This window comes from Anomaloglossus baeobatrachus, unplaced genomic scaffold (assembly GCF_048569485.1).
Source record: "Anomaloglossus baeobatrachus isolate aAnoBae1 unplaced genomic scaffold, aAnoBae1.hap1 Scaffold_111, whole genome shotgun sequence".
In the NCBI taxonomy this organism is placed as follows: domain Eukaryota; kingdom Metazoa; phylum Chordata; class Amphibia; order Anura; family Aromobatidae; genus Anomaloglossus; species Anomaloglossus baeobatrachus.
The window spans coordinates 583,445-655,533 of NW_027441881.1; the positions used below are offsets into that span (position 1 = coordinate 583,445).

General features: G+C 46.5%; 2 protein-coding genes across 3 annotated transcripts; one reads left to right on the forward strand and one right to left on the reverse strand.

Annotated features, from left to right (window-relative positions):
- Nucleotides 1-4,112: 4,112 nt before the first annotated feature.
- Nucleotides 4,113-26,920, reverse strand: LOC142260476 (E3 ubiquitin/ISG15 ligase TRIM25-like). The gene is made up of 2 exons (XM_075331950.1): nt 26,211-26,920; nt 4,113-7,912 (listed from the first exon to the last, which is right to left on the reverse strand). The coding sequence occupies exons 1-2, from the start codon at nt 26,906-26,908 to the stop codon at nt 7,003-7,005; spliced, it is 1,608 nt and encodes a 535-aa protein (XP_075188065.1). The 5' UTR covers nt 26,909-26,920; the 3' UTR covers nt 4,113-7,002.
- Nucleotides 26,921-44,436: 17,516 nt separating this feature from the next.
- Nucleotides 44,437-53,397, forward strand: LOC142260470 (uncharacterized). 2 transcript variants are annotated; one of them, XM_075331942.1, is made up of 2 exons: nt 44,437-44,635; nt 49,872-53,397. In XM_075331942.1, exon 2 carries the CDS (start codon nt 49,878-49,880, stop codon nt 52,521-52,523), a length of 2,646 nt encoding a protein of 881 aa, XP_075188057.1. In that variant the 5' UTR covers nt 44,437-44,635; nt 49,872-49,877; the 3' UTR covers nt 52,524-53,397. The 2 variants fall into 2 exon arrangements, with proteins under 2 accessions (XP_075188057.1, XP_075188058.1); XM_075331943.1 differs by having other exon boundaries at nt 49,876-53,397.
- The last annotated feature ends 18,692 nt before the right edge of the window (nt 53,398-72,089 follow it).

Sequence of the window (72,089 nt, forward strand, 5' to 3'; positions counted from 1 at the left end):
CGTACCACACGGATGTAGTGTGGATACGGGCCCATGTGACACGTGCCGGAGAAACACACGTGTCATTTTAAAAATAAAACAGCACATACTCACCTCCACCAGCCCTGCAGTCTCTGCCACGGCTGTCACCTCCATCCAATCCCCAGTGAATTTGAACAACACATCTTCTTCACTGGGGGCCGGAAGCAGCGTCAGCAGGGCGTGGCCTGTGCCGGACACTGTCATTCAGCACCACAGACCGCTCCGGAAGACACAGGTAAGGCGGGGCTTTCCACTCTCCGTGTGTTATTACGTATAACACACGGAGAACACGCATGTGCCACAAACACGGCACACTGGGAGCAAACCACCCCTTTAATACGTACGTGAAAAAACGGTACATTTTTTTCATGTGCGTGTGAAGGGGGCCATAGGGAAAGATAGACACACCAGTGGGCGTGACCAGGCCGTTGGACACGCCCTACAGGGGTCTAAACAGTTCGAGGCGGGAAAACAGTAGTTAGTGTAGTTTTGGAGTTCAAGGAGAGAGGAGTGTGGGCTGGAGCTAAGTGTAGCTCCAGCAGAGAAAGTTCAAGTTGAACGGTGCCAGGGTAGGAGCCCTGGTGCCTCTGGCTAGGTGGCAGACGGTGGTCTCCGTCAGCAGCAGACGGGAAGACGGCTCGGCAGAACCGAGGTGGACCAGGACAGGGTGGTGGCCCACCAGTACCGACACGGGGAACGGACCCGGAAACCGGAGCACAAAGGGGGGTACTCGGACCCTGAAGCCAGGACCGGAAACAAGTGGCCTGGTTAATTAATTGATTGAGGCCAGGATTATAGGTCCTGTCCCACCCAAAGTCCCTCATAGAAGACAACAGCCCACCGAAAGGAATAAGAGGTCATCGCCAGGGCCCATAAATCCCACGGGCCAGCGTCTGCGGGCTCGGCTCCTTAGGTCACATCCAGTCGGGAGCGGACTCTTGAGTTCCAGACTAGGAAGTCCATCTTATGCAAAGTCAGTGCAGAGGAAAAGGATAGAGACCACCAGCCTGGGTGGGGGACCCGAATGCAACCGGCCGCGGCGCCGGCCACCAGCACCTTAGTTTACCATAGACTAGTGTGATTTCTTGACTGTGATTAATCAAGTACTCCCCCTGGCGTCGCTATACCCTGCACCAGACACTGGGCCCCGGGCAACCATCCCTACCCATGGAGGGGTTAACATCTACCTGCCACTACATCTCCCCCGGGTGCCCCATAACAGCAGCAGTGGTGTCCCAACTCACCACACACCGTGGGTGGCGTCACGAATTAATACGGCCTAGCCCGTACATCTACATCCCCCCATTTATTCGGCGTGTCCGCAAGACCCCCGGGTCCGGAGACCCTCGAGTCACCCCCCTTAGGAGGTCCGGATCCGAGCAGCGCCGGCTGCTGGCATGGGGGCGGCACATAGGGAGCATAGATTTCCCATTTTCTGGCAATAGACACATGGAGACAGGCAGAGGAGGAAAAAGCTGTGGAGCCTAGGAGAAAGGCTTGGGACTTAGCTAGCTAGCAAGTGAGGGTGAGCAACACTCATTATGAGAGTAAGATTCCACTTGTGAGAGACTCACGCGTATCTCGCATCGCATCACCCGGCACGGCCTGCCTCTTTCCTGACAGGAGCGGGTCAGCTGCATAGAAATACAGAAGCCGACCCGCTCCTGTCGAGAGAGAGGTAGGCCGTGCCAGGTGATGCAATGCAAGATATGCGTGAGTTTCTCGCAAGTGGAATCCTACCCTAAAGGTTACTAAAGAGGGATACAGAGGCCCATGAAAAGAGCTCCAGCCGGATGTTGCTTTTTTATGGTACATATCACATTATTCCGGGGTCACACGGGACGATAAATCATGCAATTGCATAAGCGATCGCACCCGCCCCGTCGTTTGTGCGGCACGGGCAGTTAGTTGCCCATGGCTCACAAAGTCGTTAACCCCCTGTCACACGCACTTAACTCCCGGGCGACGTCGCTGTGGGCGGCGAACGCCCTCTTCCTGAAGACGTTCGGCTTCACAGCGACGTCACACGGAAGCCGACCAATAGAAGCGGAGGGGCGAAGATGAGCGGGACGTAACATCCCACCCACCTCCTTCCTTCCGCATTGCCGGCGGGACGCAGGTAAGCTGTGTTCGTCATTCCCGAGCTGTTACACGGAGCGACGTGTGCTGCCACGGGAACGATGAACAACCGGAGCACAGAAGGAGGACCGACATTTTGAAAATGAACGACGTGTCAACGAGCAACGATAAGGTATTTTTACTTGTTCACAGTCGTTCGGCGTCACACGGTACGATATCTCTGACGATGCCGGATGTGCATCACTAACGACGTGACCCCGACGACATATCGCCCGTTATATCGTACCGTGTGACGCCGGCATTAGTCCCTGGTTCCTAGACAAGATTTCCCCTTGACACATTTTCGTGACTTTTTTTTTAGTCACAAATACTAGTTAAAGCAATAAATGGAGCATTTTTATTTTCTGCTAAATTCATGAATTGTGTGCAAAATTTTGAAAACTTTGGGGCAAAATAAATTGGTAAAAAAAAAGATAAAATAAGAAAATTGGCTTCATTAAATCACAAATGATGAATCCGGCCCATAGTTTTCTTAGATGTTTGTTTGCATATTGTACCGTACTTTCCGAATTATAAGACGCACTTTTTTCCCCCCAAAACCGGGGGAAGAATGGAGGTGTGTCTTATAATCCGGGTATGGTATAGGCGAAGTTCACACTTCTGTTGCTTTGCATCAGTCACAATCCGTCGCCTTGAGCAATTACGGTATCCTGCAAAATATTTTGCAGGAATCCTTTTTTTTCCCCATAGAAGTCTATTAGCGACGGATTGTGACTGATGGCACTGTGTTGCATCCACCGCGTGACGGATCAGTCGTTTACTGACTGACCATCCGGCGAGAGCAACGTTTTTTGTCTGCGGCTGAATGGTTTTTTTTACTGTGAGCATGCGCACAGTAAAAAACCATGATGACTGTAAATTCAGTTCCAGCGGCCGAAACGATCAGCTGATCGCCCGGTTGGTCAGCTATTGTGAGCGATCAGCTGATCGGCTGGCTATTGTGAGCAATGAGCTGATCGCCCGGCTATTGTGAGCAATGAGCTGATCGCCCGGTGGCTGGCTATTGTCAACGATCAGCTGATCGCCCGGCGGCCGTAAAAAAAAACCCAGTAAAAAAGAAAAACACAAAGGATCTTTTTTTGCAGCATCAGTTGTGCCACTATCTGCAACGCAACGCATCCGTTGCATCAGTTACACTACTGATTGTGACTGATGCAAAACAACGGAAGTGTGAACTTAGCCTTACCGGCACTGGTGTCACAGGGTTGGAGATACAGAGAGATCGGAGAGGGGGGTGTCACTGCAGCGGAGCAGCTCAGGAGGGTCAGTGGACAGTCAGCGAAACTGCGGACTCGTGGGGTGTTGCTGCTGCGGGCACCATTAATCTGCCAGCGGGCTGCTGGCTGTTTTGAGTTGTGAGTTGACACGATGGAGTTCAAGAAAATGGAAGTAGAGGCCAATCTGTGCAAGCGCTCGCTCTGCAGCCATTTTCTTGAATTCCATTGTGTGAACAGTCCAAGATTCCACGGAGCCTGCAGCCCACCAGCAGATCAATGGCGCCAGCTGCCGTCACACCCCACGAGCCCGCTGTATTGCCGACCCTCGTGCCACTGACCCTCCTGAGCCGGGACACCCCTTCCTCTGAGCCCACAGCATCAGCGACCCTGCCTCCTGTGACCTCTCTGAGCTGCGACACCACTGCCGCTCTCCCCTGGATAGCTAAAATAAGACACACTACAATTATAAGGCGGACCCTAATTTTAACAGTAAAAATGTTTTTTTCCTATATTCCTCCTTCAAATTTGGGGTACGTCTTATAATCCGGAGAGTCTTATAAAACGAAAAATACGGTACTTAGAGAAATCATATCCCACTGCAGTTACATTAGGTGAATATATTTCTTCCCTGAAGCCGCCCCTCCCAGATGACTACTGCAGCATTTAGTAATGAGAAATTTTTATAAAATTGCCCCCAGTTCACCGAGCCGCACACACAATAAAAAACACCAGCAGTAATGTGAAATAATATACCATTTATTATCAGCAGTTTTATCTGTAGTTATACAATCATTTGTCTTATAATTAGTCATTTATTTTATTTATTACAGTAAAAATATTTTAATTTTTTCCATCTGGAAACCATTAACAAGAAGCTGTTGTCAGATCCTCATATTTTTATGAGAATTCTTATAACTGTATGATGGTGTACGGTAATTCTGGCCACCACTAGGGGGAGCTAAATGTTTAAAGATTTTTGCAGCATTTTTTGGACTTAAAGGGGTTTTCCAATTATAGAAAAATGGTTCCCAATCGTTTCCCAACCTGTAACATACAGTTAGACAGTACTCGCCCTCCCGCTGTTCGCACCAGTTCTCCACCGCAGCTTTGGTTTCTGTGTTTCGGCTGCAGCGGTGACACCATGACTGCAACGCACATCGCTGCAACTTGACGCTGGACCGGGGGAGGGGGAGTACTGTCTATGTTTGTGATTTTACATGCTGGGAAAGGATTAGGGATCACTTTTCTAGAAGTGGAAATCTCCTTTAATGACAGCTGTATAAAACTTTACGTCGTGATCTCCCCTTCGTAATGGCTGAAAGTAGCGGCTGTTACAGTCATATAGCTATCAGGGTACAGGCAGGAGCCGGCGGCGGTGGCTCCGGCCTCATAGTACTCTGCTATGCTACTAGTGATATCAATATTCAGAAAACGCCACCTTCATGTGCTCAATGTGCTGCCTACACAGGATGAAAATAACAGGATCTGTCACCAGCAACTCATGTCATCATAACAGCAAATGGATCCAATTGTCAGAGTCAAGACAACAAACATTTACTAAATCGAAGCAGAAGCAGTGATCGGCTGATCATCAGGAGATCTCGCCTAAGGGGAATATATCATCTATATCTTCTAATAATTAACACCGGAGCTGAGCCTGTTGTATACAGGGGAAATGTTAGCTCTTTTCCACAGTATCTGTCTTTAAAGGGAATCTGTCAGCAGGTTTTCGTTATGTAATCTGACAGTAGCATGATGTAAGGGCAGAAAGTCTAATTCCAGGGACGTGTCACTTGCTCAGTAGCTTGCTGTAATTTCAATCAGTGTTTTATCAGCAGGAGATTATCACTAGAGGACTAGGTCCCATGTGGCAGCTAGTCCAGCTAGTCTGTGTAACCCCACCCCAGCACTGATTGGCAGATTGCCGACAATATACAGTGTACACAGGAAGCTGCCAATCAGTGGTGTGGGCGGGGTTATACACAGCTCAGCATTCCTAGTTCTGCTACCTCTACAGGAACAAAAACAGGGATTCTATCATAACTACACAAAGCAGTCAAGTAAGTGACATCCCTGGAATCAGGCTTTCTGCCCCTACATCAGGCTGCTCCCAGATTACATAACAAAAACCTGCTGACAGATTACATTTAGCAAACAATCAAACTGTGAACTTAATAAATGTTGCTGTCAGTCACTAAAAGTGGTATTTAAGAGCCCAGAGATCCGGCTCAGGCGTTAGTTCTGGGGCCCATTAGCCTCCCTGCAGTATGACCATGAGGTGTCGATGGGCTGCCATGACAGCCGGGGATTTCCTGTGATGTTCAGCCATAATTTTTACTTTACTCAACATTAATGGAGCATTGCTGTATATAGAACAAGCGATCGCAGGGTCAAGCACATTATAAAAGCAACTTACCATGTTAGAAAAAGAAAAAAAACACAAACATTCAAATCCCCCTCCTTTTCCTAAGTTAAAAATAAAGAAATGTAAAAAATTCAAAAATAGAAAAAAAAAAATTATATATAAATCTGAAATTAATCAGCACAATCTGCATTTGGATTTTTTTGATGACCTACCATGACGGCCGAGGACCTACGTAAAGTCCACATACCGGTCAAGCTGATTTTCCTGTGATGTTCAGCCATAAACTGTGATTTTTATTCTACACAACAGTAATGGAGCATTGCTGTACATAGAACAAGCGATCGCAGGGTCAAGGCCGTTAAAAAAAAGTAACTTAAGATATTAAAGAAGAAAAAAAAACATTCTAATCCCCCTCCTTTTCCTAAGTTAAAAATAAAGAAATGTAAAAAATTAAAAAATAGAAAATAAAAATGCATATATATTGAAATTAATCAGAACAATCTGCATTTGGATTTTTTTTCCCATTTTCCTAACTTTATATGGTAAAATGAATGGTGTCAACAAAATCTGCAGCTAGTCTCACAACACACAAGCTCTTATACGTCTATGGTGACGGAAAGATAAGTAAGATATGAGAATTAGAAAATTGGGAGGAAAAAGTTATAATGCAAAAATCTAAATTGTAGGTTTAAAGGATTAAATCTGAATAATCCTAAATTTGCATTACCTAAGGATTAGACGCTATTATTACATATGATCTGTTTTCTCTTTTTCTTATTGATTTTCACATTTGATTGTAATTTTTATATTTTATCTTCTGAACATGATGATGGGGGCGGCCATATTGTCTGAGCTGCTGCTATTTTCTGTTAATGTCACTCAAAGATTTGCTCCAGAGCAGACACATGGATGGAGGAGACCATCGTCAGGAGAGGACTTGTGGGCATGCTCTGTGTCCTGTGCAGAGATCCCTGTGCGGGGAGGGGGGAGCTGTGTCCATCAGTTATTGTCAATGGTGGATTTATACCAGCTTTATACCAGAGGTGTTACCTTACACTTCATTTCCTTTCTGTGTTGATAATGAGACTGCTGAGAAGTGATCTCTGTGGAAAATCTATTGTTAAGGTCAGTGGTGTCAGGAAACACAGGAAGATTTCAGGAGGCTCCGGAGGGAAATGTATTTTATGTCATAAAATTCAGAAAAATGTTTAGAAAGAAAGTTAGTTTAAAAATTGGGATTTTTCTGATGTTTCTTTCCAGTTATGTTCTAATCTTCACCCAGCTATATACATAGTGACCATCAATATATACCCTAACTACACGTAACGCAGCATGAAGGGGCTCGGAGAAGGCGGCAGTGAAGGTGTGTAAGTGTCTGATGGGGTCACACAGCTCATAAAAGGACAACTGCCCGACCTCATAATCCAGACAGATCCTGAATCTATCACTGGAGATCTTGTCAGTTAACTGGATCACGTTCCAGTCATGTATCACTGAAAACTGATTCTTATATCTCCTCAAACACCAGGACTTGTTATTATAGCCAATCAGTGACTGATCTCCCCTCCTGTCTATACTGGGATAACACATCCCCACCATCCACTCCCCTGATCTACTGCTCTCCACATCCCAGTAATGTCGTCCTGAGGTAAATCCCCTCCTGCTCATCACCTGATGATATTTCTGGAATCTCTCTGCTGTTTCTGGACGTTTCTGCTTCTCTTCTGTGCAGGTCGCAGTTTTCAGGCCGTCTGATATGAGGAGATAATTAGCAGCGGTGTTTACATCCAGTAATATGTCTGCAGGACCCTCCACATAGATCCCCCTCCTTATACCTGATATTACCTCACATAATGTGTGCAATGTGTGTGAGATCACAGCCACATCCAGGTCATCTCCATCATGGAGCTGTTTATCATGTCCCCCTGTGTCCTCATCACCTCCCTCCTCCTCAGGATCACACAAGTCCCCGGTGTCTGGTTCCTGTAAGACGGTCAGTGGATCAGTCATGTTACACAGCTCCTCAATGTGCCTCATCTTCCTGGACAGCTCGTCCTTCTTTATCTCCAGCTGATGGATCAGAGCAGACAGTGACCGTGACTCTTCCTTTTCCTGCCTGGAGATCTCACTCAGGACCTTCTTCTCCAGGTCGTCCACCCGTCTCCTGATGACCAACCCCGAGTTAGCCCCCCCTTATTAAGAATTTGGGTAAAAAATGATTCTATTCGTTAGATCTTTGTTAGATCCGGTTTGATCAACCAAAACTAACGTTAGATCTCCTCTACAAAATTAGATATTTACGATCTTTTTCAGGGGGGGCTAACCCGTAGCTAGCCCCCCCTCTTTTGAAATTGGCCGTTTTTTGGATGGATTCTGATAGATATTCGTTAGATCCGGTTTGATCAGCAAAAATTAACGTTAGATCTCCTTTCGTTCCCGAGATATTGGGGGTGTCAGGTGGGGGGTTAGCTACGGGTTAGCCCCCCCTCTTTTGAAATTGGCCGTTTTTTGGATGGATTCTGATAGATATTCGTTAGATCCGGTTTGATCAGCAAAAATTAACGTTAGATCTCCTTTCGTTCCCGAGATATTGGGGGTGTCAGGTGGGGGGTTAGCTACGGGTTAGCCCCCCCTCTTTTGAAATTGGCCGTTTTTTGGATGGATTCTGATAGATATTCGTTAGATCCGGTTTGATCAGCAAAAATTAACGTTAGATCTCCTTTCGTTCCCGAGATATTGGGGGTGTCAGGTGGGGGGTTAGCTACGGGTTAGCCCCCCCTCTTTTGAAATTGGCCGTTTTTTGGATGGATTCTGATAGATATCCGTTAGATCCGGTTTGATCAGCAAAAATTAACGTTAGATCTCCTTTTGTTCCCGAGATATTGGGGGTGTCAGGTGGGGGGTTAGCTACGGGTTAGCCCCCCCTCTTTTGAAATTGGCCGTTTTTTGGATGGATTCTGATAGATATTCGTTAGATCCGGTTTGATCAGCAAAAATTAACGTTAGATCTCCTTTCGTTCCCGAGATATTGGGGGTGTCAGGTGGGGGGTTAGCTACGGGTTAGCCCCCCCTCTTTTGAAATTGGCCGTTTTTTGGATGGATTCTGATAGATATTCGTTAGATCCGGTTTGATCAGCAAAAATTAACGTTAGATCTCCTTTCGTTCCCGAGATATTGGGGGTGTCAGGTGGGGGGTTAGCTACGGGTTAGCCCCCCCTCTTTTGAAATTGGCCGTTTTTTGGATGGATTCTGATAGATATTCGTTAGATCCGGTTTGATCAGCAAAAATTAACGTTAGATCTCCTTTCGTTCCCGAGATATTGGGGGTGTCAGGTGGGGGGTTAGCTACGGGTTAGCCCCCCCTCTTTTGAAATTGGCCGTTTTTTGGATGGATTCTGATAGATATTCGTTAGATCCGGTTTGATCAGCAAAAATTAACGTTAGATCTCCTTTCGTTCCCGAGATATTGGGGGTGTCAGGTGGGGGGTTAGCTACGGGTTAGCCCCCCCTCTTTTGAAATTGGCCGTTTTTTGGATGGATTCTGATAGATATTCGTTAGATCCGGTTTGATCAGCAAAAATTAACATTAGATCTCCTTTCGTTCCCGAGATATTGGGGGTGTCAGGTGGGGGGTTAGCTACGGGTTAGCCCCCCCTCTTTTGAAATTGGCCGTTTTTTGGATGGATTCTGATAGATATTCGTTAGATCCGGTTTGATCAGCAAAAATTAACGTTAGATCTCCTTTCGTTCCCGAGATATTGGGGGTGTCAGGTGGGGGGTTAGCTACGGGTTAGCCCCCCCTCTTTTGAAATTGGCCGTTTTTTGGATGGATTCTGATAGATATTCGTTAGATCCGGTTTGATCAGCAAAAATTAACGTTAGATCTCCTTTCGTTCCCGAGATATTGGGGGTGTCAGGTGGGGGGTTAGCTACGGGTTAGCCCCCCCTCTTTTGAAATTGGCCGTTTTTTGGATGGATTCTGATAGATATTCGTTAGATCCGTTTGAGCAACGGTCCTGAGGTGTAGATGGAGAAGAGGAGGGGTCCAAGGACAGAGCATTGGGGGACACCAACAGAGAGAGTGAAGTGAGGAGGTGGCGAGTGAGTGGGACATTCTAAAAGTTCGGTCAGTGAGTCATTCTCGTCCCCCGTGATGCCTACAGGCCCTCCTCTTCACAATCATCGCAGCACACTGCCCCCCTTCCCCCGCCACGACATATCGCCAATGAAGTCCTGATGCTGCCCACAATTCGCCCACGCCGAAGTCGCCGCTGCTCAAACGGATCTAGCGAATATCTGAATCCTTAAAAAAAAAGGCACATTTCAAAGTGGGGGGGCTTGTTTTTTGCATAGCAAGTTGTATTTTTCCTTTGCACCACTTTGGGTGCATATAATGTTTTGTATAACTTTTATCCTGTAGACTGTAAGCCCTCGCGGGCAGGGTCCTCTCTCCTCCTATACCAGTCTGTCTTGTACTGTTAATGATTGTTGTACGTATACCCTCTTTCACTTGTAAAGCGCCATGGAATAAATGGCGCTATAATAATAAATAATAATAATAAATAATATTTATTTTCAGGAGAGGAAAAATTAAAAAAAAATTAATTACGGTAATGTTTTTAAGTTTTATTATTAGTTAATTTCCTGTGCGGTAAAAGTAACAGAATACCTTTATTCTCCGGGTCAGGTCGGACACACCGATACAAAATGTATGACTTTTTTTTACTACTTTTAAAAAGTAAAACTTTTTTTAAATAATGAGAGAGGATTTTGCCTCGCCGCATGTGCAGCCCCGTAGCGCTTTTATTTTTCTGACTACGGAGCAGTGGGATGCCTCATTTTTTGCTGGAAGAGTTGTAGTTTTTATTCGGACCATTTTGGGGCATATTCGATTTTTTTATCGCGTTTTATGACTTCTTTTTGTGACACAAACAGTGAAACAAATAGAAATTCTGGCTTTTTTTATTTTTTTATAACGTTTACCCTGTGGAATAAATACTAAACTATTTAATTTTTGGAGGTTGGGATCCCAGCTGATGGTAGGACAGCTGGGATCTCACGATTGCTGACAGGGCTAGCCGAGGCTGCCATTCCCCCGCCCGACGTGAAAACTATGGCAGAGGAATAAGGCCCGACTAACTCCGTCGTCAAAAGTCAATGATCGGTCGTCAAGGGGTTAAAAATTCCTGTACATAGACTCTCATTTTTAGGTCCCATTTTTAATCAATTTAATTATCAAAACAATAAATCTTACTTATTAGTACAGTGAAAAACACAAGTAACAGTAATACCTTCCAGAAATAGAGATTTAACAATGGAAACCTAGATAGGCATTTCTCATCTGTATTCACCAAGGAACTGACTGTACCAGGGATCATTCAACAAGTGAAAAATCAAAGTTCACCACCCGATATAATTAATTTAACACAAGATGAAGTACGCCTACGTCTGAGTAAATTAAACATTGACAAATCCCCAGGGCCAGATGGCATTCATCCACGAATATTGAGGGAATTGAGCTCCGTAATCGACAGACCGCTGTATCTCATCTTTTTAGACTCACTTGTAACAGGGTTGGTGCCTCAGGATTGGAGGATTGCTGATGTGGTACCGATATTTAAGAAAGGTAAGAGGGTAGATCCAGGCAACTACCGTCCAGTAAGCCTGACATCAGTAGTATGCAAAGTTTTTGAGGGCATTTTAAGGGATGACATGCAAAAATATATTGCAGAAAATAATATGATAACTGACAAACAGCATGGATTCATGAAAGATAAGTCGTGTCTAACCAACCTGTTGGGGTTCTATGAGGGGGTAAGTGCAAACCTGGATATTGGTAATGCAGCTGATGTGATTTATTTGGACTTTGCAAAGGCATTTGATACTGTACCACATAATAGCCTTATACTAAAGCTCCAGAAGCAAGGACTAGGGGACACAATATGCAACTGGGTAAGGAATTGGCTAAAAGATAGGAAACAAAGAGTAGTCATAAATGCTACATTCTCTAAATGGGCTATAGTCAGCAGTGGGGTGCCGCAGGGATCTGTGCTAGGACCAATTCTTTTTACTCTCTATATTAATGACCTTGTGGATGGGATTGATAGTACAGTGTCAGTCTTTGCCGATGACACCGAACTATGTAGGATATTAAAAACTGACCTGGATAGTACAATATTACAAAAAGATCTGGATAAGATGTCAGAATGGGCAGATACTTGGCAAATGAGATTTAATGTTGATAAATGTAAAGTAATGCACCTAGGACGGAGTAATCCTATAGCTGCGTATACATTAAATGGAAGTAAACTCGGGACTACAGAACAGGAGAAGGACTTGGGTATTCTCATTACAAATAAGCTGAGCAGCAGCACTCAATGTCAGGCAGCAGCTGCTAAAGCAAACAAGATTCTAGGGTGTATAAAAAGAGAGATTAGATCCCGTGATCCCAACGTATTGTTACCCATCTATAAATCACTTGTAAGGCCACATCTGGAATACGGGATCCAGTTTTGGGCTCCACATTTTAAAAAGGACATTCAGAAGTTAGAGTCAGTTCAAAGGCGGGCAACTAGACTATTACAAGGAATGGAAGGCCTCCCATATGATGGCAGATTGAAAAAGTTAGATATGTTTAGCTTAGAAAAAAGACGTCTCAGAGGAGATCTCATTTATATGTATAAATACATGTGAGGTCAATATAAAGGACTGGCACATAACTTATTTCTTCCGAAAACAATACTAAGGACCAGGGGGCACTCACTGCGAGTGGAAGAAAAGCGATTCCGACACCTAAATAGGAAAGGGTTCTTTACAGTTAGAGCGGTCAGACTGTGGAATGCCCTACCACAAGAGGTAGTAATGGCAGATACTATAACAGCTTTTAAAAAAGGGCTGGATGATTTCCTCAGTACACAAAACATTGTTGGTTATAAATGACTTAGTGACTAAATGTACAACTGGTGGAGGAAGGTTGAACTAGATGGACCTAGGTCTTTTTTCAACCTAAGTAACTATGTAACTATGTAACTATGTAACCTGAACGTTTAGGACGCAAAATCCCTGGAATAGAAATAGGACACGTACATTGTAACATCTAGACGGAGGTCCTGAGTTATCGGTGTTTGACTTATACAAAAAAGAGAGAAAATTACTAATGTGACTAGATATAAATGTATTCAAATGTTTAATATCATAGAATACCAATAATAATTTACAAAACATATTCACGAAAGATGAAGGCTGTATCTAAAAAATAGGAGGACTGAAAACTCCCATGAGTGCCAAGCAACTCAAACAAAAGAAAGAAGAACAGTAACACCTCAACACCGATCAGTAAGACCCCAACACCGATCAGTAAGACCCCAACACCAATCAGTAACACCCCAACACCGATCAGTAACACCCCAACACCGATCAGTAACACCCCAACACCGGTGTAACACTCAACCATAAAACCCAACACTGGGGTGTTACTGTTCTTCTTTCCTTTGTTTGAGTTACTTTGAGTCACTCATGGGAATTTTCAGTCTTTCTATTCTTTAGATACAGCCTTCATCTTTCGTGAATATTTATTGTAAATTATTATTTGTATTCTATGATATTAAACATATTTGAATAAATTAATCTCCATTTCCCTAGTTTTTCTCCACTCATACAAAACCCTACTTATGAATGGAGGAACTGTCTTTGGATAGAATTGCGTGGCGGTCAGAGCGCTCCGAGGCTGGCTTAGCTGCTAGTAGATGCTGTAGCTGTGCTCAGCCTGTGAGGAGCTTGGCAAGCGCTGCTGTGTGTCACTGCCTCCTAAGCGTCCTGACCCAGACTGCAGATGTGGGATCAGTTCAGACAGCAGCAGCCCTCCTGTAGGTGAGCGGAGTGATGAGGGATCAGTTCAGACAGCAGCAGCCCTCCTGTAGGTGAGCGGAATGATGAGCTCCTGCTGCCATGTGAGTCATATTGCTGTGCAGCAGGTGGTGAGCAGTGGGACTCAAGACACACAGGAGAGCAAAACAAATGCAACATTACTGACTTTGGGGGCATTATTGCTTAAGATGGGGGTATGTGAGGGTTATTATTTGTATTACATCTATTGTCATTTCGAAATCCATGCACATTTAATTTTTTTTGTTTCTTCTTGGTTGGTATAGTGTGGCAGTGAAAGCCACTGAGATTTGCATACTAACCTGTACTGTATTTATATGCAGAGTCTATAGACTATTGTAAGTGCCTTCAAATTGCCCCTTACAATTGCCACAGATGTCCACTAGATTTCCTTTTCTTCCATGATCCGCGTGATATCACGGGCATGGCTAGCGCTGCGGTCAAACTCCTGATAGAGCTAGCAGCCAGCCAAACAGCAGCCAGCCAATTAGGAGCACGGTCACATTGCTCTCCCCTTTTCTCCCTAATGCCAGTGAGCCAGATTAAGCGGAAGAAATAAAAATCCAGTGGATGGTTGTCGGGATAACTTGGGGGCACATACAGAATCTGTAGACCCTGCATCTATATACAAGTAAATATATATGCACCCTCCCTGCCCACTTATGAAATAGAAAAGTTAAGTTACTCTTTGAGAATTAATTGATATTCCTCTTTTTTTTTCCTTATTGCTTTTGACATAGAACTAATTTTGAAATGTAGTTTGGTTTCAGTTACAGTATATGAGAATGGTCTGTAAATGCACTTAGTGTAGGTTGAGTTCACAAGGGCATCGTATAGTTATATTCAGCTTCTCTGTCCAAAGGAGAGGCTGGACAGAACCAAATAGAATAGTTTCCTTCCCTGTTTCCTTGAACGGGGCCAGTAACTTACTGAACTGCTAGTGCTCAAATATTAGCACGTTTTTTCATACCCGCAGGCCTTTTTCCCCCCTGTTTTAAAGCAGCCTTAACATCTATAGTGCGAGCAGTTCAGAAGGCTTGTATCCTTATTCAAGTTATCGGGGAAGCAAAAGTCTTTGTTTTGTTGTATTCAGCCTCTTATTTGTGACAGAGGAGCTGAATGAAACCCCCTGACCCCCAGCCTTAGCTTTATAAGAAGTGCTGTAAAGAATAGCTAAACTTTCAAACCAGTTTAACTCTATTGGCTTCCCCACCCTCATTATAACTTACCTTAGTCCTGCCAGTTGTGTGCTCCTGGACTGTGGTATCACCCATGGTTCTTGCCTTTCACACCCGCTCTGTCTCCCTGACATCCACCCAACATTTTCTCTGGCAAGTGTTTACATGTGTACTTACCCAAGATGGCATCAGCCCCAATCGGAGACTTCCTTTCCTCTGAAATCTGATTAGCAATAAGGAAAGGAAGCCTCTGATCCCTTCTGGTGCAATCTTGGGTGACTACATACAGTATGTAGTCACCAGCAAGAGGAAATATCTGGTGGACATTGGGGAGACAGAGTGCGATGCAGCGGCCAGGAGCACTGTACTGCTGCAGGACTAAGTAAAGTTATAACAACAATAACAACAAGGCCCAAGGAGACAATAGAGGTAAACTTGCTTAAGAGTTTAGCTACTCTTTACAGAGCGATTGTCTTTACTCATTTGTTATACCTGTAAAGAGGAAAAACTACATTTTAACATATATTACAACTTCTGAATTCCCACATAGTTTGTTTGGGTCTACCGTTTTTACAGAGTAGCTCATGTCGTCATAAACTTCCCAACAACTGTCCTTTCTTCTACAATATGAAATGTAATGGTTTCCTTGAACATGCATTATAATGGCTCCTAATGTGTACCGTATATGTGATATGATCACTTGAGTGGGGAATTCAGAGATCCGTCGCTTTATCGGTAAACCAACACGTGGCTCTATTATAAGATGTGGTCCTGGTTTGTAGATAATTGTAGCACGTTCGCTGCAGTTGGGTGTACATGGTTTATTAATGAGCTTAGATGAAATTTGCATAGCACGCTCAAAACCATGTTTTACATCATTAGTGTTGATTGGCCAAAAGATATTGCATCGTTCTTTGTTGTTTTTACATGTCACATTTTGACATGTAGATATTTCTGTTAAACTGGGGATGTCTTTTAAAAACACTTCTACTGTATGGCCAATGTAATCTTCTGCATCCAAACTTGTAATTCCACCTAGAAGTGTGTAGCTTCTGTAATTTTCCAGTATCAACTGAGCTCTCTTTCTGTACATGTTTTGATTTGACCCAAATTCCACAAAATACTTAACAGCACCCAAAAATGGGTATTCTGAGTTAGTTATGAAGTTTCTGTATGAGTCATAATCAACAAACATGGTTGACAAACTATGCAGCAGTGAGTCAAATGGGCAAGTATTATTGACCTTATAAACATTATTATTTATATTAATGGTGTTCAAGAGATTCCCATTGCGCAGGATACCTAAAGGTTTTCGTGTACAAGGATCATCAATTATTTGACATATATTTGGATACAGCGTTAAATATGTTGGTCTCTTCTTGAAAGGTATGTTCAGTGGGGAAAGTAAATCCTTGGACTTCAACGACTTGTTATCACCTTCATTTTGTGCTATGGGAGTATGTACAATTTTCAGTTGAGAGTTGGTTTTACCCCGCCAACATTCTTCTTCCCTAAGCTCTACCACACTCTGTTCTGTGTTCCTACTTTCAAAAACACTCGTGTCTTTCATAGCTTGTTGAAGGGGCAGGAGAGTGTCTGTCAGCTCCTTTATGTGTTCACTAACCACTTCTTTTTCATGACTTTTTTCCTGCTGCCCATGTTTGTCTTTGGCAGATTCATCGATGACCTCTTCCTTTTCCAATGTTACTAAACTGCTACTTTCTGTGACATGTACAGCAGCTGCTATTTTTGAGCGCCCACACAGAGCACTTAAATGCAATGCAACAAATTTGTCAACTCGCATTGGAGTTTGAATATGCTGAAGAATGGAGTTCTTCAAAAGGCCAAAATCTCCCTCAACTGATGCAGAAGAGGCTGTTTTATTTGGTGATTGAAAAACTGGTTGCATCACAGATGTCCAAATAGGAAAATACTTCAGAAGGTGAAGTAGTTTATGAGAAAAATCTGGACAGAAGTAAGGGTTTGGCTGTTCCCCCTGTTCTAGACTTGCAGTTTCTGCTTCTTGCACAATGTCATTTAGCCAACCTGACAGTGGCTCACTATAGCTCTTTTCATTTTCCTCACTCAGCATTTCAGTCTCCTGACAATTCTCCATATACTCATCAATAATTCTCAAATTCCCAGTCTCTATGCAATGGCAAAGGTGTGCCTTTGATGATTTATATTTTGATGTTTCACGATCACTGACGTTACCTGTTGTCTCAGATACACAAAGAATAAAGGTACTGAGAACAAGCTGTTTAAGAATGTCAAATGATTCACACTTCACCAGAAGTCCAACACATCGTATATAGAACTTCCTCACAAGTTTTGCATTTTTTGGAAAGCACTTCCACCGACATACAGTTTTAATCAGGTGGGCAACATCTCCTCGTATATAGCATTTTGGTTTTTCACTTTTATTGCCAAGTAGGAGGAACAAGCAAGTCCTCAAGTATGTGTTAAGGCTACAGTCATTTAGAGCTATGAGCTCGTGACAATGCACCAAGTAGTGCATGAGAAAAGTCGCAGACACATTCTTTAGGCAATGTCTGTACATCCTTTATCCATTTTTCCAGCCAAAATGTTATAGTTGGAGTATCTTGAGTTTCACTCAACATTTGAGATACACTCATTTGTGTATTCTCAAAGTTAATCACAATCTCATATAAAAAAATATGAGCAGACAATTTATTTTCTCGTTTTATTTTGAATACCAAACTCCCTGTGGCATCTACTTGAATGCGAGGGAGGCAATGCTTTGAACAATACTTCTTAAAAATATATATTTGTTCCTTTGACCAATAATGAACAAAAAAACCATCATATGAGATAGTATGGATATCTCCTGCATACTTATGAGTACTCTTCATCTGAGACAGTGATAAAACTGGATCTTTCAACTTTGGTGTACCAAACATCCTATCCATAGCTTCTTGCCTAGCATCTTGACAAATTCTTAGTGATGGTATGGTTGGTGGTTTCTTTTCTCCAAATGCTATTTCGGAATCAATTGTTTCTCGTCTCCAATTGTAGGGTAAAGTTTTTAACATTTCTTCTCCAAGTTTCCTTCTCTTCTCACCTCTCAACTGATTTTTTTTGGAATGTGGTATGGGTCTTGTGTCAGGTGCTCGAACATGAAGAATTAAAGGGTTTCCCAGATCAGGTTCCTCTTCTGCATAAATATGCACTGCTGCTTTGCACTCTGTGCAATGCCCATCTGCAGTTAAGAACTTTCTTGCTTTGTTTTCACCCACACAAACTTTGTTCCTCCTAAAGGAGAAGGCACATGGGAGTCCATGCTGTTTATAAAGAACCTCTGTGATAATAGAAGTCCATGCATGTTTTTTGAGCACCATGCGCCTCTTTTTGCTGTCACCCTCATTATAGAACACAGTTTTGGGCTTGATCTCTAAGTATTGGTTATAAGGGATTAATACATGCCATAGAAGTGTTGGTTCTTGTCCCTGTGTGCGCACAAAGCCACCCTCTGAAGAGTGTTCCTCTGGAGAGTTTTCATCAGATGTGCTTCAGGCCACAACTCATTCATTTCTGTATCTTTTGATTGAGGCAAGATGTTATGTTCCATACGTAAGTACATCTGCAAATCATAACTATTTTGAAATACATAGTCATGTATCTGTTTGGGTTTAAATATAGCCTTGGAAGTTTCTGATTCTTCCATCAAGGAGCTATATTTCTGCAAGGCTGGGTGAGAACATACTTCCCTCCAGATAGGATCAGAGGCTGACTTTAAAGGGAACCTGTCAGCAGAAATGTCCCCTAAAACCTAAAAGATTCCCCCTCTGCAGCTCCTGGGCTGCATTCTAGAAAGGTCCCTGTTATTATTGTGCCCCCTTTCTGACAAAAAAAAAGAGTTTATAAAGTTGTACCTTTTTGGCTTCTGATTCTGTAAATCTGTCACGGGGGCGGGCTGCCTGATGGCCGTTATTCTGCCCCCTGGTCCTGTATGCCGCCCCCATTGCTGATTTCAATACTTCTGGACGCCGCCCACTGCTCCAGCCATCCCCGCGCATGCCCAGTGCCCATCTCTCGTGGATGAGCACTGTGCCCAGCGTCACCGCTGGTGACGTGCACGCAGGGTTAAGATTATGGGCGGTGCTGTGATGTTTATTCCTAAGCAACCGCCCATAATCGCGGGACCGCGCATTCCCCCTCGGCCTGCTTCGTGCTTCCTGCTTCCGCGCTCTTCCCATCTATTTCCTGCCTCGGGGCAAGATGGGAAGGAGGTGATGTGGGGGTCAGCAGCAGCGCGCTTGCGCAGAACGAAGCAGGCCGAGGGGGAAAGCGCGGTCCCGCGATTATGGGCGGTTGCTTAGGAATAAACATCACAGCACCGCCCATAATCTTAACCCTGCGTGCACGTCACCAGCGGTGACGCTGGGCACAGTGCTCATCCACGAGAGATGGGCACTGGGCATGCGCGGGGATGGCTGGAGCAGTGGGCGGCGTCCAGAAGTATTGAAATCAGCGATGGGGGCAGCATACAGGACCAGGGGGCAGAATAACGGCCATCAGGCAGCCCGCCCCCGTGACAGATTTACAGAATCAGAAGCCAAAAAGGTACAACTTTATAAACACTTTTTTTCGGTCAGAAAGTGGGCACAATCATAACAGGGACCTTTATAGAATGCAGCCCAGGAGCTGCAGAGGGGGAATCTGTTAGGTTTTAGGGGACATTTCTGCTGACAGGTTCCCTTTAACTGTCCATTAGCATTGAAAATGCCAGGATAAGATTTTAATGTTTTTTTTAATGTCTGACTATCAATAGAGGGTTTTCGTGGCATCTAAAAACAAAAATAGGTAAACATTAGAATGGATAAGCTACTATGTTTTTTTCTTGTCACTAATCAGATATTACAACCTATATGTCTAGTTTCAAATAAACATTACTGCATGTAACATGGAAAGTGATCCTCGCCAATACACCATGGACATCTCAGTGTTTTGGTTGGCTGGCCACAGCATGACCGTAACGTATGTGTGGCAGTGCGGCGTGACATCTGTTCCCCAACGCCACTTGGCACATTTTCCTATTGTGCACTTATGTGCTTAAGGGCTAGAACACACAAACGAGTTTTGACGGGCGAATTCGTACATCAAAATTTGTTCTAAATTCGCCTGCAATGCTGCCCTATGGGGCAGCACACACAGACGAATTTAAGCGGGTGTCATACACGGCGATATCGTGTTCAATATCGCCGCTATTTGGTCATAGCGGCGATATTGCACAGCAATCGCCGCGTGTGACATCCCGACGCCGACCGTCGCAAGGTTTCTGAAGTTCCCAAACCTTGCGAGTGGGGCAAACCGCCGCATCGCCACGTGTGACGTGGCGATGCGACGGCAGCAGAGACTCCTCTGAGCTATTCCTATGGAGCGGAAGCTCCCAGGAGTCTCCGCCCCCATCACGTGACGTCACACGCGACCGGTCCGCCTCCATCTTCTCACCATCGGCTTGCAAGGTGTCAGTGTGTGACACCTCGCAGCCGTCGGCGGGCCGATGCGCGTGGCCGCGGCATCGCCTGCGATGCTGCGGTCGCGTCGCTATGTGTGACGCCCACTTTAATTCTCGTCGGCGCCCAACTAGGCGCCGACGAGAATTATCAGTTGCATGCAGCTGATTTCTGAGTTCGCCCAGCGCTGTGAATCAAAGTGCCAGGAGGCTCAGAAACGGCGCCAGCAAAACGCCTGGCATGAGCGTCTGTGTTCATCCAGCGTACTCGCCGGGTGAGTACGCTGGAAGAACACATACGCTCGTGTGTTCGAGCCCTTAGGTGGGATTTAATTTCCTAAGGCTCCTTTCAGATTGCGTTTTTCCCTATGTCCACAGGTCCCGTCGGGGCATCCATCTGGACCGCCCCTCCCCCACTTTGCAAAGCGTGCTCCGGACGCATGCGCTCGACATTGCCATTCACTGTTATGGAGCGCACTGCGTTACCGTGTGCTCTGTTTTGTGCCATTTTTTGCACATTTACGTTTCTGCAGACGGACACCCGAACGTAGTGAGCTCTCTACATCCATTCTCCTGCTGCCATCCATATCTGCATACATTGATCAGCAGATCCATACACACACTCATGCACAGATAAAGATAGGACAATTACACACAGTAGATCAGACCTTCCTGCATAGAAATATGCCATACATAGGAAATCAATACCTACCTTCACATTTAGGGTACTTTCACACCTCCGGTTTTTCTTCTGCGGCACAATCCGGCACTTTGCAGGAAAATCGCAACCGTTTTTTTTTGCTGCCGGTTGCGATTTTCCTGCATAGACTTTAATTAGTGCCGCATTGTGCCGCATGGCCTTGCGTTCCATCCGTTTTTTGCCGCATGCGGCAGATTTAGCCGATGCGGCGGCCGGATGGAACGTTGCCTGGCACGTTTTTTCGTGCGGCAAAAAAAACCGCATCGCGCCGCATTCGGCCGATGCGGCGCATCTCTCAATGCATGCCTATGGCGGCCGGATGCGGCGCGATGCGGCAAATACCGCATCCGGCCGCCTCATGCGGTTTTTGCCACTGCGCATGCTCAGTAGCATGCCGCAAGCGGCAAAAACCGGGCGGGCCGCATGGGAAAAACTTATGCAAAGGATGCAGTGTTTTCACCGCATCCGTTGCATAGCTTCCACAGCCGGATTGAGCCGCAGGGCTCAAGCCGGATGTGTGAAAGTAGCCTTAGTGAACACACTTGTACCAGAATGTGTTTCTCTGCCTGCTCTTATGACTGAAGTGAAAATGAACATCCAAAGAAAAGGTCACACACAGGGTCAGACAGAGGGTGGGATCAAAATCACTCAAAAGTTGATACATTGTGTTGATAAAACTACATGCACATGTAAAAGGAGCTAATGCTATGTCCACACTTTGCTTTTTACCTGCTTTTTTGCTGCTTTTTCAACTGCAGCGTTTAATGCCAAAATGGATGTGTTCTGCTTTTCAAGCAAAGTCTATGGGAATTTGGGTTTCTTGTCCGCACTATGCAGTTCAAACTGCAGCCTTTTTGTTGCAGAACTTTGGTCAAAAACTCAGCTTTGCAATTCAAAACCCAAATGGCAAAAACAACTGACATGTGAATTGTTTTTGCCATTTGGGTTTTGCACTGCAAAGCTGAGTTTTTGACCAAAGTTCTGCAACAAAAAGGCTGCAGTTTGAACTGCATAGTGTGCACAAGAAACCAAAATTCCCATAGACTTTGCTGGAAAAGCAGGCAGATCTCACCAGCGACCAGTGACCAGCCCCCAGCCAGCAGCGATGTGCAAGCGACGCTGCGCTTGCACGGAGCCGGCGTCTGGAAGCTGCAGACACTGGTAACTAAGGTAAACATCGGGTATGGTTACCCGATGTTTACCTTAGTTACCAGCGCACACCGCTTAGGCTGCTTTCACACATCCGGATTTTTGCTCTGCGGCACAATACGGCGTTCTGCAGAAAAACCGCAACCGGCTTTTGTAACGCCGGTTGCGTTTTTTTTTTGCATAGACTTACATTAGTGCCGTATTGTGCCGCAGGGGCTTGCGTTCGGTCCGGTTTTGGCCACATGCGGCAGATTTAGCCGATGCCGCGGCCGGATCGAACGTTCCCTGCAACGTTTTTTGCTCCGGCAAAAAACACTGCGTCGCATCCGGCCGCTGCGGCGCATTTTTCAATGCATACCTATGGAGGCCGGATGCAGCACGATGCGGAAAAAAAAACGCATCCGGTCGCCGCATGCGTTTTTTTTCCACTGCGCATGCTCAGTAGCATGCCGCAACCGGAAAAAAACGGACGGGCCGCATGTAAAAACTTATGCAAAGGATGCGGTGTTTTCGCCGCATCCATTGCATAGTTTTCACAGCCGTATTGAGCCGCAGGGCTCAAACCGGATGTGTGAAAGTAGCCTTAGCTTAGTGTGTGCAGGGAGCAGGAGCCGGCACCGGCAGTGTGAGAGCTGCGGAGGCTGGTAACGAAGTTAATATATCGGGTAACCACCTTGGTTACCCGATGTTTACCTTGGTTACAGCTTACCGCAGGCTGTCAGACGCCGGCTCCTGCTCCCTGCACATTCAGGATTGTTGCTCTCTCGCTGTCACACACAGCGATGTGCGCTTATCAGCGGGAGAGCAACAATAAAAAAACGAACCAGCACTGTGTGTAACGAGCCGCGCTCTCACAGCAGGGGCCAGATAGCTGCTCAGTGTCACACACAGCGAGATCGCTAATGAGGTCACAAAAACCGTGACTCAGCAGCGATCTCAGTAGCGATCTCGCTCTGTGTGAAGCACCCCTAAACAACTTACCAGCAATCCCAACAACGATACAACCTGATAGGGATCGCTGGTAAGTTGCTAGGAGGTTGCTGGTGAGATGTCACACAGTCAGACCTAAGCGACGCTTCAGCGATCCCACCAGCAACCTGACCTGGCAGGGATCGCTGGAGCATCGCTACATGGGTTGCTGGTGAGCTGCCATACAGGCAGATCTCACCAGCAAGTGAACAGCCCCCAGCCAGCAGCGACGTGGAAGCGATGCTGCGCTTGGTAACTAAGCCGATATTTACCTTGGTTACCAGCGCACACCGCTTAGCGCTGGCTCCCTGCACACCTAGCCACAGTACACATCGGGTTAATTACTTGATGTGTACTCCAGCTACGTGTGCAGGGAGCAGGAGCCGGCACTGACAGTGTGAGAGCTGCGGATGCTGGTAACGAAGGTAAATATCAGGTAACCAAGGGAAGTGCTTCTTGGTTACCCAATGTTTACCATGGTTACCAGCGTCCGCAGAAGCCGGCTCCTGCTCACTGCACATTCAGTTGTTGCTGTCACACACAGTGATGAGCGCTTCACAGCGGGAGAGCAGCAACTAAAAAATGGTCCAGGACATTCAGCAACAACCAACGACCTCACAGCAGGGGCCAGGTTGTTGTTGGATGTCACACACAGCAACATCGCTAGCAAGTTGTGCCTAAGCAGCGAGGTTGCTAGCGATGTTGCTAGCGATGTTGCTTCGTGTGACGTGGCCTTTAGGCTAAGTTCACACTGCTTAAATATGACACCTGTTTTGTCTGAACCAGAATTAAACTCTGAATGTGGTAGTGCAGGGGTTCCTTGGTGTCTCCTGCTGGCGGGGTCTCCCCTCCAGTGTCCTATGCCGGGGAAATGCCAGGGAACCACAGACAAACCCTGCAGTACAAGACCCACAGGTAGCCGACAGCAAGGGAGGCCATGAGTACCCGTGCTGCTGCAGCGAAGCGGGAGGACGATGTGCAGGGGAGCACTGCTCACCGGCATCCCTCTGTTGTGGTGCTGTAAGGATTCCCTGAGCTTTCCCGCTGGCAGGGTGACATCACCCCACCAGCGTTCTGCAGCCTGGGGAAATCCCAGGGAAACCCCTTCAGCACCATACATCACATGCTCACATTGGATTACAGAACAGGTACTACCAGGGGTCAAGTTCAGGGAAAAAAATGTGGGAAGTCACCGAAGATTTCCTACTTTCCCCCACTCTGATCAGAGTTACACTAACATCGTAATCAAATAATACTGCCATACTGTGACTGAATAAACTGCATGCAAAGACCAATATTACCCCTATACAGTGACCATAGATAAGCAGAAACTAGCTACACGCCGCTCTGCAGACCACAGTAGTGATTATGTTACCTTTAGTCCTCTTTCACATGATCATATGTGTATTGCGCGCATTAAAAATGCAGCGATGTCACTGCGTATTTACCGTCGTATTTCACGCAGCCTAGTGATTTGTATTAATTGGGCTACGAAATATGCTACAAAATAGAACATGCCGTATTTGTTTTTCACGCATTTAACGCATATGAGAATAAACCCATCGGTTTCAATGGGTATATTTCATCGTGAAATACACATGCGTATTACACGACAAAAATAAGATCATGTGAAAGAGGCCTTATATCCATCCAATGGTCACATGCAACGTTTGCTGTTACTGGGGTCATTTGCTCTTCCTATTTCTAGTCCAGACCGCCACAATGATTTTTCCCAGCCTCTACTTGTCTCTGTAGTATTTTGCATTCAGACAGCTACGGGTTAGACCCCCCAGAAAAAGAGCGTAAATATCTCGGGAACGAAAGGAGATCTAACGTTAATTTTTGCTGATCAAACCGGATCTAACGAATATCTATCAGAATCCATCCAAAAAACGGCCAATTTCAAAAGAGGGGGGGCTAACCCGTAGCTAACCCCCCACCTGACACCCCCAATATCTCGGGAACGAAAGGAGATCTAACGTTAATTTTTGCTGATCAAACCGGATCTAACGAATATCTATCAGAATCCATCCAAAAAACGGCCAATTTCAAAAGAGGGGGGCTAACCCGTAGCTAACCCCCCCACCTGACACCCCCAATATCTCGGGAACGAAAGGAGATCTAACGTTAATTTTTGCTGATCAAACCGGATCTAACGAATATCTATCAGAATCCATCCAAAAAACGGCCAATTTCAAAAGAGGGGGGGCTAACCCGTAGCTAACCCCCCACCTGACACCCCCAATATCTCGGGAACGAAAGGAGATCTAACGTTAATTTTTGCTGATCAAACCGGATCTAACGAATATCTATCAGAATCCATCCAAAAAACGGCCAATTTCAAAAGAGGGGGGGCTAACCCGTAGCTAACCCCCCACCTGACACCCCCAATATCTCGGGAACGAAAGGAGATCTAACGTTAATTTTTGCTGATCAAACCGGATCTAACGAATATCTATCAGAATCCATCCAAAAAACGGCCAATTTCAAAAGAGGGGGGGCTAACCCGTAGCTAACCCCCCACCTGACACCCCCAATATCTCGGGAACGAAAGGAGATCTAACGTTAATTTTTGCTGATCAAACCGGATCTAACAAATATCTATCAGAATCCATCCAAAAAACGGCCAATTTCAAAAGAGGGGGGGCTAACCCGTAGCTAACCCCCCACCTGACACCCCCAATATCTCGGGAACGAAAGGAGATCTAACGTTAATTTTTGCTGATCAAACCGGATCTAACGAATATCTATCAGAATCCATCCAAAAAACGGCCAATTTCAAAAGAGGGGGGGCTAACCCGTAGCTAACCCCCCACCTGACACCCCCAATATCTCGGGAACGAAAGGAGATCTAACGTTAATTTTTGCTGATCAAACCGGATCTAACGAATATCTATCAGAATCCATCCAAAAAACGGACAATTTCAAAAGAGGGGGGGCTAGCTACGGGTTAGCCCCCCCTGAAAAAGATCGTAAATATCTAATTTTGTAGAGGAGATCTAACGTTAGTTTTGGTTGATCAAACCGGATCTAACAAAGATCTAACGAATGGAATCATTTTTTACCCAAATTCTTAATAAGGGGGGGCTAACTCGGGGTTGGTCTCCTGATGTCTGTACACAGGGCAGTGACTCTCTCGGCTTCTCCAGCTGCATTTTCTTGAGCTTTGCTCCTCTGCTCCTCCAGACTCCGGACTCTTTCCTCTGTCTCCTCTCTCTTTGTGATCAGTTTCTGGAGAACATTTCTCAGTTTCTTCTTCTTCTTCTCTGAGGCCTCATCCAGAGACTCCATTTTATGTCCATTATGTTTCCCAATCACACTGCAGGACACACAGATACAAGCCGCGTCCTCAGTGCAGTAATATTCCAGGATCTTCTTATGGACAGAACATTTCCTTTTCTCCAGAGAAGTGCTGGGATCAGATAAGACGTGTTCTGGTGATTTGCTGTGAGCCCTCAGGTGTTTCTCACACAGAGAAGCCTCACAGTGTAGACAGGATCTAACAGCAGGTACAGGAGAGTCCACACAGTAAGTGCAGCAGATCCCGGTGATCTCCTCTTGTTCTTGCTGAGTAACCAGGAATCGTTCTGCGACATTATGAAGATTTATGTTCCTCATCAGCGCCGGCCGCTCCTGAAACTCTTCTCTGCATTCAGGACAGGAATAAACTCCAGACCCGTCCTGTGTATCCAGCACACGATCAATACAGACCCGGCAGAAGTTGTGTCCACATCTCAGCATTACAGGATCCTTAAAAATAGATAAACAGATGGAGCAGAGCAGCTCGTCTCTCAGAATAGCAGACGCCATGGCTGACGGAAGAAGGAAGAAATGAAACTGAAAGTGGATGATCCGGAACAAGAAAACTGTAGTTACACCCATTCACTTAACCCCTTAAAGCTGCAGCATTTCTCTCAAAATCTCTGCATTCTAAAAGCCAAAGTTTTCTATTTTTCTATTGATACAGCCGTACTAGGGCTTTTTTTTTTTCAAGGAAGCATTTTAAATTTTGGCGGCTGACAGAAGGAAAAAAATAACCCCTTCCCCCCCCCGGGCCTGAAAACACCTTAATGACCGGGCCATTTTTTACAATTTTGGCCAGTGTCACTTTGACAGGTTCTAACTCTGGAACGGTTCAACGGATCCCGGTGATTCTGACAATGTTTTTTCATGACATATTGTACTTCATGATAGCTGTAAACTTACGCTGGTATTTTTTAGCATTTTTTTGTAAAAATATCAGAAGTTTGCAATTTTCGAACTTTGACATTTTATACCCATAAGGCTATGTGCGCACTTTGCATTTTTTCCTGCGTTTCAGCAGCGTTTTGAGCTGCAGCGTTTTAATGCAAAACTGCTTGCGTTTTGATTTCCAGTGAAAGTCTTTGGAAAATAGAGCTTTTTTGTGTGCACGATGCTTTTACAAACGCAGCGTTTTAGTTGCTTAAAATTTGTCAAAAACTCTGCGTTTGAAGAAGCAACATGTCAATTGTTTTTGCCATTTTGGCAGTGTTTTAATAACATTGAAGTAAATGTGAAATGTCAAAATGCATATTTTTCAAGAAAGAATGCATTTCACTTGCTTTTTACAAGCGATCTGCATGTGTTTTTGACATAATAAGCGCAGGTCTTTAGGTCTCTCTCTGTCGGTCGTTCTGTCGGTCGTCTCTCTCTATGTCTCTATCTGTCTCTCTGTCCATGTCGGTCTCTCCCTCCCACCCCCTCTCTCATACTCACCGATCCACGATCACCGGCGCGGTGCTGCACGGCGTTCACACTGTGGCGGCTTCTCCTCTTTTGAAAATGCCGGCCGCTCATTAATCTCGTATTCCCTGCTTCCTCCGCCCACCGGCGCCTATGATTGGTTGCAGTCAGACACGCCCCCACGCTGAGTGACAACTGTCTCACTGCAACCAATCACAGCCGCCGGTGGGCGTGTCTATATCGAGCAGTAAAAAAAAAAAACTAATTGAAAAAAAACCGACGTGCGGTCCCCCCCAATTTTGATACCAGTCAGGGTAAAACCACACGGCTGAAGGCTGGTATTCTCAGGATGGGGAACTCCACGTTATGGGGAGCCCACCAACCTAACAATATCATCCAGCAGCCGCCCCGGAATTGCCGCATTAGATGCGACAGTCCCGGGATTTTACCCGGCTCATCCCGAATTGCCCTGGTGCGGTGACAAACGGGGTAATAAGGAGTTAATGGCAGCAGCCCATAGCTGCCACTAAGTCCTAGGTTAATCATGGCAGGCCTCTCCCCGAGATACCTTCCATGATTAACCTGTAAGTTAAAGAAAATAAACACACATCCAAAAAATCCTTTATTTGGAATGAAAGACAAAAAAACACCCTCTTTCACCACTTTATTAACCCGTCAAAAACAACTCCAGGTCCGACGTAATCCACGCAAGGTCCCACGACGCTTTCAGCTCTTCTACATCGGAAGCTGACAGGAGCGGCAGTAGAACACCGCTGCTCCTGTGAGCTCCATGCAGCAACTGAAGTGAGTTGCGCAATCAGCTGTGCTCACTGAGGTTACTCGCAGCCACCACTCTCAGGTGGAGGACTGCAACTGTGGCCGCGAGTTAAGGCGGCGTTACACGGGACGATATGTCGTGCGATCGCACCCGCGCCCCCATCGTTTGTGCGTCACAGGTAATTCATTGCCCGTGGCGCACAAAGTCGTTAATCCCCCGTCTCATGTACTTACCTGCCTAGCAACGTCGCTGTGGACGGCGAACATCGTTTTCCTGAAGTGGGATGGACGTTCGGCATCACAGCGACGTCACACGGCGGCCGGCCAATTGAAGCGGAGGGGTGTAACATCCCGCCCACCTCCTTCCTTCCTCATTGCCGGCGGGACGCATGTAAGCTGTGTTCGTCGGTCCCAAGGTGTCACACGGAGCGATGAGTGCTGCCACGGGAACGACGAACAACCGGCGCGCAGAAGGAGGAACGAGATTTAGAAAATGAACGACGTGTCAACGAGCAACGATAAGGTGAGTATTTTTGCTCGTTAACAGTTGTTCGGAGGTGTCACATGGTACGACAAATCTAACGATGTCGGATGTGCGTCACGAATTCCGTGACACCGACGACATATCGCACGATATAGCGTACCGTGTGACGCCGCCTTACCCTGAGTGAAAGCACAGCTGATAGCGCGGCTCACTGCAGTCACTCAGGGGATTTGAGATCACAGGTGAGTCCTTCTTGTGTGACCACAAATCACGCTGCAGCACACAGAGCCACGTGATCACAATGAAGTCGGGTGAAGTTCATCCGCGTTCATTCTGATCGCGCGGCACTGTCTCGCAGCCAGCCATGCTTTTTTGACAGTGCGGTCCCACTCGGCTCTGCTGCAAGTCTATGGGGATGCTGCAGAGCCAAGTGGGACCGCACAGTGAAAAATGTGCGTTCTGGATGCTTTTCCCACTCTGACTATGGCAGAGAAAGCATCCAGAACACATGAATTCTCCAGGAATGTGTGCATACTCTTACACGCTGCGGAATTGAACGCAATGTGCACACATGACCTAAATCCGAGAGGTATGTCACATAAAAGAGTTACTAAATAACATTTCCCACATGTCTACTTTACACCAATACAATTTTGGAAACAATTTTTTTTTTAAAAGAAGTTACAAGGGTTCAGAGTTCAGCAATTTCTCATTTTTCCAACAAAAGTTACAAAACCATTTTTTTAGGTACATCACTAGAGATGAGCCACCCCCCTAGCGTTCGAGTTCGGTTCGATTCGAGGAACCCATTTGAACCCAATTGGAAACAATGGCAGGCAAACACATACAAACGCATAGAAAACACCTTCTAAGGTGTCCAAAAGGTGACAAACAACTCACAAGACACCACAAATACATGGAAAAGTGACAAGGACATATACTCATGCGAAAAAAAAAGAGCTGGACGAGTTAAAAGAGGAGACACAGATATAGGAGTATCTGCAAGTGAACATCGATGCCATTACTGTGCAACTTGAGCCTTGCTCATTTTGGCCTTCCAATCTGGATAAATTGCCTGAGCTCGCTACTTACGCCTTGGGGATCTTGTCATGTCCCGCAGCCAGCGTTCTCTTGAAACGTGTATTCAGTGCTGCTGGGTGTGTGCTGACAGATAAGCGCACGCGTCTGTCCAGTGACAATGTGGACAGACTAACGTTCATCAAGATGAACAAATCATGGATCTGCAAGGACTTTTCTACCCCTGTGTCATCCTGGGGAGACGAAAGGCTGGTGGATTTTTGATAGTGCTTCATACAAATCAGCATGTGAAGTTTGCAACTGGGGGACAACTGATGCCAGTGAAGTGGTGTGTGTGGTCCAATTGTTGGAAAAGAGGGAGACTGTGGTTGGAGTCCCCATTTATTAAAAAAATGAACCAAGATGAAGAAGTCATGGATCAGAGAGGACTTTTCTACCCCTGTGTCATCCTGGGGAGACAAAAGGCTGGTGGATTTTTGATAGTGCTTCATGCAAATCAACATGCAAAGTTTGCAACTGGGGGACAAGTGATGCCAGTGAAGTGGTGTGTGTGGCCCAATTTTTGGAAAATAGGGAGACTGTGGTTGGAGTCTCCTTGCTGTGTTTTACATGATTTTAGAGGGGCATGACATGCCTAAGGCGGGCTTTACACGTTGCGACATCGGTAACGATGTATCATTTGGGTCACGTCGTTAGTGCCGCACATCCGGCGCCGTTACTGACATCACAGCATGTAAAGCCTAGGAGCGACGATCACCGGTCACAAAAACGCCAAAAATCGTTGATCGGTGACACGTCGCTCCATTCCATAATGTCGTTACTGCTGCATGTACGATGTTATTTGTCGTTCCTGCGGCAACACACATTGCTATGTGTGACACCGCAGGAACGACAAACATCTCCTTACCTGCGTCCACCGGCAATGCGGAAGGAAGGAGGTGGGCGGGATGTTATGTCCCGCTCATCTCCGCCCCTCCGCTTTTATTGGCCGGCCGCTTCGTGACGTCGCGGTGACACCAAACGCACCTCCCCCTTGAAGGAGGGATTGTTCGGCAGTCACAGCGATGCCGCCGACCAGGTAAGTGCGTGTGAAGCTGCCGTAGTGATAATGTTCGCTACGGCAGCTATCACACAATATCGCACGTGCGTCGAGGGCAGGTGCTATCGCGCTCGACATCGCTAGCTGTAAAGTACCCCTAAGAGGTTGACTTTCAGCATCTGAAAGCTGTTGGCTACAGAAATGCTGCCTTTCCATCCTTTTGACACAGAGGATTTTCTAGACCTTATGCCCATCGCAGTGCCCCAAGAGCAGATGCCCAGTCGCCACTCCTTTTCCAAGAAAAGTGTGCCTGTGCTACACCAGCATGTCGCACACAACATCACTGCTACCTTAAGAAACTCTGTGTGTGACAGGGTGCATTTCACCACAGATACTTGGACCAGTAAGCATGGACAGGGGGCGTTACATGTCGCTGACTGGGCACTGGGTAACTATGGTGAGAGATGGAGAAGGATCTGCTGTACAAGTCTTGCCGTCCCCACGAGTTGTGTGTCAATCCTTCCTCTGTATGTAGAAATTCCTCCACTGCTTCTGCCTCCTCAACCTCATCTAGGTCCTCAACTTCCACTCAAAACCTGTCTGATAAGGCCACCTGCGTTGTAACTGTGCACAAGGAATCCCGCACACCTCCTTACTATGCTGGCAGCAGAGCTCAACTCCATCAGGCGGTCAAATCTTTACTTTGAAATGTATGGTAAATGTGAGTCACACCGCTGAGGAGTTGTGGATGGTTAGCTCTGGAGACAGAGTTTCATCAATGGTTGTCTCCACTCAACCCGCAGCCAGGGAAGGGCGTGTGCGACAATGATGCAAACCTGGGTGCGGCCCTTCGCCGTGACAATGTGACACATGTGCCTTGTATGGCTCACGTGTTGAACCTGGTTGTCCAGCAATTTTTAAACCACTATCCCAGCATACATGGCCTTCTGTAGAGGGCACGCTCACAATGTGCTCACTTCCACCATTCACACCCCGTAGCTGAACAACTTGCATCGCTCCAGAAGTCTTTCGGTCGGCCTGTTCACCGCCTGAAATGCGATGTGCCGGCACGCAGGAATTTGAATCTGCATATGTTGCAGCGTCTGTGGCAGCACCGGCGAGCCCTGCTACAATACGTTATGACGTATAGCCTGGGCTAACGAGATCCAGAGGTGGGGCAGATCACGCTGATGGAGTGGTCTCAGATCAAGGACCTATGCACCCTTCTTCACAGTTTACAAATGTCGACGAAGATGTTTAGCGCTGATGTTACCATTATCAGCATGACAATTCCGGTCATCTACATGCTGGACCACACTCTAAACAGTATTCATAGTCAGGTAGTGGGACAAGAGGAAGGGGAGGAAGTACAGGAGGAGTCATATGCGGAAGGGATAACAAGATCTACAAGGTCCAGACGGTCAGCAGTACCAAGGCGGCAGGCATGGGACGGTGGGGGAGAGGGATTAACAAGGGCGGATAGTAGCAGCCAAACTGTTGAGGAAGGTGCAGGAGCCCAGGAAGAAATGGAGGACGAACTGGCGATGGGCATGGAAGACTCAGCAGATGAGGGAGAGCTTGCTCAGATTTCTGTTGTGCGAGGTTGGGGGGAAAGGGCAGAGGAAGGAGGCATGATTCTCACCTCGCCACCACCAACACAGCAAGGACTTGGTCCTCATGGATGCGCAAGACACATAAGCTCCTTCTTGCTGCACTACCTACAACATGACCCTCGGATTGTCCTAATTCGAATTAATGCTGACTACTGGGTTGCCACAGTCTTAGATCTCCGTTACAAGACAAAATTTGGCAAAATAAGTCCTGTCATAGAAAGGGACGCATGTATGCAGGAGTATCAAGAGAAGCTGGTATGCAATCTTATCTCGGCTTTTACACTAAACACCAGTGCTGCACAGAGTGAATCTCAACGCTTTGTCATGGCTAGGAGGAAATGGTCTTTCACTTGTCCACATCTCAGGGACCGAGGGCTGGCTGTTGTGCTGAGTAGGGTGTCCCTGCAGAGTTGCAAATTTCGTCATCTACAAAATGAGTGGAAAAAGGCCATATGCTGGTGGAAAGGGGAAGCGGTGTGTTGGAAAGGGGAAAACGTTTGTGTCCGTGGGTTTGGTGGTTAAGCAACAGAAACATTTGCTGAAGAAACACCATCTGTTACGGGGGGACTGGCAGATTTGGATAAGGTGGTATGTATCCCAATCGCCAGTCAGGGTCCACCGTGCTCCTAGATGGAAAAGTAGATGCTGGCAACCCGAAGGTTAGGCGGAGGATACAGAGCTGGGTGGCTCTGAAACAAATAGTAGCCTGAACCGAGTTAGACGACACTCGGATCTGGAGACTGGGAACCCTGTTAGCGTCACAGATTCCACACACCCAGCCCAGGAACTCCCTGTTAACAACACAGTGGCCATTGGGTACGCTGTCCTTGTGCGTAGGGGGCACACCTGTGGACAGCAGGCGCAGCAGCAGCAGCCCAGTTAATGCCACTGTGCTGCAGTAGCAGGACTGGTAGGACAGGAGTTGGTCGTAACCGTTCTGCGTTACCAAGTCTGGTGGCGTCCTGCACCGATGCCCTATCCCTGCCTACCTCTGGCCTAAAGCAACAATGGGTTCCACACATGGAGGTGTGCTCTGTCTGAGCATAATAGAAGACTGCGCACCTCCTTGTTGTCTCCAGCCCCTTTTCTAACCTGGGTCCGCCCCAACCCAGGGTGGACTACAATGCACCTCCAGCAGCCAAAAACAGAGTGCCACGTCATCAGTGACATAACCAGCGGCCTATCCGGAACCACCACTTCAATGATGACCTCATGGCAGCCACGCCCCAAACACCTCACCAGTCATCGTCTGACTAACAATGATGAGGTGCCAAATCATAGGGGCTGGCCTCTGCGAGCCAGTCCGGAGTGGCCACATCATCAGGACACCTGATGCCCTCTGGACTATCATGGACTGCCACCTCACGGACATGGCCAGTGAGTTCCTTAATGGACCTAGCCTCTGATGCACTAAGTGCCTGGGCATGCTCATTAGCCTGAAAAACAGTCTCAGAAAACAGACTATCAGCTTCTGCATGCTCTGTAGGTCCAACACAGGACTTAGACATGGCACGGAGTCCAAGTACCTGTGCAAAGAGGCTTTTCTCACTAAGTGTGGGAGCATGCTCAGTAGCACGAACTGAAGACAGCCTCGGGAATTGCACAGTCATGCTGAGCATGCTCACTAGGCGAAACACTGGACTTAGGCTGTATCTGGGGTAAACCGGCACACACATGCACACTAGCCGTCTCTCCACACTTAGACGTGGAGGAGAAAGTAGCCAGCTGGACGACCCGAGGCACAGCCAAAAAATGGCAGCTGACGCCTGGGCGCAACTGGAACCGCAGCAGGCTGCTTGCGTCTACGGCGGCACCGATTCGAACACCAACTACCAGCCAAAATAAGAGGTCTACTTCTTCCCGTGGATAATCTGATATGATCCCTTTTTTCACAGACACGACCATCGCTACCAAATGTAGATGAGGCACTAAAAGAGCAGGTGCTTCGATGGATCTCAAGTGCTCCATCAAGTGGCCTCTCCTCCACCTCATCTTCAATATCCCAAATACTCTATTCCTCTGTGGTGTCAAGTCAACCCAATCGCACTTGCTTCCTAACTCCTAACAGCTCTCAAGTTTCCACCAGCCCTGCTGAGTATGGGGTAACAGAGATGGTTAAGTCTGCAGAGCTGTTCAGTGACACTATAGCCTGGGAATCAGAGGTCTGCTCCAAAGCTGGAGAGAGTCCAGACAAGGAAATGATCTGCACTGATGCCCAGAAGCTTTGTGAGTCGGTTACAGGCCCCGATGAAGAAGGTGCTGAGCATAGTGTACACCCTCATTCCCAAACTGTAAATCCTCCTGGTGGAGACAATGGGGAACATGCTGATGAGATTGAGATACCTGATTGGAACGACAACTTTACCATTCGGTCAGGGCAGGAAGAGGTTGGCTCGAAGGAGTCAGGACGAGGGGAGTGAAAACACACAGGGTGATGATGAGGTTGGAGACCCCACTTACTGTCAAACCAAAGTCAGCCAGTCAATGAGGTCAGCAGAGGAGGTGGAGGAGGATGCTACTGACGATGAGGTTACATTGCGTCTTCCTGGACAGAGACAAAGTACTGGACGCATGTCAACAACTGAATCCTCAGCCACAACTCTGCCTCTGAGCAGAAGTCGTGGTGGCTCTGCAGGTCGCATGGGCTGTAAGCCTTGCCTAACCTGGGGCTTTTTTTACATCGCAAAAGATCACCCAAGTCATGTCATCTGTAAGATTTGTCACCAATTTCTAAGTAGAGGCCAAAAACTCACTACTTTGAGTACTTCGTTCTTGAAGTGTCACATGGATATGAAGTGATAGCGTGAGGGTGTATTGATAAGCTTTATCCACTGTGAATGTGTAACGGGGTGCCGGGGGTGCCTCGGGGGTTGTAGTCGTGGCCCCTTTTTCTATCAGGCTAACCCCCAGCTCCGCCGTCACTATTGGGACAGGGGATTGTTCTGTGGGGCAGAGTGTGGTGGAAAAGAGCATACTATCAGCCGCAGGAAGACTCTTCAGGCAGGGATCAGATAAACCAAACGACATATTTATTGCACAGAGTTTCACAGACAGCTCAATGCACGGATCTTGTAGCGCACGGTCACAATTGCAGGCAGCAAGGATTTGGATTCTTGGACCATGGAGTGAATTACCTCTACGATGGACTTCTCGCAAGAGATGGGATACACCTCACAAAACCTGGGAAACACACGTTCGCCAGAAGGCTTGCCACACTCATCAGGAGGGCTTTAAACTAGAAGAAGAGGGGATGGGAGAAAAAACAGCAGACAAGAACATGCAGCAGAAGGACAAACTAATCAAGGATACTAGATGCCGTAAAGAGGACCCAAGACAGGGTAATCAGAAGGAAGCTAAGAAAAGGGGAGCAAAACTTCTTTCCTGCATGCTGACCAATGCAAGAAGCCTGACCAATAAGATGGAGGAACTGAAGCTGGTAATGTATGAGGAGAAATACGACATAGTAGGAATAACTGAGACATGGTTAGATGATAGTTATGACTGGGCGGCTAACCTGCAAGGATATGAATTGTTTAGGAGGGATCGTAAAAAAAGGAAAGGGGGTGGAGTCTGTCTATATATAAAGTCCAGTTTAAAGCCCAGACTAAGAGAAGATATTCAAGAGGGAAATGAAGAGGTGGAGTCTCTATGGGTGGAGATACAAGGCGGGAAAACTAATAAAATCCTCATAGGGGTTTGTTATAAGCCACCAAATATAACAGAAACTACTGAAAATATATTATTGAAACAAATAGACAAAGCAGCAAATCACAATGAGGTGATTATTATGGGGGACTTCAATTACCCCGATATAGACTGGGAAACTGAAACCTGCGTATCTCAGAAAGGAAACCGGTTTCTGTCAGTAACTAAGGATAATTATCTGTCCCAACTTGTGCCGGGCCCAACTAGAGGGGCAGCCCTTCTGGACTTAATTTTAAGCAACAGGCCAGATAGAATAACAGACGTACGAGTGGATGGGCACCTAGGGAATAGTGACCACAATATAATACAATTCCACTTGTCCTTCAGTAAGGTGCCTTGGAGGGGGGTTACAAAAATGCTGAATTTCAGCAAAGCAAAGTTTGATCAGCTTAGAGAAGACCTTCGCCAAATTGATTGGGATAATGTCCTCAAAAATGGGAGCACAGAAAATAAGTGGGAAATGTTTAAATCGGTATTAAACACCCACTGCGAGCGAGCCATACCATACGGAAATAAAAGGGCTAGGAACAGGAGAAAACCAATGTGGCTAAATAAGGATGTAAAAGGGGCAATGAATAATAAGAAAAAGGCATTTAAAAAGCTAAAACAAGAAGGCAGCGAGGAAGCATTAAAAATATATAGAGAAAAAAATAAAATGTGTAAAAAACAAATATATTTAGCAAAAGTAGAAACTGAGAGACTCATTGCTAAGGAAAGCAAAGCAAATCCCAAACTATTCTTTAATTATATAAACAGAAAAAAGATTAAAATTGATGGTGTTGGCCCTTTAAAGAATAATGAGGGTAAAATCATAGAAAGCGATGTGGGAAAAGCAAATGTTTTAAATACTTTTTTCTCAACTGTGTTCACACAGGAAAAGCATATGCCAGGGGAAATGCAGAGTGATCATGTAAATGCCCCATTAAGTATGACCTGCCTAACCCAGGAAGAAGTGCAGAACCGACTTAGTAACATTAAAATTGACAAATCACCAGGCCCTGATGGCATTCACCCTCGGGTATTAAGGGAGTTAAGTAATGTGATAGACAGGCCTCTATTCCTTTTATTTAAAGACTCTATAGAAACTGGGTCTGTTCCACTGGATTGGCGGCTAGCAAATGTGGTACCAATATTCAAAAAAGGGTGCAAAATGGAACCTGGAAACTATAGGCCGGTAAGCTTAACATCTGTTGTGGGTAAAATGTTTGAAGGGTTTTTAAGGGATACTATTATGGAATGTCTCAATGTTAATAACTGTTTAACTCCATATCAACATGGATTTATGAAGGATCGCTCCTGTCAAACTAACCTGATCAGCTTCTATGAGGATGTAAGCTCTCACATGGACCGAGGAGAATCATTGGATGTCATTTATCTCGACTTCGGTAAAGCATTTGACACTGTCCCACATAAAAGACTGCTAAGTAAAATGAGAAAGCTTGGGCTCGGGGAAAATGTGTGTAGATGGGTAGGTAGCTGGCTTAGTGGTAGAAAACAAAGAGTGGTTATTAATGGTGCATACTCAGATTGGGCCAGGGTTACTAGTGGGGTGCCACAGGGGTCTGTATTGGGCCCCCTACTATTTAATATATTTATTAATAATCTGGTGGATGGTTTACAGAGTAAAATATCAGTATTTGCAGATGATACAAAACTATGTAAGGTAGTTAACACAAAGGAGGACAGTTTGCAACTACAGATGGATTTGAGTAAATTGGAGAATTGGGCTGAAAAATGGCAAATGAGGTTTAACACAGATAAGTGTAAGGTTATGCACATGGGAAGGAGAAACAGATGCTACGATTACTTACTAAATGGGAAACTGCTGGGGAAATCAGACATGGAAAAAGACTTAGGCATCTTAGTGAATAAGAATCTAAATTGGAGTGCCCAGTGTCAGGCAGCAGCCACCAAAGCAAATAGGGTGATGGGATGCATTAGAAGAGGTCTGGGGGCACGAGATGAAAACATCATTCTCCCTCTGTACAAATCACTAGTCAGACCACACTTGGAGTATTGTGTGCAATTTTGGGCGCCGGTGCTGAAGAAAGACATTACTGAACTTGAAAGGGTTCAGAGGCGGGCTACTAAAATAATAAATGGAATGGGTGCATTACAATACACGGAAAGGTTATCAAAATTAGGTCTATTTACTCTAGAAAAGAGAAGACTTAGGGGAGACCTAATAAATATGTACAAATATATCAGAGGGCCATATAGAGATCTCTCCCATGATCTGTTTGTACCAAGGACTATGACAAGAACAAGGGGGCATTCTTTTCGATTGGAGGAAAGAAAATTCCTACATCAGCATAGAAGAGGGTTCTTCACGGTAAGAGCAGTGAGGCTCTGGAACTCTCTTCCTGAGGAAGTATGAGAAAAACACTGTGGAAAGAGAGCGCAATAGGGTCTTACCCCACAAAACAGAAAGGGTATGATTCACAGAGGTTACTCACCAAGTATGGTTGTGAAAGTCACAACCACTATGCAGGCATATATACTGGGTCAACGGCAGCAGTCATCCCTGTGATAATGATTTTTTGTTAAGGAGATGGATGTTTGGACACCGCGCCAAAGACCACTGATGCAGGAGATGAATTTAACGTGACTTTATTCCATGTTCAGGTCTACGCGTTTCAGGAGCGTCCGCTCCCTTCCTCAGGACAATACAGGCACAAGCAACATCAAAATCAGCAATCAAAGAATGAGCCGAAAACTATATACCTTCCGGTGTGACGTCATTAATACGCCCACTTTAACAGCAAAAAGAAAAAAATCGGCGGGAATTCCATACATTCATTGGATAACTCAGTAACATGATTTCAATGTAAAATCCGCTTTTCCTTATCATAAATATGTCTATTAAAATTATCATAAAACTTCCAGTTTAATAAAAAGAAAAAGAAAAATGGAGTCTCGTGTGATTTGTGACAATTGAAAAAAAAAATATATATATATATATAAACGAATAGTGATCGTATGAGAATAGACCAAACAGTGAATCAGAATAGAACCCACAAGACAACGGGTTAATATGTGTAAGAATTGTGAAGGGGAATCAAACCATTGGACCACACAGAGCAGGCAGCGGTACATATAAGAACCCGCTCCTGCAACAACAAAACATCAGATGTGAGTGCTATAAACACACTATATCTATATAGTGTGTTTATAGCACTCACATCTGATGTTTTGTTGTTGCAGGAGCGGGTTCTTATATGTACCGCTGCCTGCTCTGTGTGGTCCAATGGTTTGATTCCCCTTCACAATTCTTACACATATTAACCCGTTGTCTTGTGGGTTCTATTCTGATTCACTGTTTGGTCTATTCTCATACGATCACTATTCGTTTATATATATATATATATATTTTTTTTTTTCAATTGTCACAAATCACACGAGACTCCATTTTTCTTTTTCTTTTTATTAAACTGGAAGTTTTATGATAATTTTAATAGACATATTTATGATAAGGAAAAGCGGATTTTACATTGAAATCATGTTACTGAGTTATCCAATGAATGTATGGAATTCCCGCCGATTTTTTTCTTTTTGCTGTTAAAGTGGGCGTATTAATGACGTCACACCGGAAGATATATAGTTTTCGGCTCATTCTTTGATTGCTGATTTTGATGTTGCTTGTGCCTGTATTGTCCTGAGGAAGGGAGCGGACGCTCCTGAAACGCGTAGACCTGAACATGGAATAAAGTCACGTTAAATTTATCTCCTGCATCAGTGGTCTTTGGCGCGGTGTCCAAACATCCATCTCCTTAACAAAAAATCATTCCTGAGGAAGTAGTGATGGCCAACTCACTGAATGAATTTAAGAGAGGAATGGATGCATTTCTTGTTAGCAAAAGTATAGAAGGTTATAAATAGCATAATCTTACAGGTAGATAGAAGAGCGACCTAGATTATTAGAGGAATGGGGGGGCTGCAATACCAAGACAGGTTATTAAACTTGGGGTTAGTTAGTTAGGAAAAACAAAGGCTTAGGGGGATCTAATCACAATGTATAAATATATGAGGGGACAGTACAGAGACCTTTCCAAAGATCTCTTTACACCTAGGCCTGCGACTGGAACAGGGGGCATCCGCTAAGTCTTGAGGAAAGAATGTTTAATCATAATCACAGATGAGGATTCTTTACTGTACGAGCAGTGAGACTATGGAGCTCTCTGCCGTATGATGTTGTAATGAGTGATTCACTACTAACATTTAAGCAGAGCCTGGACGCCTTTCTTGAAAAATTTAATATTACCAGTTATGTATATTAGATTTTATGACAGGGTGTTGATCCAGGGAACTAGTCTGATTGCCGTATGTGGAGTCAGGAAGGAATTTTTTTCCCCATTGGAGCTTATTTGACACATTGGGGTTTTTTTGCCTTCCTCTGGATCAACATGTTAGGCTACAGGTTGAACTAGATAGACTTAGAGTCTCCCTTCAACCTTAAAAACTATGAAACTATGAAACTATGAATTCCTGTCCGGGGAAATCTTTCCTTGTCGTATCCTCTACTGGGGATGTGCCCGGCTACTCTACTTCACCTAGGCTCCAACTCCGGCTATCACAGACTTGACCCACACAAATTCTGCTTCACCATTGAGGATACTTCTTCTCTCCTTCCCTACGTTCTTTCTGTCCACTCAGCTCCACACTCTGCCCCTGGCTGTTCCTTCTCCCCCGTCCCGGAAACAACTAACTTCAACACACACTTCTCTTTTCTAGAACACTTTTTCACCGTCCCCCTTAAACTGCCGGCTCCTCCTTTCTCCTGCACTGTTTCTATGGGGACAGCCGTCCCACCCGGCCACTAGGGGAAACCCACTAAAACAGTATAAACACAATTTATCATTAACATTACAACTTTATCTACCCCAGCGTGGGGTATCTTCAGGGGGAAACTGCACCTCCGTGTAAGGGGTCCGTCCACCCCTTACAAATGCAACATGCTTATTTGCCGTTCATTGCATGCATTGTTGCAGACTACCCACAAGTTGCTGCTTTTTTTCTGCATCTGCCTTTGATTGTTTGGTCACTATAGCAATAGCAAAATGGTCTTCGGCTATGGACTTGAAGAGCAGAGGAGGTGCTGTCTGTGAAGTGAAGGAAAAGCTAAAGGTGTGCGTTACAGCAAGGAGCCACCGCGGAAACACTTCGGTGAATTGTGAGGGGACTCGTGTTGGAGTTTGGTGAGGAGAACCGTAACGCCTGTGAGCAGCATCCTGTGCCGAAGACCGACATTCTTCCGGTGCTGTCTATACTGTTTACCGGGAGAGGATCGTAAACTCTGTATTTATGGCAACTGGACAAAACAGTACCCGGGTACGGTAGGCTGGGACCAGACAGTAATGCGTGAACGCAACACTTTGTTTTCTTAGCAAAACACATATCTGTTCTGCTTAGGCCGACTATATAGACAATAAGACTTGCTGCCTCTGCTCTGTCAATTTGGCAATACCCTGAAACAGCTGTCTGTGGATGGATACCTGGCCTTGGTATTTCGCTTGTCATATCTTTAAACTTGTCAAAAAGTTGGATATTGACTAAAAGGGCCACTTAATATGGTAGTTATGGTGGTCTCCTAAAAAGAGTCACCCCTTGGCTGGGCCCTTCCCAGAGGGATATCTGGCTGGTTTCTGTGTTGAGACTCCTAACAGAGGCTCCACGGACCTTTTTGATTTGCATATTTCCTAGGGGGCAATGTACTTAGGATTTCACTGTCTTGAGCGCCCTCGCTGGCTGCCGGCAGTGTTTTCTCTGGCTGGTCTCCCCGAGATCAGTGATTGTTTTGTTTTGTTGGTCTACTAGGCATTGCTCCCACCCGGCCAGAATCCTACTCCACACTGATGAGGGGCAATACCCCGAAACAGCTGTCTGTGGATGGATACCTGGCCTTGGTATTTCCCTTGTCATATCTTTAAACTTGTCAAAAAGTTGGATATTGACTAAAAGGGCCACTTAATATGGTGGTTATGGTGGTCTCCTAAAAAGAGTCACCCCTTGGCTGGGCCCTTCCCAGAGGGATATCTGGCTGGTTTCTGTGTTGAGACTCCTAACAGAGGCTCCACGGACCTTTTTGATTTGCATATTTCCTAGGGGGCAATGTACTTAGGATTTCACTGTCTTGAGCGCCCTCGCTGGCTGCCGGCAGTGTTTTCTCTGGCTCGTCTCCCCGAGATCAGTGATTGTTTTGTTTTGTTGGTCTACTAGGCATTGCTCCCACCCGGCCAGAATCCTACTCCACACTGATGCAGAAGATAAACTGTGGAAAAGAGAAGCGCAATAGGGTCTTACCCCGGTAGAAATGGGGGAGAGAGAGATATGATACTACTCACCTATAGGGGTTGTGACAGTCACAACTCCTATAACAGCATGTATGTAGATAACTCCAAGCCACGGCAGCGGTCCCTCGGTTGGCAGATAACAGAGAGTAGTAGATTGAGGGTTTCCAAGCCGCGCCAATGACCAGCCGATATTAGGATAGTAGATATTGTTATAAACTTTCACGATATCCAAGAGTGTGTTCATTCATTTGCACCCACACGTACATTTAGTGGTGGGTAGCTATGTTCTCAGTGAAATAATTACCTTGATGATACCTAAACCGGGTTTTGATTTTTTTCTAGTCTAACTCATCTTGAGGAGATAGCGCTCCGGGTTTATATACAGAGACATTGCACCTTTGCTTAATTCTCATTTACGGTGTGGTTCTGGTTTGCTTCCAAATAATGCCATTTTGGGATAGGATACAACACATGTTTTTTCTTTTTCTTGGTGCTCTCTTCATCTTTTCTGGGACAGATCTTTAATCCTTGATCCAACGTTCCTTTTCTCTCTGATTCATTTCACAATGTTCACTTTTATATATCTTCCTGAATTCTTACACAATCGATAACAACCCTTCTGTGGCTCCTGCCGCATATGGGGGAATTACTCGACAACCTTGATCTAATGTCATGGGACTATATGGTGTTCTAGGCAAGGTTGTGACATCTTACACTGAAAAATAGTGAGTTTATGGAGATTGATTCATAGACTGGATTACATATATTCATAAATATATGTATATGTCGCCCATCCCTTTAAGGAAAGTCTGTGTGTTGGAAAATGCTAAACCAAGAGTTTGAGATGGTAAGAACCAAACTCATCTGTTAGTCGTCCATCAAAGCCATCTGACATTGTTTGTCAAAGTTGTCAAAGTAGTGCTATATATTGTTTAGAATGTTGGGCTAAGAACTGAAATAGCTATGAGAAACGTTTTACTGTAAGTTACTGTTACTTTAAGGTCAAAGCTCAGCGAGCTTCAAAGGTTTATAAATAAGACTGAAGTAGGTTTTGTTACAGGTCTCTAGTGCGCAAGTACACTTATTTCGCGGGTAAAATGTACCACGTGACATGATGTAATGCTAAACCTAAAATAAGGATAGTTAGTTTTTGTGTTACCATGTAAAGAGATAAGGACAATCCAGAGGAGGGGTTTTGGGTTATAAAAGAAGCCCACACTTCAAAGGTTTGGGAGAAGGAGGGAGAGGCAGAAGGTGACAGGAGAAAGACGGACCCATCCGACCAGACCATCTACAGACCATCCCGAGACGACTTACACAATACAGCGATGTAAGAGATATGAACTGTTATTTTTTCTATCTGTCTCCATCTATTAACTCAAGCCAAGACAGTTATTTTTCTCTAATGACTGTAACCCTCCAATTCTCATCTGAATAAATCCATAATATGTTTTTGACCTATCTTCGCTCCAATCATTTATATACTGGCTATGCAGTTGTCGCCGCAAACCCATTATTTAACATTTGGCGAGCACCAGCCTGAATGATTGTGAAACACAGCTGTTTTCTGTGCAAGGTGATTTTTCTCACGCTGCCTATTCTTGCAGAAGGACTTTTTTTTTCTTTTCTCTCACGTCATTCCCTGCCCTTTGTCCGAGAAGGGGGGTCTGTGGGGGTCTGTGAGTAATTTCTGTCCAAGCTGCAGGCGAACGACGATACACTGTGTCCACATCAGAACCTAAGAGAGGGTTAACGTGACAAGCTGCACGGAGGTCGTATGTGTCAAAGCCATTCCAGGACCATCCATCCATAAGTCGGTTGAAGCCATCCGAGGACCATCCATCCATAAGACGGTTGAAGCCATTCAAGGACAAGCATCACATACTGGTGAGAAATGGAGTTTATTCATGATTATTTTAGTAACTGTCATGTAGAGTATTCATTTGATCATACACATAGTGACGCACAGTTATGGTCAAATCTGTACCGGCAATGTGAACTTGAGAATCTTAAGCTAGATAAAAAGTTTTTTACTATAAATCGGTTACAGAAAAAGATACAGAATGTATTGGGTATGGTATACACTTACAATTCCATGGTGGGTGGGGCACAGCCATATGCACGCACTATCTGTATGGTGACTGACACACCCATAACAACAGGCACGCCCAATACAACAGACACACACGTCACAGATTCAGAAACAACAGATTGTCCAAATTGTTCGATATTAGCAGAACATATCGAACATCTGGAGGATCAGTTGGAAACAAGAGCAGATTTAATATCAAAACTACGGAAAGATATTAAATATGTATCTGTTAATACGAGACAGAACAAGACAGAAGCTTTAGGTTCAGACGTACCGGACGGGCTGAATACGGCCGAGGACGAGACTCTGAATGAGGAGGAACTTCGAAAAAAGAAGTTACATGATAAGGCCGCCCGTCTTAACATTAAAATCCATGACCAATTAATGAAAATCATTAAGGACATACCGAAATATGATGATAAAATGGACGCCTTCCATAATGCGGACATTTTTGAGTCACATTCCGATAAATATAATCTAACAAATGAACAGAGAAACAAGATTTATAGGGTATGGCTTCCCTCCCACATGGCAAAAAGGTTACAAGCAACACCTAGGACTGACGAACACAATGACCTGATCCATGACACAAAGGAAGATAGGCTGAGACAGTTGATTCTCTTTACCACAGGAGAGTCTACCCCAACAGTCGAATTGTTAGAAAACCTTAAGACACACATACAGGAGGATCCATTTGTCTTTGTCGTTAAATTTGAACAGGCCTACAAAATGATAATGGAAATCGGATCTGATCAAGAACCGCCTTCCATGATCAAGGCCTTTGTTAAAAAGTTTAAATATTTGGACCCTGCTTCATTCGAAATAGCTTCTAGAATGGAAAGTCTACAAGAGGTCACATCATTTATTGATAGAATACGTAGACGAATGAAGCAAAATCAGGTAAAATCAAAAATAGCCATGATAGAAGGGAACACTGACACATTAGTATCCCAGGAAAAACAGATCAAAAACAACAAAAGACCGGTGTTGAATTCTAAAAACAAGAATTCAGGGGGGGGTAACAGGAAAAGCACAATTCATTGCTTTTTTTGCGGCCTACCCGGACACCTGAAGTGGGAATGCAAGAAATTCCTGAGGGCGGGAGTTGAGGAAAGGCTGGGTAAGGAAAATGGACTGATGCCAAACACATCCAGTGCACCTCCCCCATCTTCAGCACCTCCACCTTCATACACGCCCACTCGTACTGACAACAGAAATAACCAATCACCATACACGCCCACTCATACTGACAACAGAAATAACCAATCACCATATGCACCTCTGACCAGACAGATAAGGGAAATGTCCATACAGGGATTGGATGGAAGGGGCAAGACACCTGCTGCTCTTCTCCCTTCTCCATCCTCCTGACTAGCAAAGCCGGTCCCCAGGCTGCATCCACTGGAATTCGTCACTCGAGTTTCAATGGATAGCTGTGGTCGACCATTTTTAAAGGTAAATCTTGAAGGTCAGGAAGTAACATTTCTCCTTGATACAGGTGCGCAATTGAGTGTCACAAATGTTGATTTACATTTAAAGCCAGATTCCCCTGTATGCACAATTGTTGGTTTCAGTGGTAAAAATGGAACAAAGGTGACTTTAGCACAGGATGTTTCTTTGGAAATACCTGGTTTTGTGAAAACGAAAATGGATATTTGGTGTTGTCAGGATACTGAGAATATAATTGGCACTGATTTTATGGAAAAGCATGGCTGGATTATTGATTTGGGTAACAAAACAGTATGGAAAGATTCTAACGGTTGTAAGGCGGTAGTTATTGATCCAGATGAATATAGTCATGTCGGGACCATTTGTTTGACCGATGTAGTGTCAGCAGATCATTTGTGGCCTGAAACTGGTGGTGATGAAGTATTGACTGAGTTAGTACAGCGGTTTCCTTCTTTATGGGCTCAGTACAGGAATGAGGTTGGAACAATGAAGGATGTAATTGTCAAAATTGAAGGCCGAGACCCACCTCCACAGCGTCAGTATAAGTTGCCTCCGGAGTCAGTTGCTCCGATGTCGAAGATTATACAGGAATTGTTGGCTCAAGGTGTCATACGTAAGGCAAATTCGGTTTGTAACAATCCATTGTGGTGTGTTCTGAAAAGCGATGGTAGCTATAGGATGTTGTTGGACTTGAGGATGTTCAATAAGTGTACTCCCAATGTAGCACCGATTGTAGCTGATACACATGACATGATGTCGAGATTAGATGCTAAGGCAAGGTATTTCTCAGTGTTGGATATCAGTAATGGTTTTTTCAGTATACCGATTGAGCAAAGTTGCCAATATCGATTTGCATTCAACCACCTCGATCAGCAATATGTATGCTGTAGGCTTCCTCAGGGGGCTAGTATGTCGCCAAGAATTTTTCATCAGGCGCTGGCGAACGTTTTGTCGAAATTTTCTCGTCCGGAATGTTTATTGCAATATGTGGACGATATCTTGTTGAGTACGGAGGATGAGAATTTGCATATTTCTCTACTGGCAGAATTGTTTGAGCTGCTGCATGATGCAGGTTTAAAACTGAATACCAAAAAGGTCAAGCTGATGCAGACTGAGGTCAGGTTTTTAGGAGTTCTGCTAAGTCCAGGTACACGGCGACCCCTACAGGACAGAATAGAGGCAATTGCATCTCTTCCAATTCCAACATCACACAAGGCACTAAGACATTTTTTAGGGCTTGTAAATTACTCAAGGGATTTCATTGAAAATTTTGCTGACAAAGCCAGACCTTTGTATGATCTTTTAAAAGGTGACAATGATGATTATTTTGGTCCCTGGAGTGTTGAACAGGAAAAAGCCTTCACACAATTGAAACATGATCTACAACACGCACCTGCGTTAAGTATGGTGGAAAAGAACGCACCTTTTGCGCTTCAAGCACACACTTCAGAGACAAGTATCTCTGTGGTTTTGCTGCAGCTGCAAGGGGGGGAATGGAGAATCTTGGGGTACTTCTCTAAGCTTCTCTCACCTGTTGAGAGGGGGTTTGAGGTGTGCGCAAGACACCTGGTGGGAGTGTATTTTGCGATAAAAATCACTCAACACATCATCGGGTTCCAAAAGGTTATTTTCCAAACGCCACATTCCACACTGAAACTTCTCTTTGAGAAAAACATCCCAGGTGTGTCAAATCAGAGATTTGCCCATTGGTTGCTCTCATTGTCTCCAAATCAAATTGAGGTAGATTATAAGGCCAAGTATGTTCTTCCTCAATTGATGCAGTATGAAGGACAAACCCATGATTGCATAGAAACGTTCCATGAACCAAGTCCATCTCTCTTCAGACGACAGTCGGAAGACGCAGATGAACCTGTGTTTGTAGACGGTTCTAGATTTTTTCTGGAAGGACACTATCACACAGGATATGGAATTTTCTATTCCAAGCGAGGACAAGTGGTAAAACACAAGTTACCGAGTCATTTCTCAGCTCAAAGGGCAGAGATAGAAGCGGTGAGAATGGTCCTACAGCTGAATGAAGCTGATGATCAAACTCCAATGGTAATCTACAGTGATAGCTCCTATGTTGTCAGATCCCTAACCGATTACCTGCCTGTTTGGGAAAGGAGAGGCTATGTGGACTCGTCCAACAAAGCCTTGTTGCACCGTGAAACTCTAGAATCAATTTTTGAGATGGCATCTAGGGCCCCAAATAGATTTGCTATAGTGAAAGTCGCTGCACATCAAAGATCTGATGATGAGTTATCTGTAGGAAATGCAACCGCAGATGCTCTAGCCAAAGAAGCTGCCCTGACAGGAGAGGAAGTGTTTGACTCTGAACCCTCTGAGAATTCAGCGGTTCAGAGAGCAGACACGTACATACCTTCATTTGCAGAGGAACAGAGAAAAGATCCTTCTCTTGTTATTTTTCTGGATGATCCAAAACCTCCTTTCATCTGTGAAAATGGGGTTTTGTGTCACAGTTCAAATGAAGAATTGCGTCCAGTTGTACCAAAACATCTACAGGTAGAATTCACTCGATACAACCATGAGAGTTTAGGTCACTTGGGACAACAGAAATTGTTAGTCATTCTCAAGGAGAAATTTTATTGGGAAAAAATGGACGAAACAGTTCAAAGTGTTGTACTATCATGTCTCATTTGTGCCCAAATAAATCCAAGACCTAAAGGACAGAAGCCACCACTTCTACGGATCGCACCTGCAGATGGTCCATGGTCTACACTGCAGATAGACTATATTGGTCCTTTACCCTCAGGTAAACATGGTCTCAGGTATGCATTGATTGTGGTAGATGTGTTCTCAAAATGGGTAGAAATATTACCTGTTAGGAAAGATGATGCTTTGTCCACAGCAAGGGAATTGGTACAACATGTCTTTTGTACTTGGGGGATCCCAAGGATGATTACCTCCGATCGAGGTAGCCACTTCACAGGTAAAATCATGCAAACTGCTTGTGCTATTCTAGGGGCGCGACAGCAATTTCATGTCCCCTATCATCCACAATCTGCGGGAATTGTGGAAAGAATGAATAGGACAATCAAGTCCAGAATTGCAAAGATGCTTTTGGACAAAGGTAACACTTGGGTTGACAAGGTTCCTTTCATACTGATGAGTATAAGAGGTTCAATCTCTTCTACAACTCAATTCACTCCGTTTGAGTTGATGACGGGAAGAAAAATGCCATTGTGGTTTCCACATGAGCCATTTTTATCCACTCCACAAAAAGATGCTATCTCAAGGTCCCAATGGTTGAGATCGCTACAGGAGAACCTGAAAGCGATTCTGCCATATGCGGCATCGAGAATGCAGAAAAAGGAGCCACCCTATGAGTCCAAATTCAAGAAAGGTGCTCTAGTGATGATCAAAACCTTTCGCAAGAGTGGACCATGGGAGTGTAATTGGGAAGGTCCTTTTGAAGTCCTTGAGACTATGGGACAAGTCATGATTCTTGTGCACCGAGTGTCAAATGTGGTAAAAAAGACCCGGAAAACACAAAAAGTGTGGGTTCACGTTGACCAGTGCAAAATATTTGTGACAAAATAATGATACTGCATTTCTTTCCAGGAAGAAATGGATTCCTATACGAACTGGAATAAAGAACCTAAAGACTGCGAAGGAAAGATGACATCAAGCCTTCTGGAGAAAGAACATCTTCCCAAGCTCAAGACAAGCTTCTACGTGATGGGATCTACGTTCCTGCTGCTTTGCTTCATTTTCATCATTGTTTACATGTTACATCAAGGAACAATCGCCAATGATGTGAATGAACAGACTAGAGAGATTCAACATTCTCGAAGACCAAGAGGATCAGATACACGGAACTTACTGACAGAGGACATCACGGACAATTCTGTGGAGATAACAGGAAATATCTGCATGGGATATGGAACAAAATGTTGCATTGAATTACATTTCATACACGACACAGACATAATATTACATGCTATTGCAGGACCTAAAACTAGATTCACACAATTACAAGGAGAATATGTACACAATAATAAAACTGGTACATGGGAATGTTCTCCTACAGATGTACTATACTGGAACATAGAGATCAGAGGTGATGAACCTGCTGTATGGTCCGGTGATATTACAAATGACATGATTGCAAAGGGAAAGTTTGGAAGATCCAAAACAGAAATTTTGTTAAAAACTCAGGTTTTTGGGAAAATTCTGGATCCTTCTTTACTCTCCATCACAGAAGGAGATAAAGATTGGGTCAAAACATGGAATTTCCAGATAACACGGGAACCTGTACAAGTTCAGGTATCTGTAGTGTTTACCGTTACTAACACTATAGTTCCGGAAATAAGGGTTTCACCACAGACAGTACATAATAAAGTAAATACATTACCCATAATGTTAAAATGTAACACAAGGTTGAAATTGCCTTCTGAGTCTTTGTTGACATGGACCAAAAATTCATCATTTTTGGGAAGTTTTTTAAACAGTCCAACTAATGTCATTCACAGAGGTCAGATTGGTAATATCAGGTGGATGGATGATACTTTCATTTTTTCCATAGAGAATCCATCTTCCAGGGACTCTGGAATTTACCAGTGTTGCGTTGAAACAAAGACACATTACAGACATTGTAAAGACGTTAGTGTGAATATTTGGTCAGCAGCAGATAGTGCATGCACAGACACGAGGTTCATGCCGTCTACTCCTTTCCAAATTAATCAATTTCAGTCCAAGTCCTTATTAAGGGATGGAGAATTTATGACAATGGTGTGGATTTTCAATATGTCTCATTGGAAGATCTCTACCAGGTTTCCTCAGTGTCAATCACATCTCATAAACATGGAGATGGGGATAGAACAGTGGTTTGGGAAAAGAACTGCTCAGACTAGGAGTAAGAGAGGAGTGTTAGAAGGAATTCTGGGAGGAATTGGGACAGTGGGAAGTCTGACTAATGCCATGAATATACAGACGCTTAAGTCAGATTTGGATAATATTGGTTTTATTGGAGGAAAAGGTGTAAAGGTTCAGAAGAGTCTGAATCAACTTCTTGAAAAGATGGTAATGAATACAGCTGCTGTACTAGGCTCTTCCGTGTCACATCTACAGGATGCTACATTAGCTCTCGTGGAAAGCACACACGAAACACAAGTGGCTAAAGCGTGCCTGGAGATACAGGTAGAGTACTCTTCTAATTTAAAGTTGATTGCACAGGCTTTACAGAGTGGAATTACTCCACTGGGAATACTGCGAAATTTACCTGTAGAGTATGATTTTGCATTGAATCATACAGATTTGTGGGTAAATAAGTGGTTAGGATGTGAACGAAACATTTGTGTTGGCACATCACTAATCCCAGTGATCGGAAGAGAGGGAACAATTGTTCCTGTTACAGTTTTGGGTATACCTGTGAGCAACACACAACAAGTGTTCTATCAACTGCAGTACACAGATTTTGCATTTGATGGAGTGAACACTGAACAAGTAGACATTTCTTCATTTTTGCATTTTGTTTCTAAGGTGATGTGTTTACCTGGACAGGATAAGGTGATTTATCATTCATGTTTTCATAATCATTCTTCTTGTCATGCGAGAATAGAGACTGTACAGACATTACATGATCTGGTGACTCCAGTAAGTCCAACTAAGATATGTTTTCAGGTCATGTCTGAGACAGAGAAGGTTTCTGTTTACTATTCTGCTTGTGTACATAAGGAAAACCTACCTATGGGTTTGTATTGTATAGAAGGAGATGTGAGATCTCTTTCAAAGAAGGAAGGAAGTTTTAATATCACTTCTATAGGAAAGAGAAACTTAACGGCATTTCCGATACAATTCAATTTATCACAGATAAATGATTTTCCTTGGGATATGTGGACAAGTGAAATAAAGAAAGACAAGGGTTTGTTAGATTTATTAACGAAACAGTTAAAGGAAGCAGAAATTATATTCAGACATGAACAAGGTGAATTAAGTGATATTGAACACGAATGGAATGGAATGTCAGGTAGAACTTGGTGGAAGAGTTTTAGCAAATCTGTACATTCCTGGTCTCAGTCATCTTTTCAGTCAGCGGTTGGTAATGTTTTATTTAATCCCATCATAATCATATTTTTATTAGTTTTGATGTGTATTATATATCAAGTTTTTGTGATGTGTAGAATTCAGAAGATATATAGGAACATAAAAATAGAAATGAAAAAGGAAGATAACATTCTTAGAGGAATGTTAAATCGCAAGATGACTTTTTGACAGAAAGTTGCAGATTGGTTTATCAAGTCAAATATTGGTCTAGAATTTCCAACAAGAATGTATGTGATACGAATGATGACACGATTGAGTTAGGGTTTCCCGGGGTTCATCAAACTTCCATATAAGGGGGGACTGAAAAATAGTGAGTTTATGGAGATTGATTCATAGACTGGATTACATATATTCATAAATATATGTATATGTCGCCCATCCCTTTAAGGAAAGTCTGTGTGTTGGAAAATGCTAAACCAAGAGTTTGAGATGGTAAGAACCAAACTCATCTGTTAGTCGTCCATCAAAGCCATCTGACATTGTTTGTCAAAGTTGTCAAAGTAGTGCTATATATTGTTTAGAATGTTGGGCTAAGAACTGAAATAGCTATGAGAAACGTTTTACTGTAAGTTACTGTTACTTTAAGGTCAAAGCTCAGCGAGCTTCAAAGGTTTATAAATAAGACTGAAGTAGGTTTTGTTACAGGTCTCTAGTGCGCAAGTACACTTATTTCGCGGGTAAAATGTACCACGTGACATGATGTAATGCTAAACCTAAAATAAGGATAGTTAGTTTTTGTGTTACCATGTAAAGAGATAAGGACAATCCAGAGGAGGGGTTTTGGGTTATAAAAGAAGCCCACACTTCAAAGGTTTGGGAGAAGGAGGGAGAGGCAGAAGGTGACAGGAGAAAGACGGACCCATCCGACCAGACCATCTACAGACCATCCCGAGACGACTTACACAATACAGCGATGTAAGAGATATGAACTGTTATTTTTTCTATCTGTCTCCATCTATTAACTCAAGCCAAGACAGTTATTTTTCTCTAATGACTGTAACCCTCCAATTCTCATCTGAATAAATCCATAATATGTTTTTGACCTATCTTCGCTCCAATCATTTATATACTGGCTATGCAGTTGTCGCCGCAAACCCATTATTTAACATACACACACTCACCTTATATATATGTATATATATATTTTTTTTTTCCTGACATATACAAATAAATAAAAAAAGAGGCTTTTTCTCACACACAGATTACACGAATTTAATTTTTATTTTTTCATTTTTTAAAGTTCACCTTCCATCCCTTGGGATATAAAAAAATGGTTATAAGTGTTTTATCCGTGAAACTTGATGAAAACAACATACTACGTCATTGTATTTTTTTTAATGTATAGATTCCCGCCGATTTTTTCTAAAAGTGGGTGGATCATGACGTCATCAGTGGGATATATAGTGCTGTAAGGATTCCCTGTACAGCAGATTTGATGTTTTCTTACAAGTTGGTCCTGAAGAAGGAAGGGGTGCCTTCCGAAATGCGTTGACCTGTATATGGAATAAAAACAACATTAATCTACTATCCTAATATCGGCTGGTCATTGGCGCGGCTTGGAAACCCTCAATCTACTACTCTCTGTACTCCACACTGATGAGGGGCAATACCCCAAAACAGCTGTCTGTGGATGGATACCTGGCCTTGGTATTTCCCTTGTCATATCTTTAAACTTGTCAAAAAGTTGGATATTGACTAAAAGGGCCACTTAATATGGTGGTTATGGTGGTCTCCTAAAAAGAGTCACCCCTTGGCTGGGCCCTTCCCGGGGGGATATCTGGCTGGTTTCTGTGTTGAGACTCCTAACAGAGGCTCCACTGACCTTTTTGATTTGCATATTTCCCAGGGGGCAATGTACCTAGGATTTCACTGTCTTGAGCGCCCTCGCTGGCTGCCGGCAGTGTTTTCTCTGGCTGGTCTCCCCAAGATCAGTGATTGTTTTGTTTTGTTGGTCTACTAGGCATTGCTCCCACCCGGCCAGAATCCTACTCCACATACCCCGAAACAGCTGTCTATGGATGGATACCTGGCCTTGGTATTTCCCTTGTCATATCTTTAAACTTGTCAAAAAGTTGGATATTGACTAAAAGGGCCATTTAATATGGTGGTTATGGTGGTCTCCTAAAAAGAGTCACCCCTTGGCTAGGCCCTTCCCGGGGGGATATCTGGCTGGTTTCTGTGTTGAGACTCCTAACAGAGGCTCCACGGACCTTTTTGATTTGCATATTTCCCAGGGGGCAATGTACCTAGGATTTCACTGTCTTGAGCGCCCTCGCTGGCTGCTGGCAGTGTTTTCTCTGGCTGGTCTCCCCGAGATCAGTGATTGTTTTGTTTTGTTGGTCTACTAGGCATTGCTCCCACCCAGCCAGAATCCTACTCCACATACCCCGAAACAGCTGTCTGTGGATGGATACCTGGCCTTGGTATTTCCCTTGTCATATCTTTAAACTTGTCAAAAAGTTGGATATTGACTAAAAGGAGGGCCACTTAAATATGGTGGTCTCCTAAAAAGAGTCACCCCTTGGCTGGGCCCTTCCCGGAGGGATATCTGGCTGGTTTCTGTGTTGAGACTCCTAACAGAGGCTCCATGGACCTTTTTGACTGTCAATTTGTCAGTTACAGTTAAAATCCTAGAGGGACAGCGACACATGTTTGCATTGATTGTTGCTTTACAAGATTTCCAGGACTGTGTTGCTGAGCAGTGTGGTTTGCCTTCACACTGTTATTATCTGCCTTATCTGTGAGGCTTCAGCTAACAAGGGTATTCAGGGGGGGGTAATGGGTTTTGTCTATGTTTAGGTAGATAAGTTGTAAGCTCTTGTGATGCGCCGCTGGTAAGTCGTGTTTGCACACACACACACACACACACACACACACACACAATTACTCCTGCTACGCAGAGGGATTACCAGGTAGGAGGCAACTGTGTAGACAGTCCCTTGGTTAGGCAAAAGTTGGTGAGCAGGGGGTATAAGTCGCCATTACGAGTGTCGCAGCATAGGGGTGTAGGCTTTTGGAATTGTGAATAGATTGCTCTATTCTTTCAGTTTTATGCATGGTTCTTATTGTTTCTTTTGGTAAAGTTAAACAATCATTTATCAACCCAACTGCCTAGAGTCCTTTTCCTAGTGTGTGGTTTTGCTGTATACTGGGGAGCCCATCCTGCACACAACTTAAAAGGAAGCATAAGTCTCTGTGGAAAGGTCACTATGCTACAATGCGGGCTAGCGTGGCGGTGCAACCACCGTCTGCCCCATCAATGGCATCTGCGTGATCTTCATCCTCTGTGACTGTGGGGACAGCAGTCACACATGCTTTTTGACGCAGACCTTACACCCCTTTACCCGCAACAGCCAGTGTGATTGTCATGTCGTCAGTTGTTTTGGAAGTGGAAACAGCTGGTGGTGTTGAGCTCTCTCAGACATCGAGAGAACCACCTTTGGATGAAGGCAACATTATATCCACGCCTGCACCTTCCTCACAGATTGGCTGGACTACCTGCAGTTAATAATTACATAGCAAAAATGGAGAGGAGTGTAGAATGCACATGTGGTGTACCTTGCTTGACAGCAAAGAAACCCTAAGGTATTATCCCAGACAATTTTAGTAAGCCCCTAAAAGTGTCAGCACTGTTTGCAATTAAAATTGCATAGCAAAAATGAACAGGTGTGTAGAATACACAGGTGCTGTAGCTAGCTGGTCAGCAAAGGAACACTAAGTTAGTATCCCAGACAATGAAACAATGCCCCTAGGAATTGCCTGAGCTAATGTAGCCAGACGCTGTTATATAAACCCCTGCACAGCGTTGGCACAGACCTGCCTAGCAACAATGGTTATGAACGGCTGTAATGCAGCCCTGAAAAGGGCTGAAATTACAAGTAGTCCCTAATCCCTAAAGCGCTGTGTAGATTGCACTGTATGTCTATAGTGCACACAGCAGCAGCGGGAGCAGTGACTGTCACCCACCCGCAGCAGACAGATAATGGTGGCGACGGGGAAAATGGCCGTGTCTTATAAGGCAAGGACATGTGACATGCACAGCCTATGACACATGTGTCGCGGGCGGGGAGGAGGGTGTCAACGCTGTGCTCTCCCACTGCTCGGGTCCAGCCGCCGCTGCTCTGCGGCTACTGCTGCTCGGTGGCTCGAGCGGTAGGCCGGATCCCGAAGACTCGAGCGGCGCTCCTCGCCCGTGAGTGAAGGGGGTCATTTGTTGGTGGGGGATTTGATTAATGTCCGTGACGCCACCCACGGTTGTGGTGATTGTGTGGACACCACCGCTGCTCTGTCTGGGGATCCCAGGAGTGGTGGTATGGAGCCGCTAGATGTTGGTTTGCCCCTCCGTGGGTAGGGGGTTTTGGTGGTCCCGGGGCCCGATGACGGGGGTTTAGGGTGGTGGACAGGCGGGTTATGGGGCCTGTGGAGGTGCAGGGACGCAGGGGCAGCGCTGTGCCGCACGGCACGGAGGTACTCACTCAGCCCAAGGATGATGACACAGTTCACGGTAAACAAACGGCTGGTTGGACGGGTCCCTCGGACGGCTGCGGTGCTGATGTTCCCTGCAGTTGGCGGTGACGGTCTCTTCCCTGCACCTAAGTACGGTTCTTTGGTAGCGATGGATTCCCACCGGTAACCCGCTCCCCAGCTTCGACATGAGCCGGAGGAGTCCCTCTCTTGCCCGCAGGCGCTGGCCCTGGGAAACTAGTGCCTTGGCGGTGGCGGTGTCTCCCCTTCACGGTCGGACTGTTGCCTTCAATCAGGACTTCGCTGCTGGGAGACCCGGAGGTCCCCTTCACTGACGGATTTGGCAAATTACGGCGACTCCTAGCCTTGCCGGGATCCGAAAGGCCCCTGCCAATGGTGCTGGCTTCTCTTTGTATACCGCTCCGGTACCGCCGGGCCACCACCCGTCCACGGTCCTTTCGGCAACCTCCGATCAGCCTCTCCTGCAGACGGTCACCGCCGTCTGCCAACCTTGCTGTCTCAGTCCGCGGCACACACCCGGACCAACTTCAGGCTTTCAAACTGTCACTTTTCTCCTCTCGCTTCCACTCCTGTCACTTGCTCCTTTACCACTTCCTTCTACTCTCAAACTCAACTCTTCACTGTTTACTCCTTCACTTCCCTAGCTTGACTGCTGGTTTTCCCGCCTCCAGGACTGTGAACTCCTCGGTGGGTGGTGCCAACCGCCTGGCCCACCCCCTGGTGTGAACATCAGCCCCTGGAGGAGGGCAACAAGGATTTGTGTTCTGACCTTGGTGTGCCTGCAGGGAATGTGGGGTGTGTGGTGGTGTCATGACCTGTGACCCCTGGCTTGCCCAGGGCGTCACATTCCCCCTTAGCAAAACGCAGACCGTCCTCGGGCTGCCCGTCCAACACCGGTTTTATTTTCCTTTTTTTTTTTTTGAAAAGATAAAAACGGTAACACTTACAATTATATTAACATCATCCCACAACGGGAGGCACTTTTCTGAAACGTTACGGTAACAAACGGTTGCGGCTGCCGCTCTCTCCCACCCAAGTAACCTGGCCCTGATGCTGCCCCTAAGAAACAGGCAGCACCCCTTGACCCCAGTCCTGACCCAAGTTACCCGAGCGGGATCTGTCCTTCCCCTCCAGAGGGTAGCCACCGGTTCCTGTGGTGGCTGGGCCCCAGCCTGCTCCACTGCGGGCCCTCCCTCCAATCTGCCTCTCCGGAGGCGGTACGGTGGCAGTTGCAACAAAAACATATTTACAAGCCACTAACGTTTGTGGTTGCCCTGCAAGTTCACGGGCTTGTCCATAGGAGTTCCTATGCCAAACTTTTCAAGCGGTCCCCACGGGGACAACGGTGGCGGCAACGGCCGGTTGCAAATCAAGGATGCAGACAATCAGGTTACTGTTCGGTAATCATTTTCATTTTCTCATCAACTTTTAAACTAACACACACACACCTAAAGAACGGTTTCCCTGTACCTAAGTGGGGGTCTACCTAGGTTGGGACGAGTGGACCTCCGGGGTCCGGTGTCAGTGGTGGCAGGCAGCGGGGGAGAGGGAACAATCAGTTCCTCTTCCCTGCTAATGTGCGGGGCAGGCGGAGGCATTGGGGAGTTGGGCACAGGTTCATCCCTGGGCACTGGCACTGGCTCTGGCTCACGGTTGACCACCTCCATTACATCTTCATCCACGGGTTGTGGGAAAAGTATCACTGGAAGAATCACCGCGCTGCTCTGTGTAGGCCAGTCCGCTGGGAAGTCACCCATCACGGTGTGGATTACCTCTTTTGCCTTCTCTGCTGGTGGAGGAACCGGTACTTCAGCCATTGTCCTCAATGCTGGCGGGCAGCTTTTCAGATGGTCCCGGGAAACCGTAGCTAAAGTGCCCCCTTGGTCACGACTGATTTGGTAAGCCTTCCCGTCTTCCCGTCTTGTGGGCTGTATGATGTATGGAGTTTGTTCCCACTGATCATCCAGCTTGTGGGTTCTCCTCTTCCGTTTCAGCACTACATCTCCAGGCTGGAAAGGGCCAGCAGACACCTTCTGATTGAAGCGCCGCTCTTGTTGTTCTCGACTCCGACTTAAGTTCTTCTCCACATATTCTTGAATCTGTCGGTACTGAACCCTCCGCCGGGTGTCCCATTCAGCCGTCGAGGGGAGTGTCTCTGGTGCTTCCAGTCCCATTTCCAGATCCACCGGCAGTCGGCCGGGGCGAGCCCTCATCAGATTTGCTGGGGTGCACTTTGTTGAGCTGGATGGGATATTGTTGTACATATCGACCAAGTCAGGCAGCTTCTCTGGCCACAGGTTCCGCTCCTCTAGCGGCAACGTCTTGAGGAGGCCAAGGACCAAATGGTTCATCTTCTCACACATACCGTTGGTTTGGGCATGGTAAGGCGTGGTCCGGATCTTCTTGCAGCCGTACAGCTGACAGAACTCATGGAACACCTCCGCTTCAAAGGCTGGGCCTTGGTCAGTGAGCACCTTCTCAGGGTATCCATGTGGTCAACAGAAGTAAGCTTGGAACGCTCTAGCGGCGGTACGGCCAGTTAGGTCCTTGACTGGGACAACCACCATGAATCTTGAATAATGATCCACTATGGTGAGAGCATAAGTGTACCCACTTCGGCTGGGGGTGAGCTTCACATGGTCCAGGGCGACCAGCTCCAGCGGTTGATGTGTAACGATCGGGTGCAGGGGTGCCTTCTGGCTGGCCTCGTCCTTCCTTCTCAGTGCACACGGACCACACTCTCGGCACCAGGCCTCCACAGACTCCCGCATCCCACTCCAATAGAACCGCTCCCTCAGCAGCATTTCCAATTTCTTCCATCCAAAGTGTCCGGCACCATCATGGTACGCTTGTAGAATGGTGGACACATTAGCTTGGGGAATCACCAACTGGTGGATCTTCTCATGAGTCTTCGGGTTAACCAGCTCACGGTACAACTTCCCTTGGTGTAGATACAGCCGGGTCCGTTCCTTCCACAGGCGTTGGGCTTCAGCTGGGGCGGCAGGGCCTATTCCAGCAGCGCCTTGCTCCACCAGAGTTTTGACTAGGCGGACAGTGGGCGCCTAGTTTTGAGCTTCCTGCCACTCCTGGCTGGGCAGTGGATCCAGGTTCACCCGTTGTTGGTGGACATGTACCTTCTCAGTTGGTGGCTGATAAAATGCAGGCAACTCAATCTCTTCGAGGTCATCATCCTCGCACCCTTCTTCTGACAAGTGGGGCATCCGAGAGAGTGCATCAGCATTAACGTTGGCACGACCAGCCCTGTACTTAATTGTGAAGTCGTAGTTGGCTAGCCTGGCCACCCACCGCTGTTCCAACGCACCCAATTTGGCCGTGTCTAGATGGGTCAACGGATTGTTATCCGTGAAAGCGGTGAATTTTGCTGCGGCCAAGTAATGGCGGAACCGCTCGGTGATAGCCCACACCAGTGCCAGGAGCTCCAGCTTGAAAGAGCTGTAATTTTCAGGGTTCCTTTCAGTCGGTCGAAGTTTTCGGCTAGCATAGGCGATCACTTTTTCCTTCCCATCCTGGACCTGGGACAAGACGGCCCCCAAGCCCACATTGCTGGCATCGGTGTAGAGCAGGGGTCGGGAACCTATGGCTCGCGAGCCAGATATGGCTCTTTTGATGGCCGTATCTGGCTCGCAGACAGGGCTCCTACCTGTCTATGGGAAGGATCAGGGCCGGCGCCAGCACCCGTCTACTCAGGGGGGCCCGGTGGCCGCGCTGTCACCGCCCCCCGCCGAGGATCGAGCTTTCAATTGCATCGGCATCGCAGGTGCCGATACAATTGAGAGCAATGATGAGAGAGTGAGCGGCGCGCTCCCTCTCTCATCATTCTCCCCGCTGTGACTGTCGGCGTTCTTCTGACAGCTCTGCAGCGAGCGCCGTGACGTCATCACTGCGCGCCTGCTGAGAGGTCAGCGAGCGACAGCAATGGACGATGCGCCGAGGAGACCGGATCAGCGGGGGAACGAGAAGTGAGCCGCCCCTCTACTGACACTGGGCTCCCCTGACTCACAGGCCGGCCACTACACAGCGGCACTAGTACACATAGGGGCCCGGCAGCCGCTCTGCGTCTATGTGTAGTGCTGCTGTGTAGTGGCCGAACTGTGAGTCAGGGGAGCCCAGTGTCAGTAGAGGGGCCCCTGACCTGGAGAGGCCACCAGCCATGTCTGAGCTGCAGGAGTGCTAGTCCTGACCTGCACAGCAGACGGAATCTCCATCCTGCAGGACCTGCGATGATGTCACGCCCATGTGACTGTGTGGGAGGAGACACAGGATGCCGGGCAGAAAGCAAGAGAACTGAATCCTGAAGGAGATTTGGACACATGACTGGTAATAAGAAAAGAGGGGACATGAGGGTGAGGGGGGCTGCAGGGTGAGGGGCATATGAGGGCTGCAGACTGTGACAGAAGCATGTGAAGGGGTGCAGAGTGTTTGAGAGGGGTAAGTTGGGGTACAGGCAGGGTGAGATATGTGAGCAGGGTGTGTGAGATATGGGGGTGTATTGTGTGTGATATGGGGGGTGCAGGCTGTATGGGAAGCAGGGTATGTGACATATGGGGGTGTAGTGTGTGAGATCTGGGGGGTGCAGGCTGTATGGGAAGCAGTGTGTGTGTGTGGGATATGGGGGGTGCAGGCTGTATGGGGAGCAGTGTGTGTGTGTGATATGGGGGGTGCAGGCTGTATGGGAAGCAGGGTGTCTGGGCCACTGACAGATACAATTGCTCCAGCGGTCACTTAGTACACAAAGGAGTGTTCCTCTCTGCTGCACTAAGCCACCGCTGGACCTAAACAATAATTCGCTGTAAAATAATAAAATAGATAATTGACATAACTGACAATGCGTTGTGTGACATGTCCAATATTCCAGCTTCTTTCTTCTGCGAATGCCTCAAAGCTGGCATTCTCTCAACATCAGGTGGGAAGAATGCCAGCTTCCAGTCATGCGCAGGAAAAAGAAGAAGCCAGACTGCTGGACTGATGTCATGCATCGCAAGTTCACAATGTAAGTTATTTATTTGATTTTTTTACTGCTAATTACCATTGTTTCAGTCCAGTTGTGGCTTTATACAGCAGGGAGGAGCATTCCTTGCTGTACTAAGTGAACATTGGAGCGATTGATCTGTCAATGGCCCTTTAAACATATTGTACGGCTCTCGCGGAATTATATTTCAAAATATGTGGCGTTTACGGCTCTCTTAGCCAAAAAGGTTCCTGACCCCTGGTGTAGAGGATGAATGGGTGGCTATAATCAGGATAAGCCAGGATCTCTTCCCCAGTCAAGGCCGCTTTCAGCTGACGGAAAGATTCCTCATGCCTCTCCTCCCACACCAGTGGGGCGCCGATGGGTCTACCACCCTTGGTCTGTCCCACGAGGAGGTCTTGCATGGGGGCAGCCATCTTCGTGTATCCCTTGATGAAGCGACGGTAGTACCCCACCAGACCCAGGAACTGCCTTACTTCCCTCACGGTGGTTGGCCTCGGCCAATCTTAGATGGCAGTGACCTTTTCGGGGTCGGGGGCGACACCTTCTGCTCCCACCACATGCCCCAGATACTGCACCCTGGGTTTCAGCAGATGACACTTGGAGGGCTTCAACTTCATCCCATACTTGGCAAGGGACGCGAACACCTTGGCTAGGTGTTCCAGATGGGCTTCGTACGTCTGTGAATACACAATTACATCATCCAGATACAACAGGACGGTTTCAAAATTCAAGTGCCCCAAACAGCACTCCATCAGCCGTTGGAAGGTACCCGGGGCATTGCACAGCCCAAACGGCATACTGTTGAATTCACAGAGTCCCATAGGGGTGGTAAAGGCAGTTTTCTCTCGGTCTTCGGGCGCTACGGCCACCTGCCAGTACCCACTGGTGAGGTCAAGGGTGGAGAAGTAGTTGGCAGTTCTCAGCGCAGACAAGGACTCCTCAATACGGGGCAGAGGGTAGGCATCCTTATGTGTTATCTGGTTAATCTTCCGGTAATCCACACACATCCGCATGGTGCCGTCTTTCTTCTTAACCAGTACCAACGGGGCGGCCCAGGGACTACAGCTGTCCCTGATAACCCCTGCCTCCCTCATATTCCTCAACATGTCTTTGGCGCACTGGTAGTGGGCAGGGGGAATGGGCCTGTACCTCTCCTTGATAGAGGGGTGTTCACCGGTAGGGATATGATGTTGGACCCCTTTAATCTGACCAAAGCCTAGGGGATGTTTGCTAAAAACTTGCTCATACTCCCTTACCACCCTGTATACCCCTTCTTTGTGATGTGTAGGGGTTTCATCAGTGCCCACGTGTAACTGTTGGTGCCACTCTTCTAACTCTCCTTGGGGCGGGTGAGTGTTGGCAGTGGGTAGTGAGACTGGGGGAGCTGCGTCATGGATGGTGTGGGGATCTAGGGTGAGCAACTTGGCAAGTGTAGCATACCGGGGAAGCCTGACTTCTTCCTCCCCACAGTTCAGCACCCTCACGGGCACCCTCCCCTTTTTTACATCTACCACCCCTCGGGCGGCCATTACTGTGGGCCAGTGTTCAGAGGGCATGGGCTCTATCATGGCAGGGTAGTCACGCCCCTGAGGCCCTACTGCTGCCCTACACCAAATCATCATCTCACTCCTGGGGGGCACAGTCAACGGGGCGGCATCCATCACTCTCACTCCACCAATCTCCCCTCCTGTTGATTTTACATGCTGGCGGTACATCAAGGCTCGGATCTCACGCTGCACAGCTCTCTGTCGGCTCCCCGCCGCCGTGGCGGCCAGCTGCTGCAGTAGGGCCAACACATCACTCATACAGTGTTCCATCACATTAGTTCCCAGCACTATCTTTGGGTTATGATCACTGGGTTCATTCATGATCACAATCATACCCTGGTGTTGCAGTTCAGCTTGCCCCACTGTCATGGCCACTTGTTTATACCCCACTTGGGTCAATGGGAGTCCATTGGCAGCAATTAGTGTTATACTAGTATCTGGGGGAGCCAGCTCGTCTGTCCCCCAATACCGTTGGTACAATGTGTATGGTATGGTGGTTACCTGTGATCCAGTGTCCAAGAGAGCCATCACCGGTACGCCGTCCACAGCTACAGGGATGATGGGCCGGGCCCCGATATACCGGTCCCGCCAGTCTGGGGGGCCACGGGGTTCTACTCCTGAGGATTGGCCCGTGGCCCCAGGGGTTGCTCGTTTAACGGGCACTGTCGGAAGTAATGGCCAGGCTTGCTGCACTTGTAGCAGGTTGGAGACCGGTTCCGCGAGTTGTTAGCACCTCTCCGCTGCATCCAGGGGACATCCTCAGGACTGTCGGCGAGCTGTATCTTGGCTGGAGGCCGGGATCTGGTCAGAGGTTGGAATGCGGCGAGAATCTTGGCGAGGTCTCCATCCATGCGACGGACCTGGGCAGCCAATTCTTCCACCGTGCTGCTTGGAGCTGAAGGTACTGGAGAGGCTGGTAGGGCAGGGGCCACCACGACGGGGGCCGTCTCAACTGGCCACGGGGCCGGTTCCACGACTTCCGAAGCTGGGGGTTGCAGAGCTTTAATGGCCCGTGTTCTAGGGCCCACAGCCGGAGTTGTTTGCAGTCCTCAGAGGCTCTCATCCCCTGCACAAATTGCTCTACTAACATTTTGTTGCTGTCCGCCTCATTGATGGTGTCCTCCCGCTTCAGTGTGCGGAGGGCGGTTTGCAGACGTAAAGCGTAGTCCCGAATGCTGTCCACGGACCGTTGCCGGCATTGGTAAAACTGCATCCTCAGCTCAGCTTCGGTACGGGTCTCAAAAGCAGTCTGTAGCTTCTCAAAGATAGTGGCTACAGAGAACCGGTCCCCCTCAGCCCAGGTCTCCGCCTCCTGCGCAGCCGCGCCAGTTAGCTGGCCCAGCACTACCGCTGCACGTTGCTTATCAGTCAGGGGGTATAATTCCAGGAGCGGGTTAAGCTTTTTCCGGAAAACCTGTAACGCATCAGGCTTCCCGTCGTACTGCGGTAGCCAGGTCGCTCCGGACACGTAGGGCAAGGAGAACGGCATTACCTGAGCGAGAGCTGGGGCCGCGGCACCCCCCCGCCAGCGCGGCCGGGACCTGGGCAGGCCCATTCCCATCCACGGGTGCCGCTGCGGCTGCGACCGCCGCTCCTCCAGCAGCTCCGTCGGGCGCAGACATCTTGTTTCCGTCCCCCTTAGCCTCTTTCCGGCTCCTCCTCTATCAGGGCGGGGTTTTGGCCTTCGCGCCTCCACTACTCGAGAAGACGCTCGAGCGGGGACTTTTCGCGCCAAAGATGGCGGCTTCTGAAATTTTCTGGCCGGACACCTCCGGCGGTAACAAGGCGCACCTCTACCAGACGGCAGAGTGGTAAGATCCTGTTCGTGACGCCAAGTTGTCGCGGGCGGGGAGGAGGGTGTCAACGCTGCGCTCTCCCACTGCTCGGGTCCAGCCGCCGCTACTCTGCGGCTACTGCTGCTCGGTGGCTCAAGCGGTAGGCCGGATCCCGGGGACTCGAGCGGCGCTCCTCACCCGTGAGTGAAAGGGGTGATTTGTTGGTGGGGGATTTGATTAATGTCCGTGACGCCACCCACGGTTGTGGTGATTGTGTGGACACCACCGCTGCTCTGTCTGGGGATCCCGGGAGTGGTGGTATGGAGCCGCTAGATGTTGGTTTGCCCCTCCGTGGGTAGGGGGTTTTGGTGGTCCCGGAGCCCGATGACGGGGGTTTAGGGTGGTGGACAGGCGGGTTATGGGGCCTATGGAGGTGCAGGGACGCAGGGGCAGCGCTGTGCCGCACGGCACGGTGGTACTCACTCAGCCCAAGGATGATGACACAGTTCACGGTAAACAAACGGCTGGTTGGATGGGTCCCTCGGACGGCTGCGGTGCTGATGTTCCCTGCAGTTAGCGGTGACGGTCTCTTCCCTGCACCTAAGTCTATGTTGGTAGCGATGGGTTCCCACCGGTAACCCGCTCCCCGGCTTGGATATGGGCCGGTGGAGCCCCTCTTTGCCCGCAGGTGCTGGCCCTGGGAAACTGGTGCCCTGGCGGTGGCGGTGTCTCCCCTTCACGGTCGGACTGTTGCCTTCAATCGGGACTTCGCTGCTGGGAGACCCGGAGGTCCCCTTCACTGACGGATTTGGCAAATTACGGCGACTCCTAGCCTTGCCGGGATCCGAAAGGCCCCTGCCAATGGTGCTGGCTTCTCTTTGTATACCGCTCCGGTACCGCCGGGCCACCACCCGTCCACGGTCCTTTCGGCAACCTCCGATCAGCCTCTCCTGCAGACGGTCACCGCCGTCTGCCAACCTTGCTGTCTCAGTCCGGGGCACACACCCGGACCAACTTCAGGCTTTCAAACTGTCACTTTTCTCCTCTCGCTTCCACTCCTGTCACTTGCTCCTTTACCACTTCTTTCTACTCTCAAACTCAACTCTTCACTGTTTACTCCTTCACTTCCCTAGCTTGACTGCTGGTTTTCCTGCCTCCAGGACTGTGAACTCCTCGGTGGGTGGTGCCAACCGCCTGGCCCACCCCCTGGTGTGAACATCAGCCCCTGGAGGAGGGCAACAAGGATTTGTGTTCTGACCTTGGTGTGCCTGCAGGGAATGTGGGGTGTGTGGTGGTGTCATGACCTGTGACCCCTGGCTTGCCCAGGGCGTCACACATGCCCTTGCTTGTCTGGCATAAATCCACTTAGCTGTGTGTGTGTCTGGGATTGGCTGACAGCCTGGCCCGCCCCACTGTATGCGCGGTTAGGAAAAAAAAAATGGCGATCGCCATTCTTTCAGCACTCAGCAGCAGCACTGATCTAAACCCCGCCCCCCCCCCCCCGCACACTATACAATGAATTTTGATAATATCATGAATCACAGTGACTCACACTATCACAGTGAAAAGCCAGCTAGTAACTAGCTACGGTTTTTGGTGATCGAACCGTTCTCGAACGTAACTCGAACTGCCGAACTTGAAGCAAATCGTTCGAGGTCGTCGAACGACTCGAACGTCGCCCAAAATCACTCGAATTTTAAATTGGCGAACCTTGAACATCGCCCAACTCTATACATCACATGTGAAGTGACTTTGAGAGGCCTAGGTGACAGAAAATACCCAAAAGTGACATCATTCTAAAAACTGCACCCCTCACTTTGCTCAAAAGCACATCTAAGAAGTTTATTAACCCTTTAGGTTCCAGGAACCAAAGCAATGTGGGAGGAAAGAATGAAAATTTTACTTTTTTACACAAAAATGTTGATTTGGCCAAAAAATGTTACATTTTCACAAGGGTATGAGGAAAAAAATGCACCATAAAATTTATTGTGCCATTTCTCCTCAGTAAACTGATTCCTCCTATGTGGAGGAAATCTATTATTTGGGCGCACGGCAGGGCTCTGAAGGGAAGCAGAGAACGCAGGTGGGCGTAGATAGAGAGATCGCATAAGGGGCTGATCGGGAGGACTTGGGGGGGAACATTGGGAGGGGGCTGATCAGGTGCGCACAGGGGCAGCACGCAACACTTACGACAGGAGCAGTAGTGGCAACTGGATAGCAGCGTCAGCGGCGTGGTACTACAAGTATCAGAAGGCATTGCATAGACATGCTGGGACAGGGCTCTCCAGGCCAAAACAAGCCTGGGGAGGGCAGTCACCGCCAGGTCAGACCGCTTCCCCTGCACACTGATTGGAGGGATTGTGCGTCATAGCACGATCACACCAATCAGTGCTGCAGGGGGTGGGGGCACCGTATTTGCTGGCCTTAAGCCTGTCATCTGATGCTGATGTAGAAAATCACAGCTGGATCTTACAGGATCACATGGTTTGGGCATTTTTTTTTAGCCCAAAACAGTGCAATCACTGTGATTGGTGGTTCACATATGAACAGCCAATCACAGTAATCGTGGATGGTCAAGCAAGGGTCCCCTGCTGTAAGAAACAGAACAATAGTGATTGCAGCATTCAGGAGTCAGGGAGAGGTTTGCTTAGGCTAAGTCCACACATCAGTTTTTTCCAATCAGGCACAATCCGGTTTGTGCCTGATGCAACGGATCCATCTCAGATTGTGTAAAAACTGATGCGACAGATCTGGGTTTTTTTTGTTGTTTTTTTTATGCTGAGAGAGAGACCCCATCATCACCGCACAAACGCTGTCACTATCGCCCCCATCATGACCGCACACGCAGGCACTACCGCACGCATCATCACCGCACACACCCCGGCACTACCGCACGCATCATCACTGCACATGCAGGCACTACCGCACGCATCATCACCACTACCGCACGCATCATCACCGCACACGCAGGCACTACCGCTTGCATCATCACCGCACACCCCTGCACTACCGCACGCATCATCACCGCACACACCCCGGCACTATCGCACGCATCATCACCGCACAAACACCGGTGCTACCGCACGCATCATCACCGCACATGCAGGCACTACCGCTTGCATCATCACCGCACACCCCTGCACTACCGCACGCATCATTACCGCAAACGCAGGCACTACCGCATGCATCATCACCGCACACACCCCGGCACTACGTCAGTGACGTCACCGCTGACTGCGCAATTGGCTTCAGTTGCTGCGTGGAGCTGATAGAGAGCGGCGGTGTTATACTGACGCTCCTGTCAGCTTCATGTAGCAGAGCTGAAATCGTCGTGGGACCTCTGTGGATTACGTCGGACCTGGAGGGGTATTTGGGGATTTTAATAAAGTGGTGAAAGAGGGTGTTTTTTTGTGTTTTATACCAAATAAAGGATTTTTTTGGGTGTATGTGTTTATTTCCTTTCACTTACAGGTTAATCATTGGGGGTGTCTCATAGATGCCTGCCATGATGAACCCTTTATTACCCCGATTGCCACCGCACCAGTGCAATTCGGGATGAGCCGGGTAGAGTTCCAGGACTGTCGCATCTAATGGATGCAGCAATTCTGGGCGGCTGCTGGCTGATATTTTTAGGCTGGGGGGCTCCCCATAACATGGCGCTCCCCATCCTGACAATACCAGCCTTCAGCCATGTGGCTTTATCTTGGCTGGTATCAAAATTGGGGGGGAACCGCACACCGTTTTTTTTAATTATTTATTTATTTATTTTACTGCAAGATATAGACCTGCCCACCAGCGGCTGTGATTGGTTGCAGTGAGACAACTGTCACTCAGCATGGGGACGTGTCTGACTGCAACCAATCATAGGCACCGGTGGGCGGGGAAAGCAGGGAATACGAGATTGAATAATGGGTGGCCGGCATTTTCAAATCAGGAGAAGCCGCCAGAGCTTTGTGACAACCGTGCAGCGCCGCGCCGGTGATCGATGAGTGGGTGAGAGTGAGTGAATGAGTCAGTGAGTGAGAGAGTTTGAGAGAGAGTGAGTTATTGATTGATTTTCTGACAAGCAATGAATTTATATCACTTCTGGGCATGTTCTGAAGTAAAAACCAGATCTGGTACATGCTTTCGGCGTTTGAAGCATGCCACCGGACCCAGCGCGCATAGACTTTCATTATGCACCATGCCGCACAGCGCCGCATCCGGCGCTATGCAGTTTTTTTACCGATGGCAAAAATCTGTTCCTCTCTGCGTTCTGTGTGGCTGTCGGAGTGACGATTTTTTGCCGCATCTGGAAAAAAAGAGGATCAAACGCAAGTACATGCGGCACAATCCGGTGCTAATAAAAGTCTATGAGGAAAAACCGCACCCGGCTGCAAAAAAAACCGGATGCGTTTTTCCCTAAAGCGCCGGATTGTGCCACACAGCAAAAACCTGATGTGTGAGCATACCCTTACCCTTCCCGAGCGATCAGGTCCCTGTAATGCGATCACGGAGACCCGATGGCTGCCATGGTAACCTTGGATCCTCACCATGACGACCCCGGGTTATTAGATGATGGTAAGTGAGGCTAAATGTCAGAGCTGTGAGTGCAGCACTGACAGATATAATCCACTGCAGTGATCAGAATACTAAAAAGTAATGTCCCATAAAGGGACTAAGCAAGAGATTTTAAAAAAGTTTAAAAAAAATGTTAAATAAGATAATGCTCAATTTCTTCCTGAAAATGATTGCAATCACAAATTCTTTGGTATTATTATCCTCATTTAATTTGCTTGCAATGAACAAAAACAAAAAAAATTGTCATAAAGCCAAATTGGATATAATTCCACACCAAACATAAAAAAGGGGGTGGACAAAAGTTTTGGCACTGTTTGAAAAATCTTGTGATGCTTCTCTAATTTGTGTAATTAACAGTACCTGTAACTTACCTGTGGCACCTAACAGGTGTTGGCAATAACTAAATCACACTTGCAGGCAGTTGACATGGATTAAGGTTGACTCAACCTCTGTCCTGTGTCCTTGTGTGTACCACATTGAGCATGGAGAAAAGAAAGAAGACCAAAGAACTGTCTGAGGACTTGAGAATCCAAATTGTGAGGAAGCATGAGCAATCTCAAGGCTACAAGTCCATCTCCAAAGACCTGAATGTTCCTGTGTCTACGGTGTGCAGTGTCATCAAGAAGTGTAAAGCCCATGGCACTGTGGCTAACCTCCCTAGATGTGGAAGGAAAAGAAAAATTGACGAGAGATTTCAACGCAAGATTGTGCGGATGGTGGATAAAGAACCTCGACTAACATCCAAACAAGTTCAAGCTGCCCTGCAGTCCGAGGATACAACAGTGTCAACCCGTACTATCCGTCGGCGTCTGAATGAAAAGGGACTGTATTTTAGGACACCCAGGAAGACCCCACTTCTTACCCCGAGACAAAAAAGAGCCAGGCTGGAGTTTGCCAAAACTTACCTGAGAAAGTCTAAAACGTTTTGGAAGAATGTTCTCTGTTCAGATGAGACAAACGTAGAGCTTTTTGGGAAAAGCCATCAACATAGAGTTTACAGGAAAAAAAAAAAGAGGCATACAAAGAAAAGAACACGGTCCCTACAGACAAACATGGCGGAGGTTCTCTGATGTTTTGGGGTTGCTTTGCTGCCTCTGGCACTGGACTGCTAAACCATGTGCATGGCATTATGAAGTCTGAAGACTACCAACAAATGTTGCAGCATAATGTAGGGCCTAGTGTGAGAAAGCTGGGTCTCCCTCAGAGGTCATGGGTCTTCCAGCAGGACAATGACCCAAAACACACTTCAAAAAGCACTAGAAAATGGTTTGAGAGAAAGCACTGGAGACTACTAAAGTGGCCAGCAATGAGTCCAGACCTCAACCCCATAGAAGACCTGTGGACAGATCTCAAAATGGCAGTTTGGAGAAGGCACCCTTCAAATCTCAGGGACCTGGAGCAGTTTGCCAAAGAAGAATGGTCTAAAATTCCTGCAGAGCATTGTAAGAAACTCATTGATGGTTACCGGAAGCGGTTGTTCGCAGTTATTTTGGCTAAAGGTTGTGCAACCAAGTATTAGGCTAAGGGTGCCAATACTTTTGTCTGGCTCATTTTTGGAGTTTTGTGTGAAATGATCAATGATTTGATTTTTGTTTCATTCTCTTTTGTGTTTTTTCATTGAAAGCAAAATAAATGAAGATAATAATACCAAAGAATTTGCTATTGCAATCATTTTCAAGAAGAAACTGAGTATTCTCTGACAGAATTGCAGGGGTGCCAATACTTTTGGCCAGCACTGTATGTGAGGCGAAATGTCAGCGCTGCAAGTGCAGCACTGATAGATAAAATCCACTGCAGTAATCAAACCCTGCAGTGGATTATAAAAAGTGAACTGAATACTAAAAAGTAATGCACCATAAAGGGACTAAGTAAAAAATAAAAAAAAAATGGTAAAAATATATTAAAAAAAAATATCAATTTAAAGAACAAAAAAAATATTACAATAATATTTATGTAAAAAAATAAAATAGACAAAAATTACACATATTTGGTATTGGCCGTAACAACCCGATCTATATAACTGTCACACAAGTTAATCCTTTCAGTGAACACAGTAAAAAAAGATAATAAAAAACATAGCAAAAACTATATCTCTTCATCATACAGCTGACAAATAAAGTGGAATAAAATGCAATTAAAAAGTCACATATACACTGGAGATCAAAATTAGAGAACAATGTGTGATCACTTGCTTTTTTCAGAAATAATATTGTGGCGCCCTGGACAAGCCAGGGGCCACAGATAACAACACACAAACACCCCCACCCCCAGCAGTTCACAACAGACATCCCCAAAGTGACCTGCTTTCTTCCTCGGGCTCAGGCAGACACACCAGGTGGGCGGAGTCAGGAAATGGAGACGCCCACCCAGGAGT

Excerpts from the sequence above, each read along its gene's own strand:
- LOC142260476 (XM_075331950.1), bottom strand. The coding sequence starts at position 26,908 with ATGGCGTCTGCTATTCTGAGAGACGAGCTGCTCTGCTCCATCTGTTTA. Across the intron at positions 7,913-26,210 it reads GTCACTGCCCTGTGTACAGA|CATCAGGAGACGGGTGGACG; the intron begins CATCAGGAGACC and ends CTCGGGGTTGGT.
- LOC142260470 (XM_075331942.1), top strand. The coding sequence starts at position 49,878 with ATGGATTCCTATACGAACTGGAATAAAGAACCTAAAGACTGCGAAGGA.